The 72,089-nt window shown below is 42.6% G+C and overlaps 1 protein-coding gene across 1 annotated transcript; it reads left to right on the top strand.

The window, feature by feature from the left end:
• Nucleotides 1-10,074: 10,074 nt before the first annotated feature.
• LOC147903615 (Peptidase C15, pyroglutamyl peptidase I-like protein) lies at nucleotides 10,075-53,924 on the top strand. Its single transcript, XM_087400189.1, has 4 exons — nucleotides 10,075-10,865; nucleotides 52,141-52,245; nucleotides 52,387-52,434; nucleotides 53,532-53,924. The coding sequence occupies exons 1-4, from the start codon at nucleotides 10,605-10,607 to the stop codon at nucleotides 53,769-53,771; spliced, it is 654 nt and encodes a 217-aa protein (XP_087256315.1). The 5' UTR covers nucleotides 10,075-10,604; the 3' UTR covers nucleotides 53,772-53,924.
• The last annotated feature ends 18,165 nt before the right edge of the window (nucleotides 53,925-72,089 follow it).

The following is a 72,089-nucleotide window of genomic DNA, read 5'->3' on the forward strand; positions in this document are numbered from 1 at the left end:
GTTCCTACATCCTTCTTTGCTCCACTAATCTCTTGGACCAGTGGTGTTTGGATGGTTCCTCCTCAATGGCTGGAGGTTCTTTGCATTCTAAAAGTTGCTTTACCCACTTCGGGAATGGCCGTTGTCGTTGTGGTTCTGCAGGCTCTTCTTCCTCTTCTTTATCTTGAATCCTCCCAAGCACCATTGGGGGAGTTTGGTCTACTGTTGCCTGGTCCTGGTTGTCTGGGAAGGAAGCATCCTCCTCCAATTGATGCGGCTGTTCTGAGAAGACCACATCGCGACTTACTATTACCTTCTTCATAATAGGATTATAGAGACAGTAACCCTTTGCCTCTTCACTGTAGCCCAAGAAAATACACTTCCGGCTCTTCGGTTCCCATTTGGTCCTGTTAGCATCAAGGACATGCACAAAATAGTCACATCCAAAAACTCTGAAATGTGGAGCTGAAGGTTTCTTACCAGAAAAGGCCTGCAATGGAGTCATCCCGTTCACAGCCTTCGTGTAGCTACGATTCAGAATGTAAACTGCCGTCTTACATGCTTCATCCAAGAAAGTCTTTGGCAAATCTTTCCCCTTCATCATACTCCTACCCATTTCGCAGATGACACGCATCTTGCGCTCTGCTACTCCATTTTGCTGTGATGTATGTGGCGGGGATTTCTGTTTCTTGATCCCGTGACTTTTGCAGTAACTTTTGAATTCACATGATGTGAACTCACCACCTCCGTCTGATCTCAACTTCTTCACCTTCCTCCCCGTTTCTTTCTCGACCATTACATGCCATTCTTTGAACTTACTAAAAGCCTCATCTTTAGTCTTCAGGAAGTATATCCATATCCTTCTACTGTAGTCGTCGATCAGCGTCATGAAGTAGTAGGAACCACCCAAAGCTTCCGTCTCCATCTTTCCGCAGAGGTCCATGTGAACGAGCTCTAGAGGAGCCTTTTCCCTACTGGCCTCTTTAGGAAAGAGCTGCCGATGCTGCTTGCCCATCATGCAAGCTTCATATACATCGGGCCGATCTGTAATTTCTGGTAGGTCTGCAATCATTCCACTTTTATGCATCTCCTTTAAAGAACTAAGGTTTAGATGACCAAACCTCTCATGCCACAGCTTAGTGTTGCTCACATCAGCTTGAGCACTGAAAGCTGAGAGTTCGTAGATGTTGTTGTGCCGTGTACCTTTACCAATGACCTTCCCTTGAAGATCCAAAATCTGTGTGCCATTCTTATCGAAGTGAACTTTGAGGTCTTGATCCGTGATCGCAGAAATGGATAACAAGTTTCTCTTGATATCTGGCACATAAAGAACATCGGGGACAACTGTTTTACAACTCCATCTGACTTGAGAGCAATCATACCTTTTCATTTTGCTGGACATTTTGCATCATTGTCAACTGCTACCAGGATGTCATTCCCTACCAGATGTAGAGAGGTATACCAATCCTTCCGACTGGTCATGTGGCGTGATGCACCACTGTCAATAATCCAAGGTTCATCCGTAGGTACATGAACTGCCTCCGTGCAAATCTCCTCAATTGCTACGAACAGCTCTACTGGTACTACCTGCGCACTATTGTTGGACTCTTTCTTTACTCCGTTCTTCTCATTTGCAATCTTCTTCCAACACTCATTCTGCTTGTGCCCTGCCTTGTTGCAATAGAAGCACTTGATCTTCTTCTTTCTCTTTTTATCATAAGAAGAAGATGGGTTACCAGAGTCCTTACCCTTACCTTTCTTTGATCCAGTCGAGAAAGTCGAATCTTCTCCTGTCCTCATCTTTTGATGCATCTCCTCCTCCAGAAGCATCGTGCTGAAACCCTCAAAGTTGAGGGGCGGATTTCTATTCTGCGTATTCAGCGCCGTAACAAGACCATCGTACTTTGGTGGGAGAATCCGTATGCACCTTCATGCTAGATTCTCGCTGGTGATGGTGATGCCAATCGTAGTCATCTGATCGCGCAGATTCTTCACCCTGGTGATGAACTTCTCTGCCGTTACTCAGATAGTTTCTTGTTCGCGAGTTGAGTCTCCAGATTCTGAATCTGCATCTGATTCGTGGCCTCGTACTGACTTCTCAAGACCGTCCATGCCTCCTCCGCTATGGTGACATGTTGAATTAACGCAATGACAGAATCACTTACACTGCAGACAATAGAACACAGCGCATCTGCATTTCTTCTTGTCCATGTGAGAATCTGATCCGCAGTTGGTACTATTTGTTGTCTTGCATTGGTTGGATCCGGTCTCACAACCGGCTTCATGTCCACCCCAATAGCAGTATCCCAAAGCTTGTATGCGCTTAGGATGGTCTTCATCTTGAATTTCCAGAGTGGATAGTTAGTGCCGTCCAACTTTTCACTTTCGCCAAACGGTGGGATTCGCAGTCTTGCGGGCTGAGCCATCTCTCACAATCTGCTTGCAAACAAAAACACACTACCAAATCTTCTTGCTAGAGCCCAAGCTCTGATACCATGTAAGAAAACAATACGACGTCTGTGCTCAACAGATGTTTAGGATCTTGTATGCAAGAGAGAAAAGCAAATAGTATGGAGAATCAAATATTTGATTACTATAAAATTGATACAATAGATGGCGCTGCATCCCAACCGTGTGCTCCTGTGTGAGAAGCTTCGATAACGTGCTGCAAATAGTAGAGGACAGAGGCTGGATGCTAAGGAATCAGGATTGCTGCAGCCAGTGATGATAATGGGCTTCACAGGCTTGCTCTTATATAGCCACCAGTCGTAGTCGGTTAGACCCTATTGGGAGACCGACCCAGTCGGCCCAAAACGGCCGACTGGAGGTCGGTCCCGAAATAGGCCACCGACCACACGATAGAACCATGGCGTAAAGCCATCCGGGATCATCTGGGGCTCCAAACGGGCCCCACAACCTGAGAGTGGTGGGCTGCTCTGAAAAATGCTCCGTCTACCCTCAGTGCGGTCAATCATGGGATGCCTTCCCGCACTTGCATGTAGCCTAGTTTGCAGTGTACCAGCTCTATCTGAAGCCGTCTAGCCATCAGGCCACACATGCCCCCCATCTGGTGTCCAAACCAGGACCTACCGGATAACCTAGCTACTCAAATGCCTTCTCCTCATATGGGGGGCTTACAAGTAGAGTTAGCTGGTTCCCGCATAGTTACACGAGAGTGGAGCATTCATATCTAACAAAACCATGATCTTGATTGGTCCTCTCCTCATTTTCTTTATTAACATAAGGTGGACTCTCACTAAAAAATGACAAAATGAATCCCAACATTCAAACAATCAAGACTATTAATTGGTCCAAATTTAACAATGAATCCTTTTTCCATGCATCATCAAGTTTAGGGTTAAGGATGTTGAGAACCTAAGATCCCTAAGCATAGACAAAAAACTATGATTATTATTAAAGTTTAACCTTTGAAGGTGTATAAAATCTTGAGTACTACAATTTTGGTTTTAACATCATCTTGCTCGAAGGTCTATAGCAAAAGTTATGGCCTTTGCCAAGCAAAGACTCCATGAATTTTGGGACCATTTTACACCGCATATTAATACGTGGTCTCTACCAAACCTCAAGATTTATGATGAGATATGACCTTGGAATAGTGTAGATGAGTTTGAGTACTACAATTTTGGTTTTTACATCATCTCGATCAGAGGTCTGTAGCAAAAGTTATGGCCTCTTCAATCGAGATTTTGGGCCTTCTAGGACCTTTTTGCACCGCGTATCAATCGGAGGTTTGTAGCAAGAGTTATGGCCTCTGTAAGCAGAGATTTTGAGCCTTCTAGGACCATCTCTACACAGCATATTAATATGCTATCTCTACCACCCCTCAAGCTCCATTTTGAAATTTGACCTTGAAGTGGTGTATAAGATAAGGAGTACATGACTATAGATGCTAAGTAATTTTTTAAAAGATAGGATGAATTAAAATAATACAAAATAATTCCCTTTGGTTTTTAATTTTATTTAGGATGCAAAAGGCAAAAGAAAAATGTATTTTCAGAGTCATGCGAAGTGGGGTAAAAAGAGAAGAGGTTATGAGAAAAACATCAAGAATTGAGGTCTTTTGGTGCGTGTAAAGAAATAGAGATTCCACTCCTAGAGGCAAGAGGTGATAAAGAAAGGTATCTACAATAGGCAAGAGGTGATAAAGAAAGTGAGCTACAATAGGCAATAGGAGGCCAGGAGGCAAAGAGAGGCGCCAGCAACATTCAATAAAGATTTTATATGTTTGAGCAAAGGAGGAGGAAGGTTAAACTTTTAGTTATATTAATAGAGCTTCAATTAAATTTATGAATTGATAATGTCTCATATAATGGATGGTTTTCTCGTTCTTGGTCGCTTGGTTCAATTACTTTGCTTGGTTATTTCCGCTCGCTTTTTGGTAATCCTCGGTGGTAACCAGGGAGAAGTCGACGAGCTCTGGCTCAATTTCAATTGGTTTTCAAGAATGAGAAACAATATGAGAGACAAGCAGATCCAATGCATTTCAGCGAGTGTAGTAATGGTGGAGTTGAGAGTGCTCTCAAACGGAAGCGGAACAAAAGAGGGTGAGAGAGAGAGAGACACACACAGAGAGAGAGAGAGAGAGAGAGCCACAGAAGTTTTGGTGGGTACAAAACACCCTAATCTCTATGTCATCCACATATATATGTGTTTGAGTATTGTACATAAGTGGGGTTAAGGCGATTGGCCTTTAACCCCCATGACCTCCACTTAAAGGCCAATGTGCCTTGAAGGGAGAACAACTAGTGAGCCTACTATCCAAAATACCCATCAATACACAACAATACTTAAATCGCTAACTAGGTAGACTCTTGGTCAACATATCTACAGGGTTATCATATGTATGAACCTTGACAAGCTCTATGCGCTTGTCCTCAAGTACCTCTTTGATGAAATGGTACCTGACCTTGATGTGTTTGGTCTTTCCATGAAAGAACGGATTCCGTGCTAGCTAAATAGCACTCATGGAATCACTATTTAATGTTGGTATACTCATAGGAATCCCCAAGTCTCCCACTAGCCGTTCAAGCCATAGAGAGATTTCATCTTGAACTTATGTTCACATGTGTTTTCTTTAAGATATTGAATGTTTTGAGAAAGGACAAGATTGTGACCTTTTTGAGGGATAGCTCATTATGAAGTGGTGCTTGGGAAAAATGAAGAAACTCTGTGTAGACTAGGCTTTCTCAATTTTATGGAGCTGCATCATTAGAGGCCATCTTGTGATGAGTATGTCTTCACATAAAAGATTAATCTCCAACATTTGAGTTTGTGGATGGTTGATAGACCAAGCAAGCGGAGGGTGAACAAACCCTCCATACAATTTTTTTGGAGGTTACTGTTCTCCTTTTAAAACTCTCATTCCTTTCTGAAAAGCCCTTCAGAAATGGTTTACAGAAGTGGTTTATGCATTTACTATTGGCATCATTTTTTTATTTTGACACTTATCATATAGATCCACTTTTATTCACTTATTATTAGTAGGTGGGGAGTAAGTTCCACATGGTGGGCTTACTCCCCACCATGTGGTCTTACCCGCTAGGTTGGGGGTGGGCCACACACACACACACATGTATACTTCCCCAACTATGAATTATTCTTTTATGTAACCCCCCGTGAAATCTCTCCTTTACACGCTGAGAACTGCAAGAAGCTTACCCTAGTACGAAAGGACTGGGTTGGGTCAACCTATGGTGTTCCGGTTGTTATGCCAATAACAACATCGGGTAGCTAAGTTGGTAGGGAAGAACCGCTAAAAGCATCTAAGCAGGAAATCCTTCTCTCCTTTACACTATCTTTTTATTCAACCTATGTACCAAGCACACTAATCCTCCCATACCTTCACTAATCCCTTCTCAACCCATGCACTCATTCGCTCCTTAGTCCACTTGTGACTTAAAATTTATATATATATATAATCTGAGAATCCATATAGTTGTCTATATTCCTAGGTAAAGCGATAACAAGCTGGGGAAAACATGCATTACCTATCTACCCAATCGTAACTATGATGTTCTAACATCTACTTTGTTTGGGTGGCAGGTAAGTGGACCCTAACCTCGGAACGTGGAATGCCTGAGGATTCGACATCTTTTTTAAATATCGTGTTTGTCAAACTCAATATTATTAAAAATTCTTAATTTTGGTGAATTTTTTTGCAAACTTTGGTTATTGCATTTTTCAACTTAGATTTCTTAAACATTTTTTTTCTTATATGTTTCCCTTTTTAAAAAAAAAATTATCCAATTGATGGAATTAATTGTATGGCTCAATTATTGATGGGACTTTTTAATCTAAACATACACACACACACACACGCATGCACGCATAGATGCACGCACACACACACACACACACATCCCATTAGGGGAGATTAAACACACACCCCAATAGGGGAGATTTGGATCTGAAAAGGACCTTGAAATGAATGGATTGGGGAGGTATTAGTGGTCTAATGGAAACTCCTTGGTGGGGTCCCAAGGAGGCCTAGCTGCTTACCCACATGGGCGAAGCCCACAACTAGACCCACCACCTATCATCTTTACACATCACTATGGGAGCGGGCCACTCCTCCCCAAGTCTAAATTTCAAATTTCATTTAGATTGTTCATGATGAGTTGGAAAACCTTTTTTGGTTCCACCTTCTAAATTGTTTCGATCAACGAATTTGCTATGTATTTGCCAAATTTGATCTCACCACTTGTATCATTGGACTTCTAGAAGACTTTTCCTTGGGCAAGACAATCATCACATTGATGAGAGGTTGGCAAGAAACATTCATCCATCCATCAAATATAATGTAGCAAGTTATAGCCAAATCAACAATGATGGATTCCTTCACCCACTTCTTCAAATTCTCGTACACTACATCCAACATTGTAGTATGCATGGCATATTAGGAGGGCATCACATAGTTTTTACCATAGAGTTGACAATCCCAAGAAAAGGGGCACACTTTATACACCCTCTAAACTTTATTCTCTTTCTCAAAATTGGCCAAGCCCTAACGCACATTTGGCATTAGAGTTCATAATCCCAAGAACAAGCCCAAAAAAAAGGACATGCTCTTGTACTTGCGAAAAGGTGATAAGTTAAACATAAAAAAGTGTGCCATATACTTTCAAAAATTTTTAATAAAAAAAAGTGTGCCATATACCAATGGTAAATAAGTTATATTAGTAGTAGCAACCCTATGCTATTTATATCATTAATTAGCATTGATATAACTTATAATACATTACCAATAAACATGCATTTATTGGTAGGGTAATTATTATCAGATCACTGTAAAATCGGCATGATCATGAGTTTTTCTCATGTGATTATCAAGTGTGATCACCTGATCATGTCAACACATGATCATGACATGGAAAACACTAGTGTAGAGGTGCATGCTGATAGGGACTCATCAACATGCACATGGAAAAGACTCGTGTAGAGGTGCATATTTATAGGGATTCATCAAAGTAATGATACTATATCATTATATACAACTAAGGTCATTACTACAAAGAAATTGCCCCTCAATTGCCCTTTGAGTCAAGAAAAGCGCATTATCAAAGTTGAAATCATATGCTCAATTTAAAACAGGGCTAACCAAGGCTACATGTATTAAAAGACATGCTTTTCATATAAGAAATTGCAAATCATAGTCAAATTATTATCACATGGGACATATAATTATGCTACTTGAGAATGGTTAAGTTTTATATTATTATTTTCTTTCTCCTTCCCCGTCAATTATTTTTGTGGCTTACTACTTTGAGGAGGAAGGCTCTCTAAAGGAAGACAAGCCAACCTTCCTGAAGGTGAGAGGGGGCTCATCAATTCCCTCAAAAGGGCTGCACATGTTCTCTCAAAATCATGATAGAACAACGTGAACAAACTAGAATGTGCACACAAAACAACTACCAATCTCACATTTGGAAAACTATTTATGCGACTATAGATGTTTCACATGCCCCAAATGTAGGCCTTGAAGATGGGGAAGCACAAGTGGGTTATCCCTACTTGTAAGGCTCCTCAAGAGTACCCCTTAAGACTAAGAGGCATAAACCTAGCGATGTCCTAAGTATTTTGGGCTATCACTCATCGCTATAAGTATTTCTAGAAGGTACATCGAGGAATAACTTATGGCATCAGCATTGGCACTCTCAAGAAAGAAAAAACCACTAGCACTGAAACATTCAAGGCCCAAATCCTCTTTTAGATGCTTCTAAACTTTACCCCGATACTTCCTTACTTGGAAGGTTCCTCAAGAGTATCCCTTAAGAAGGCACATGCCTTCTTAACCACTACTTTTTGTTTTGTTTGAGAGCAAGCTTTTTGTATACAGACAAACTCCCACTAAACGCCCAACTACTTATGTCTTAGGTATTTTGGGGCTATTAGTCATAAATATAAATATTCCTAGAAGGTGCACCTTAGCTAGGAATAATGGCACTCAAACACTCAAGAGAAAATACTCTTTTAGATGCTTCCAAGGTATAGGCTAGTAAGATGGGCCTTTTCCTTGAATACTCACACCTTAAACTTCATGAGGTATTACCCAAAACGTATCCCTAATCAATCTACCCTATTAGACTCCAGAAGTGGAGGGTCTTGTAGTGACTTTGAATATTTCGTCACTTTATTTCAAGGTGATTCTTTTAGTAAAGATTCCACCACATGTTGCTTGCAATCATTCATGGTTGTTTGAAGTACACACTCTTAGGTACATCGCATTCATTACCAATCACATGTGCATGTAATCGAGATTTGGTTGGTCATTCGTTGGCAGTTCGCGTCTATTCTAAACTGCAACGTGAAATCTAAGGGGAGAACCCCCAAGATCATTGATCTAGAGGATTCCGCATTCTTGATTTGAAAATATTTACTCTTTGGTGGAACATGTTCCAATTACCACATGGGATTGCCCCTTAACTTATTAGAGGAAATTGGGTTGTTGAGGGGTGGGCAAGGGGATGCCTTGATTGGAAAATAATGCAACCACTACTTAGGATGCTTGATAACTCTATAGAGACAATTTAGAGAGTGGAAGGCTTGTGGTGCTGATGTGAGACATCTCTAGGCTGAGTCTCCAAATATATGGTGCCTTATGCAAGGCTCATGAGGACTTTTAAAGCTTAGCTCCCAGGGGAAAAGCAATGAGTGACACCAACATCCACCTTGAAGTATTACTCTACCTTTCTTATTTGAAGCTTGCTAGAATCGTAGATTCTCGCTCCTTTGAAGAGACTTGCTACTCGAGAATCGACATCGTTGATGCATCAACAACTAGAATTTCTGAAGACATCATGCTTTTCATATCAACATGTGTGGACGAGGTGCACACTAGAGGGAGTCTATGACTGGCGGCAAAGGCGTCTGGATGGAGAATGACTGTGTGGTGATCAGACAGGGCTTGGGGCGAGGGGTAGCGTTGGACAACTTTTCCCAGTTAGGAGACCAACGATTTTGTGCCAGGTGGAAGGATGCCCCTTTTGCAAGCCCATCATCGAGAGATTCTGACTAGATCGAAGTAACCTATAAACCAAGGTTGGGTTAGCCTAACTTCCGTCAACATCCCAGTGGTACCATGCAACTGAACACAAAATGCTCGCACGAATCGATCACACACAACGTATTGATTTTGACGGGAACAGCTGCGTAGCATCTGCCCTGGAAGATGGATTGAAGTAAAAGATTTGGAGGAAAACGCTGTTGCAGGGCAAAGTGCAGAACAATCGGAGTGAAGATTAGTTCTTGATTTGGATCCATTAGCAACGTGCATTTGGCGACAGGATTGCGCAAGAATCGTTGCGTAGGCGGTTAAGCATCGACGCACGTCATCTGGTAAAGCCGATGGAGGGTCAGATCATGTCGAGAGAGTGGAAGTATCGTTGTCGAGGGGGGTTAGGGGCGGTGGGCACACTTGACGTGAGAGCAATGAGATGAGATGCGGGGCAGAGATGGAGGAAGGGCGGTTAACCGCAAGAGGAGGCGGTGAGGGGAGGAAAAGTGCAAGGCGACGGCGGTTTTTGACGAATGCGTGAGGGGGACAAAGGATGGGTGAAGATAAGGGTGGCCACGGGGGGAGGGGGAAAGGCGAGTGTGTGATGAGAGGATTGGCGATGGCGGGGATGATGGCGTTGATGGGGATGATGATGCGAAGGGAGGCGCAGTCTTTTCTCGCACCGTTTCCGACGGCGATGTGGCGTCGCGTCTCTGGAGGTGAAGAAGAGAAGGATTGAGGAATTTGAGCAAGCAGAAGAGGAGCAGCTAATAGAGCGAGCAGCAGCCGCGAGGCGGGAGTTCGTCGTCTCTGTTGCTGCCGGGGATATCGCGATCGCAATTGCGACACGAAAATCTCCTGTTGGGTGTGGACGGATTCTGCGGGTAGCGACTCGCGAGCGAGGGGTAAACGTTCTTTCACTGGCAAAGATAACCTGCACCGACCTCGCCTAAATCAATCAACAATCAATCCATCCATCGATTGAATCATCCAGCCAGCGATGGCGATTCTGCTCGTCTGATCATCAGCAGCAAGATCAGAAGCAGCAAAGTCAGCAGCAGCAGCAAGATCAGACGCAGCAGCAGCAAGATCAGCAGCAGCACATCCACGCATGGGCTCCGAAGGACCCCCTTCCTCCGTCCTGCACATCACCGGCTTCAAGAAATTCCATGGCGTTGACGAAAATCCCACCGAGGTCATCGCTCTCGCCCTCAGAGATTACCTCCAGAAGAAGGGTTTGCCTCCCGGAATCAGACTCGGCAGCGTCACCGTCCTCGACACCGCGGGCGAGGGCGCCCTCGCTACCCTTCTCCAGCTGCTGGATTCTGCGCTTCCAACATCACCCAATACCCCTGACGAACGGATTATCTGGGTAAGGAAGGCTCTGCTAATCCCACTGCCGAGCCATGTTTGCAGTAGTCGTTAGTCGCATTGTTTTCTCGTTCACGGATGCGTGATGCGAATTCTGCAGCGCAGGATCGTTTCTTCAAAAGTTGATGTTGCGTGATGCGAATTCTGCAGCCAATTCGCGGCGAGATTGTTTCTTCAAAAGTTGATTTTCTTTTAATTCGACGTTAGTTCTAAGTGGTGCATCGGAAAGGTTTCGGTGCTTTTGGGTACTTAGCACGGCGTCTGGTAAAGTTCCGGTCTATTCGCACTTTTGGCTTGTGCACGTCCATTTGGAACAATGACCATGACTTTTGCCGTTTCATGAGACTATCCTGCGAGATCAAAACGATTGCCGTTCATAGTGAGGTTCATCGCAAGGCTACATAATTGCACGTCCTCCCTTGCGGATTTGCTCCAGCAGCAACTCCTCATCTCTTTCATCTGCGCTCCTTTGCACTCCTGTCCTTTTTCTTGTCCTCCATCCTCTTTAAATCTCATGTGTGAGTCAATCGCACTGGGTGTATGAATGCGAGGGAGCAGGCAGTGGGCAAGAAGCCACAGCGTGCAGAAAAGATGTAATCATCTAGGTCAACTATTTTAGCACCTAGTTAATGGTACTTTTGTATAAAAAAGATGAGATAATCTACTTCAGCACTTAATTGTTTGATTAGGCATCTGTGGTTAGATGCCCCTTGCCCCTATTTTTAAGCTGTTCAACATCGCGTGGCTTGCCTTCGATTCCGTTGTAGGGAGGTAGCCCCACATCCTACGAGTTGTCTCAGGATGTGATGATATTGTGACAAACTGTCTCTAACTAAATCAAAGTGTGAGTCTCATCAGTTGTGGCATGATAATTTGGAAGCAACCACACACAGCACTGCTGATGGAGTATTTTCTGTACACCCACTGATTTAGATTGGTAGGCTTACAATTGGATGATATGATGTTTCTTTTGACCAATGGAATCTGGCACTAAGCTAGGCATAGTTTCTGGCTATGGAGGCGTGACTGACTCGGTAACTTGTGCATAAATATAACAGCCTTGATGGCTTCTAGCAAATCTGGCAGCATTGGGTACATCATGCAAGACCCTGCAAGAGCATTGTGGTACCTGGTGGAGGTTTGCTTGATCCCAATTAATATATGTGCTAATGTCCTCTTGGCAGAGTCTTATATAAGCTTTGGTTATGGATGAAATGCCAAAGGACTTTCTGTAAATCTAGCTTTAGTTTTTGTTGAAGTAGGCTTAAGAATCTCATGAGTACATTGTGGGGGAGCTCTTTTGTTTGGGCACTGCATCCTAAGTTTCTCCAACTGGGAGAGCCATATCGCGTGATACAAATCCCTTCAGTTGTAAAACCAGTATTTGTCTTTGTGAATCTTGCATAATTCAAGCTAGGCCGAACTCTTCTTTAGCAGCAGTGATCTTTCCCGTGATTGGAACTAACATGGCCTGGGCTATAGGATTTAAGCTTTTTTCTGTCTCTAGTTGAAACTCTATTCCAATCTGAAGCAGAGGCAGTCCTGACTCTAGCTAGCTTAGTGAAGACTAGTTAGGAGGTTAGGCTAGGCAATCCTAGACTAGAGTAGAAATACCCAATGGAAACCAATGAGTGCAAAATAGGTAACAAGATGTACCTTTTGACTTGGGAAAGAATAAGTCATGGGCTGGATTCCCACAGTGGCATGCGATGTGCTGCACATGGACCGAGTTTTAGCTTGAGCAAGAGACTCAGGTGTACACAAGCCAGATGCGTATATACAAATGTGGGACAGCAAGGCCTTTTATAGTTTTAAGGCTGGCTGTAAAATTACAACTTAGAAGACGAAGTCTAACTCAGGAAATTATGGAAAGAAATAACCACTTTGAGATGATACCTCTTGTGTGAATTCCATAGGAGAAGGTGCTCAGCTGATACAACAGTTTCCACGGCCCATGGCATGTGAGCCCACTGCCCAGTTCATTAAATGCCGAAATCGGAAACCTGGAGGATGCCTTACAGTTATTAAGGGCGCAACAATGCAGGGCAAGAAGAGTGACCAAAAGCCATTCACTCCTTGATAGGTAGACCCTCTAAGGAATGGAAAGAACAAGGGGTCATGGAACCGGCGTCTAGCACCCATGTAATGGAAAGGGAAAAGGTCAAGTGGCCGAATATCACAAACTATAAGCTTGAAAAATACGTGGGTAGAATGGTTGATATAAATTCGGACATCATCGAAGCATGGCTTCACATATGGGACGAGGTGTAAGCCATTTACCGCTGATGGCTTGAACAATAGAATACAAATGGAAGCTAGAGATAAGTACGCAGAAACATTGGATGACGCAATAGGGATTGCATTTAAGTATGAGGATGCAAGGGTCAAACCAAGTGCGTTTCTATGTGGAACTCACTGCAGTTCCCGACGAATTCAACTTTCCAAAGGAAATTCATGCGAAAACAAACAATGCCTCAAGGTAGTAGTCAAGCCAAGCAAGCTAAGGTAATTGACAGTATTTCACAACCAAGTACCACTATAGGGGTCAAAAGAAAAGTATCTCCTATGGCAGTGCGGGATTGGTCGATGCTGTACACTAGATTTAGTTGAAAATGTAGAATATATACAAACCCATTTAGGGTTAGGGTTAGGGCATCTAACCCTTTCCTTTATAGCACTCTATTGGTTAGTGCCATGCATAATATTATCACATGATGTTGAGCATGATCTCTCAACACCTTCCCTCAAGATCAACATCATGAAGTAGGCCTTTCCTCAAGATGATCTCTCAACATATCTTGTGAAATTCAAGAATTCTTTGGCGTTGAATGCCAAGTGGATGGATGAAAACATGTTGTCTGACTGTCCACAGCTCTTGGATATTTACAAGGAAGCTTTTCAATTGAGGTTAACTGATTGGAAGCCAAGGGGATGTCAATCCCCATCCTCTTCTTCTAGTTGTGGGGTACTTTTTGTAGATTTATTCCATAGGTCAAAACTTTGTTCAACAAACCTTTGTTCTTCTTGCCAAGATTATAACCATCTCTTCTCACAGATGGTTTGTGAGACAGGGGTTTCACATCGATAGGATACCTCCTTTTCAGTACAGTTTGGATGCCCCTCCGGTACTCCCACCCACCATCCCGATCGGGCCACACACCAACCAGGTCATTCGAGAGGATCTCATGTAGCTACACACCTTTAGGACCTGGTTGGAGCCGAGGGAGCTTCCAGTGAAGCTGAGCTTCTATAGAGATCACTGTCTTCGTATTTTGGAGGAGGGATTCATCACGCCACCGGGGTACACTGAGCTTCACATGCCTCACTCACTACAGATCTCCATCGGATAGTTTCGGGTATCGTCACACCGCCTCCACATAGAGAGCGGCAGAGCAGAGGGGATTCCTAGGGAGCATCGCATATGCACATTGTGCGACTGCCAGGAGGTTGAGTCGGAGGAGCATTTTATTTTCAGGTGCCCAATGTACTACGAGATCCGAGGTCGCTACCACTGTCTCTTCAGAGACGGCTTCAGGCTCCTTTCCATATTCCTCGCCTATCCAGATCAGAGATGCCTAGCGGCCTTCATTCACGAGGGGGTCCGATACAGAGAGTACTTACTCAGGCGACAGGGCTTGGCCACACCACCAGACACCTCTCAGAGCAGGATCACAGAGTTTTTCCCATCGAATGATATCGATCGTCCAGTCACTAGATGTAGACGTGACAGAGACCCCGACCCGACGATCGTAGCACAGAGTTACAGGAAACGGGGAAACGGAAACGGGAAACGGAAACGGAAACGTTTTGGGATTTTTGAGAGGCGGTGAAACAGGGAAACGCCACGTCATCAAGGGGGTTTACAAAAGGGGGTTTAGAGTAATGCATACACACATTTAGAGTGCTCTACCTTCAAAAAAAGTGCACAATAAGCTATAGCTCTACCTAGTACCATTAATATTGATTGTAACTTTGAACTTTGGAGATTCAAGTTTCATTGTTCAACCAGTTACCAATCACACAATGCAAATTTCAATTACGCAAGGTGGGGTAATTTATAAATCCTATAACAAGTTACAAAATGGAAAAATGATTCATGATTCATGATATTTAAGAAACCAATCATGATTCATAAATTGTAATTCAGCTTTCAAAGCCCAAATGTCATAGTAACAAAAAGAAAGCTGAAACCCAAAAAAGGCTACATCGAGGATGATATCATATATGATCAAATAATAAGCTCATCCTCATCCTGAGACTCAACCTCTGCCTCCTCCTCCTCCTCCTCCTCATCATCATTCTCCTCTACTAACAAATCATCATCATCAGGTGAGTGGGCATCATCTGGGCTATGAAATCCAATATATTTGTCATGCGTATACTAAAATCTGAAAATTAAAATGAGTTAATATTACCTATCATGCTGTGCATCTGGCCATCCATACATGCCTTCCTTATTGCGATAATTGGCAAGCTGGTCTTTTATCCTTCGCCGTCCATCAGGAGTTGGCACCATCTTTTGAAGAGTGAGGTTCCAACCACGAACAACCTCTGCATCACTCTGTTGTGCACTTGCCTTGTGTTGAAACTCCGGGTCCAACACAAAGGCAGTTGCATGCATGGGAGAGTAATATTGATTCCATCTGCTCACAACCAACTCTTCCAATTCTCTCAACCTTTGGGGATCCTTTTCTATTTCTCTGATATTCTCAATCATCCGATCCATCCCCTCATACACCTTACCAAGAAAAGGCATATCTCCATCAACTCGGTTAAGCAGCTTCACAATAGGCACACATAGATCAACAATGTGAGATGCATCAGCCCAAAATTCATACTGCCTATGCACAAGAAGTCATAACAATAAATTCTAAGAGCCTGCCTAGAAGTGGGCCATGCATCCCACTCTGGGCTTGCCACAACTTGTTTCAGTGCAGGTCTCATTTCAAGGAGCCTGCGAAGCATCAAAAAGTTGTATGCACTCTGCATAATTCAAAAGCTCCTTGTTGGCAAATTTATGGTACAAAGCAAGAGAAAAATTATGTCGTGTGATGAAGTTAACCACCTTTTTTCCATTGTCAATAACATTCTTGACCCAATCCAATTTGTCAATGTCTTTCAATAAATTATTCAAGCAATGTGCTACACAAGCACTCCACTAGATATGAGGTTACTTTTGCTCCAATAATGCACCTGCTGCCTTATTGGTATTTTCCCCATCTGAAACAAGTTGCAAAACATTAGACGGCCCCACATATTCCACTGCATCTGCCCACATTTGCATCAATACAGGTGCTGTTTTTTGTTGCACTCCATACTCTATGGAGTGTATGTAGAGTGCAGATCCCCTACAATATGCAAGGATACCCTCTAGTGAGTGACTTCGCACATCACTCCATCCATCTGCAACCAAACTTACCCCATACTTTACCCATTTCTCTTTCACAGGTTCAATAGCTTGCTTAACTGCCACCACCTCATCCTCTAGAGGCTTGCCTCTCAAAGCATCAAATGTGGGAGGGGTATATGTGGATCCAAATGTTTTGATTTCTGACACCATCTCTTTGAAGTGGGGTGATCTAGCAACATTGAAGCTAATCCCATTGGAGTAAAAAAATCGGGCCACAGTTGCATCTACTTGTGCCTTCCTTTGCGGATGCCATGATGTGTAAAGACTGCCCTGCCTATGTGAAGTAGACCGAGATGTAGCAGGAATATTTGCAGGAGCTCCATGTGCACTCGCAGAAGAAGAAGCCGTAGTAGCAGAGGGAAGAGGACTCTGAAATGCAGTGGCCTGCTGAACACGTGCTGCATGAGCACCTGAAGAAGCTCCTACACCAGTGGAAGCCATTGTCTTTGCCCTTTTTGTAGTGGGCAATACTTCAACCTCTCTTTGCAACCTTTCTTTCTCTTGTGGTGAGATTACGGAGCATAGCCCAATCCCCCCATCCTTAATGCCAAGAAGATGACATTTGACCCTATCAGGGTTCCCTCCTCGCTCCAATCCACACCATCTGCATCTAAACTTGCGAGCTCCTCCTTTCTTGGAGTCATACTTGCCTACCAAATCAACTTGGCTCCACCAATAATCCGATTGGGTGAACTCCTTCTCTTGCTGAGGGACAACGCTTTGTGAAGCCATATCCATGAGCAAAAAGAGCACTTGTACAAGCTGCAATAGATCAAATTTGAAAGGGAAAAGCCAAGAATCAATGGTTGCAGCCAAAAAACAGCAAGATGTTTGAGGCAAGAGAAGCATAGAGAAAGGAAATGTGCTCACCAGTCACCAGTGACCAAAGCCGGGTGTCCAAAAGAGCAGCCACTCGTAGGGCTGGGACTCGGGACTCGGGAGAGAACCAGGCGGGCAAGAAATCGGGGGGGAGAGCAGTAGGCAAAAGGGAAAAAACACGCGACGGCGCGGGCGGTGTTTTTTTTTGGTTTTGCCCTCTTTTTAGGTCACGCCCGAAATGGCACCCGAAACGGCGTTTCAGATGTCGTTTCGACGTTTCTGATTCGTCGTTTCAGCCTGCGTTTCGGGTTTCGGGGCCGTTTCGCGTTTCGGGGGGTCTGGCACGGCTGAAACGGCGTTTCGGGTCTTTGTTGCACCGTTTCGGCGTTTCAGCGTAACTATGTCGTAGCATGACACACGAGGCATTGAGGAGACACCGATTACTCTAGGGGACCTCCCGTCATTGTTTAGACCTGGGGCACGCCCCATGGGAGTCACGGTGGCTCTGGTCTTGCGTCGAGCCTCCTCCAGGAGATCGAGACGCACGACCCCTCTTGACAGACGCCAGCGTCCCATCACCGGCTATGCACCAGCTAGGGCGACATGACATATGGAGGATTCCGCTCCCGCTCCAGTCTTTTTTCTTTTGATTGTCACACTCAGATGTATTTGATTATGTATGATCAGACTTAGGACTTAGCACGGGTGATGATGCTCGTTTAGTAGCTCCACCCTTACTGTGATTTGAATCAGGTTTTCTTTCAGTCTCATAGACCCATCGGTCTTCTGAAGACTAATAAAATTTCTTTTTTTCTTTTTCTTTCTCTCTCTCTTTCTTACCTTAACAATGGTTTGTGTGTGTGATATGAAGCTGATGCTTCTTAGGTACCCCCACGAGTATTTTATCTTGGTTCACCTCATGGTTTTTGTGTTTTCTTCATTGTCTCACCCCCTATTCCCCTCCCCTTCCTTGCTTGTCATGATGGTCTTCCCAAATTCCAATAGTACTTGGTATGTCATGGATGCTTTAGGAAGATCTAGCATGAAAAATTGCAAGGTGAACCTCACTTTATCTATTTTGGCCAATACACAATCAACAATTACCAAGGTGCTTTGGATGCCTTGAGCCACATCTTTGGAAGAAAATAAGAGTCCTCGCGTGGCTGAGATGGTGATCTCAAAGTGTAATACGAAGATGGAGGAGCATCCTAGGGCTGACGACTTACCTTCACTGTCACGAGCATCCACACGCGTGTGGCCATGCTAGCTAGTGCCAGCGCAGGCAACCAAGTCAACGGCCACGTAGACGTCCGTACAGCCATTCAGGCAGCCTTGCGCAATCAGCAATCAACACACAGTCAACAGGCAGTCAACACCACATCATCGCAGGTCAAAGAACACAGAGTTGAGTTTTTGGTCAAAAGTCAACGCGCTGACTTTTTTAGTCTACGTTGACTTTTTTGATCGACCTTGTCAACGGTAGGCGTTGACCAGCTGACCAGGTCAACGGTCGGCATTGACCAAGTCGGCCAGGCTGACCTATCAGCCTATAAAAGGGAAGCCTTTGGCCCTCATTCTTCATCCACTCCTCGGGTCTTCAAGCCTTCAGAGCAGCAGAGTCAGGCCTCCCCGCAGCAGACTAGTAGGGTAGCCTCAGCCTTTTCAGGGATCTAGTGAGGATTCACCTCCTCTAGGTAGTCTAGTCTTCTAGTTTTGCAGTGAGGGTTTCAATCCCTCCATACAGTTGTATTCAGCCCTTTGGGCATTCATTATTCAGTTGTATCTATTTCCTCTTTGGAGGTCCACTACATTCTCTCCCTCTGATTCTCTCACTCACATCAACAGCTCACTTTGTGTATTGAGTGCATCATTTTGCAGTTGCAGTTAGTATTGAGCAGGAGAGAGAGCGAGGATAGTCTATCTCGCGCTACATTGGTGTCAGAGCTTCAGTTTTCTTTCCTGAGCGTCAGTTTAGGGGCAGCTCTATTCGTTTATGGTCCAAACAAGATCCGGCAAGGATACCATGAGCACTAGTGAGCAGTCCAACACCGGGGGGGGTGAGGGTTCAGTGCCTCAACTGCCACCACCCCCACCACCCCCACCACAGAATCCTGCGAACACTTCCATGTCTGCCATGACAACCATGTTGCAGGCTATGATGCAGATGCAGCAGCAACAGTCCGAGGCTCTCTTTATCCGCATGACCCAGCTTCAGAAGATGTGGGAAGATCGTGAGTAGGCCACCAGAGAGCGTGAAAGGCTAGCTCGGGAGGCCAAAGAAGAACATGATCGGGAGGCAAAAGAAGAACGCGATCGGGAAGCCGAAAGGGGAGCTCGGGAAACAAAAGACGAACGCGATCGACAGCCTTGAGAAGTCAAGGAACTCTGGGACCGCGAGGCTTAGGAGGCCAAGGAGCTCCGAGAACGTACTGCTCGAGAAGAGAAGGAAGAACGGGATCGGCAGCTTCTCATTTCTCTACTTCGACCAGAGGGGGGAGAAAAGGAGAGACTTCCATCTCCAGCCAAGCCTTCTTTTCTGGGGAAGCTCAACTTCACACAGTACGGTGGTAAGCACAAACCCTTAGTGTTGACTTCATGGCTCAATCAGTTCGAAAGTTATTTTTCAGTGATGCCTACGAAGGACAACGAGCGGTGAATCCTAGCATCCATGCACCTCACAGGTGAGGCGGTCACCTGGTGGCTCAAGTGGCAAAAGGACCACTATGATGTAGACGAGGAGACACCTCTCTACAGCTGGATGGAATTTGTGAAAGATCTTTGATCACGGTTTCTGCCACTGCAGTACTTGGACAGGCTCCAGAGTTAGTTCTACGAGCTACGCCAGGGAGACACTGAGACGGTGAATCATTATGCCAATAAGTTCACTCAGGTGTTTATACAGTTGCAGTTGGAGGACAGTCAAAAGCTGAGCAGATTTCTCCATGGCTGCGTATAGACATCCAGTGGTATGTCAGAACTTTCAAGCCACAGAATTATGAGTGTGCATATGAGCTTGCTCAGAATTTTGAGCTCATGCACAAGGGTCAAGGATCCAAGTAGGTCAACAGTAAAAAGTCCCATGATTTCACACCAGGTGATGGTGGGAATGGGCATCTGGGTGGCGAAGGATAGCAATGGCTATGGCGGGTACTTGGATACAGCGACACGAGCACTCTATGCCAAGGAGAACTAATGCTCTTATTGTCATGTGCTGGGCCATAATAAGAAAGATTGCCCGCATTTCCAGAAGCTTCTAACAGCATGAGCCACGTCAAGTGGTTCAACAACAGTTTCAACAACCTCAATAGTCATTTAGGAGCTTGATGAACAACAGACTACAGGGACAACCTCAGTAGTCATCCAGAAGCTTGAAGCTCAGCAGCAAGAGGAGCCTCGTCGGTTTCCCAATATGTTCCAGTTTTATGGACAGGTCGGTGGTCAGAAGGTCCTTATCCTAGCAGACTCAGAACAGCATGAGCCACGTCAAGTGGTTCAACAACAGTTTCAACAACCTCAATAGTCATTTAGGAGCTTGATGAACAACAGACTACAGGGACAACCTCAGTAGTCATCCAGAAGCTTGAAGCTCAGCAGCAAGAGGAGCCTCGTCAGTTTTCCAATATGTTCCAGTTTTATGGACAGGTCGGTGGTCAGAAGGTCCTTATCCTAGCAGACTCAGGCAGTTTCGACCAAGCTGCTCAAAAGGCTCAGTTGCCTCTTATGCCAACGGAACCAATGACCTTGAATGGCGCATTTCCAAGGCAGCAGATGTAGGTAGCTTCAGCCACTCTGAAGATCTCAGGGTGGGTACACCGTCGACCACTCAGGGTCACACCTACTCAGGCAGTGGATGACATCTTGGGAGACGATGGTGGCACCAGTTCGAAGTCCGACCAGATTATCAGCACCAAGGCTTGGATGTTAAAATCCCAGGCCATGGGTCCAAGTTCATCTATTGGAGCAAGGGTGTTCCACCTCGACCTTTGATATGAGTCATTCAAGGGGTTCGAGGCTGGCGCCAACAAGACACTATATTACAGCAGGATACAGTGTTACAGCAGGATATAGTATTACAGGAGGCAACATGGTTACACCAAGACTAGGATGCCTCTCTCAAACCTAGTATTCCTCCGTCCCTATCACCTATATGCACCGAGGAAAACCACAGGGAGCATCATACTGGAATATTAACCCACAACAAATATCCATACTAGAAGTTAGCACCAAATCTAGGCATTCAGTACTTGCAGATCAGGATTCATGAGTTCAGCAACCATTTTCGGATTCAAGAACCAGGCATTCGGATCAGGATTTATCATCCAGGTATACCACAGATAGTCACCTCCTTCAGCATGATGGGAAGCCTCTTTCGTACCCTAGTTCGAGTTTCAACAGAAGGGGATGTCACGAGCATCCACACGCCCGTGGCCATGCTAGCTAGTGCCAGCGCAGGCAACCAAGTCAACGGCCACATAGACGTCCGTACAGGCATTTAGGCAGCCCTGTGCAATCAGCAATCAGCACATAGTCAACATGCAGTCAACACCACGTCATCGCAGGTCAAAGAACGCAGAGTTGACTTTTTGTTTGAGATCCGGAAAGGACACACAATCAAGTGCCATGGAAGGGTTAGGAAAAGATTTCAACCTTGAAGACTTTGAAGAGGAGAAAGACTACCAACAAGATACGCTTCTGCCAAGTGCTCAAGAAGTGATGGCGAACCTTCTAAAGCAAAATCGGGTCCTCCTGTAGCAACTTTAGGAAAATTTATCCCAGCTAGAAGAAAGAAAAAGACAGCTGGACCAGACAAAACAACGTTTGGAGGAAAAAGAAGTAGAAAAGCCGCTGGAAGAAAGAGGAACCACAGATTTTGAAAAACTGCTCTTGTTGATGTGTGAGGAAGGCAAAAATGAGGAGGAACTGCGACGCACAGAGCTCGCCCAGGCAGAGAGGCAACAAAAGCTAGATCGAGAGGCGATGCTTCTCCAACACAAACATATGTTAGCCGCTATGCAGGCAAGTTTGAGTGCAGCAGCTGTCATCGCCACAGCTTCGTCATCGACAAAGGTAACACCACTCACTCGGTCCACTCTAAATTTTGTTTAAGTATGATGGTAAGTGATACGTGGCGATCGGAGCATACTAGTGCCGTGATACGTGGCAATCGGAGCATACCAGGGATTCCGTTAATCTCTCATATTCAAGCAGGTCGCGCTGCCTGCAAGGGTGCCATGTGTACACTTGTCTACGTCTAGTGCCAAATCACTGCAGTTCAAGTTGCTCCTCCGATGGGGCAAGCAATGTTGGATCTACTCCAAGATTTCCAAGACATCATGCTCCGACAAGTTTCCTATGCCTTGCATCGAGTACATCTTGGAACGACTCAATGGTGCAAATTTTTTCTCAAAGATTGATCTCAAGAGTGGCTACCATCAAGTCCGGAGTTTTGAAGCTGACATCCCAAAGACAGCTTTTCGAATAGAGCGAGCTCATTACGAGTTCGTCATCATGCCCTTTGGTGTGAAGAATGCACCACCAACATTCAACAAGATGATGTCACGGGTATTTGCAGAGTATATTAGAAAGTGCATGCTCATCTTTCTCGATGATATCCTTATCTTTTCCGCTACAGCCGAGTAGCATATTAAGGATGTGTGATGTGCCCTAGAGTTATTATGTGATAACCAGCTATACCTCACGCAAAGAAAAGTGAATTCGGCTTGCTGGAAATTCAGTATTTGGGCTACGTTATTAGTACTCAAGGGATTCGATTGGACCGAGAGAAGATTCAAGCTATCATAAGTTGGACTGTCCCCACAACGGCTCAGGAGATCCGATCCTTTGTGGGTTTGTGTCAAGCATACAGCTCACACATGGATGGTTTCTCGACACACACAGCCCCTCTTAAAGATTTACTCAAGGGGGTAAAGACACGCAGACAAAAAGTTCAAGTCATAGGCAAAGCTTTGCAGGCCTTCCATAACTTGAACGACTGGCCACGATAGCACCAGTTACGAAGATCGCCGCCTCTTGGGAGGATCCATTTTTGGTAATCACAGACGCTAGCAATGTCACCATCGGGGCAATTTTACAGCAAGAAGATAGGCGCCTGGCATATTATAGCAAAAAGCTTAATGATGCCGAAAAGAACTATTCAGTTTATGATAGAGAGCTTCTTGGTGTCATCCAGACATTAAAACATTGAAAGCCATTCCTACACGGACGGACTTATACGGTTAAGACAGATCACCAAGCCCTAAAGTGGCTTCAGACAATGCCGAAGCTCTCAGTCGGAAAGGTTTTATCCAGACCATTGAGCAGGCCACTGTGCTTGAAATCAAAGGAAAGGATCTTGATAGCATGAAGGTACAGTACGTGGAGTCAGTAGAGTTTGGCACACAGTTCCAGTTAGCCACGACGCTTGCTCCAGGCTATTACTCATTAGAGGACGGTTGGCTTTTCTATAAGAAAAGATTATGTGTACTCAAAGACAAACGGCATTTGCTTGTTCATGATGCCCATGACGCCCTTATCGGTGGTCACAGAGGTATCAACGGGGACTTTGGAGAAGTTAGAGCGCTATTTCTATTGGCCAAAGATGCGGAAGGACGTATATGGCTATGTTCAGAATTGTCAGATATGCTAAAAGATCAAAGCTTCCCACAAGAAAGCAGCATGCTTACTTATGCCATTGCCAAACCCCGACGGTTCTTTTTAGGACATAGGTATGGATTTTGTGGGGCCACTTCCAGCATCCGTAGGTACGCGTAATACTCAATGTCTTACTATTGTTAGTTGCTTTAGTAAATATTGTATGCTTATTCTCTGCAAACAAACAACCACCGCTAAAGATGTAGCTCATTTGTTTATCAAGTATTGGTATCCCATTGGAGGGTTGCGACATGGACTCTAAGTTTACGTCTAACTTTTGGCGAGCCTTGTTTGATACTTTTGATACTAAGCTGCAGATGTCCAGCACTTTCCATCCGTAATCGAACAGCGAGATGAAAAAGTATATTGGTATGGCGTTTGATATTTTGAAAGCATATTGTCATGATGCTGAGGGAAAGTGGAAGTAGTTTCTTTCACTTGTGCAGGCCATTCTGAACGATACCTATTCTTCGAGTATTGGTCGAACACCTTATGAAGCGGCGTTTTGATGGCGGTTTACATCACTCCTCACCCGGATGGTATCTCCATCTCTTGAAGCCAACAAAACCACTGAATCAATGGCAGAGATTACGAAGTCTGTGAAAAACTGCATCGCCAAAGCTTAAGCATCGTATACATGCCAGGCTAACAAATCCAGACGATATGTCCAGTATAAAGAGGGGCAATGGGTGTATTTACGCATTATCAAGCAAAGATTGAAGCAAGTGGGCAAGCGATGCCCTAAGCTGTCCTTCAGGAGCTTCGGACCATTCCCTATTATTCAAAAGATCAACGACGTCCCAATGAAGTTACGCCTTCTAGACAGTTGGACTATGCACAATGTGTTTCATGTAGAAGCCATATTTTGGACCTTCTCTTTCAGAGATTTTCGATGAGCAACAACCTGAAGTTCTTGATGAAGCCGAAGTTTTGCAGCTAGAACAAATCCTTCAAGCATGGGTTAGGACGCAGGATCCAGGAGTTTTACACCAAGTTCCGTGATCGAGGTACCCATGAAGTAGTGTGGCTGGATGAAGATTTTTTCCAGGAGTTCCCTCAGATATTGGCAAACTACTTGGAAGCAATGAACCTACCGCCAAGTTAAGAAGGAGGGAATGCCACATGCACCCCTGCACTTGGGTGCAAAGTGACACACTGGCTATATCGACAAGTGCATAATAGTTTCCTAATAGGAGATTTTGTCGTATGATGTGACCCCTTTGTGAGCCCTTGTCTAGGGATAGTCATGCACAAGATACGTAAGTCAGTGTCTCAGCCTTAGGTCAAGTCGGAAGATCAGTCCTTGTTTACTAGTACCCACTGGAGAACCGTAGGGTAGTGTTTTCGTCTTAGGTTTAGGGATAGGTTTAGGTCCTGTTACAATTATTATTATATTCTAGGCAGTGGCCAATGTAATGTAATAAGTGGGTTAGGGGCACTTTTTCCTCTTAGAGGTTTTTCCCCCTAACCATGGTCTAATCTCTAACTATGGTTAGTGATTAGATAGGGTTTTGTCACTTAGACAAAACCCTCATCTCTTTTATTGTACTTGACTTCAGTTCAGTACACTTTGGGGAGTGAACTATGTTCAGCTCACTTTCTCCATTTTGCTCACTCTTGCTCTTGCTTCCTGTTTTTCTCACATTTGGTATCAGATCAGCTCTCCCTTCTCGGACCTACTCCTTGCTTCCACATTTGCTCTCCTCTTCCTGCTCCCAACTCTCGTCCGTACAGATCCCGCATGTCAGCTTAGTCCGTACGGTTTCGGCGTACAACGCCTGTACTTGCTCCACCGCCAAGATCACCGTACAAGCGCTATATGCTGTACCAAACGCGCCGTGCACAGTCATCGTTAGCTCGTTCGTATAAGAGTATGGCTGACCGTATTGTTCAGTACACTACTTCGTACATCTGTTGTCAACACACTGCCAGTTCCGCCGTACAGCCATCCGTACACCGTACGGATTTCGTCGCACAATCATTCATACACTGTATGTATTCCGTACATTGACAGTTTTGTACTGTTAGCTCGGTGTAGGATGATAGTGTCCGTACACTTTTGTTGTAGGGCCTTCTGTGCAGGTTTTATTCCTGTAGGTACACCAGCAGTTGGTTTTTTGGCAGGCATTATATGCAGATAGCCATTGTTTGGCTTAGATCTTGCAGAGCATTTGGGGCATTCTGTATCTGTGGGCAGACATTGCAGTTGGTTTGCAGGTTGTCCTAAAAATTTGGGGCTTTTGAGTGCAATTTGTGCAACATTTGGTGCTTTTAGATCATTTGCCCTCTTTTGTATGCAATTTCCCACAAGAAATTGGGGCTTTTGCAATTAGGTTGCAATTTTGCAGGTAAAAGAGCATTTTGGAAGTTTGCAAGCAGTTTTGGACTCAGTTCGAGTCAATTTGCAGACTTTCGCCACATTTTGCAGATTCTATTTGCAGATTTTTGGGCATTTAGCAGAGCATTGAGGTGCATTCTGAGCCTTGGATAGGCTGACAGTATTTGTCATTGTGAGCAGATTTTCTTTGGCAGATTTTACTTGTGCATTGTGCATTTTGCATCCCAGAAAGGGATTTAACTTGGTGAGTTTGCTGTGTTTTTTGAGTTTATCTGGCAAAAATGGCTAAGAACAACCCCAATGAGGTGTTCGGAGTTCTCACACAGGAGGATAAGTTGGATGGCACCAACAACTCCTTGTGGAGTTTCATGGTTCGCAATATCTTGGTTGGTAGACATCTTTGGGATTATGTCAATGGAGATGAAGCAAGACCAGATACAGTGGCCACACCTGTCACTCCTACAACTGGAGGCAGGGGTAGAGGTCAAAATGCAGCACAAGTAGTTGGAGCTGTGGCTCCAGGAGCTCCCACAGCAGCGCAGAAAAGATGGGACTCTAGAGATGCACAAGCTCTTTCAGTAATTTCTCTCTCTGTCAAGAGGCTCATTATACCTCACATTCGGTCATGCAAGACATCAAAGGCAGCTTGTGAGATACTAGAGAGTATGTTTACAGCAAGAAATGATGCCAGAGTTTCCTTTCTCATACGCATATGGATGAGGGAGATTCCATAAATTCTCACCTCACAAAGCTTCAGGATTTGAGAGAACAATTGCTGAATATTGATGGAGTCATTCTGGATTCAGAGATGATTACCACCACTCTGAATTCTCTTCCTGAGTCCTATCTTGGTTTCCACACCTCGCTGAATTTGTCATTGAAGGGGGGCAGCAATCCTCTCTCCTTTCACGAGTTGGTAGGACTTCTGTTGCAGGAGGAGCAGACACGAAGAAATATGGCAATCCGGGCTGGCGAGAATGCCATGCTTTCCAAGTTCAAGCCCAAGGGAAAAGGGCAACAAAAGCAACATGCCAATCAGCCCTCACATCAGAATAAAGCTGATTCAGGACAGCCCTCTTATAAGGCTAAGGGTGATGCAGATAAGCAGAAAAAGAAGGGCATTTGTCACTATTGCAAGAAGCCAGGTCATTATATTGGAGAATGCAAGAAGCGCATGGCTAAAGAGAAGAAAAGGGATTCAGGTATGGCTGTGTCAGATGCATCAGCTCCTCATTCTCATGATGGGGGAGATGTTGCAGCCAACTTTGTGGAAGAGCATTATGCCTTTTTGACTTGCACTTCAGATTTTTCAGTGGGTAGTTCAGATGCTACAACCACTAATGATGATGATCCCTATGCTTTCTTGACTTGTAGTTATGATTCTTCAAAGGATGCATGCTCTCTCAGTGTCAATAAAGCACATCACTTCCAAGAAGAGTCTTTTTGCATCTCTACATCCTCCACCTACCAAAAAGAAGGTGACTTGTGCAAATAATTCTTCTTATTCAGTGTGTGGAGTGGGAGAGATTATTCTCACATCTATTGATGGCACATATTTTAGAATTTCAGATGTACTCTATGTGCCAGGCATAAAGAAGAATTTTTTTTCAGTGTCCTCTCTTAATAGAGGAGGATTTCAGGTTGTATTTGACGATGGTAAGTGCGCAATAAGAGACAAAGAGAATGACTATGCTTTGATGTTGTTTGGCACTTTGTGTCTTTTTCAGCTTGATTTATATGAAAAAAGATCCGATCTTGCATTATTAGTGAGCACTTCCACTGTTGCGATGCAGAATGCGGAGTTATGGCATGCCAGGTATGGGCACATGAGCTATGGCAGCTTAATGACACTTCAGAGGCATGATATGGTTGATGCATTGCCTTCTTTAGAGTCACCTCCTCCTCATGCATGTGAGGGTTGCATCCTTGGCAAGATACATAGACTTCCTTTCAAGAAGGATGGTGCAGTGAAAGCTACACGCAAATTACAGCTTATTCAGACCTTATTCAGACTCCAGAGTGATGTTTGCGGTCCCATGAGGACACCTGCTTTTGGGGGTTATCTTTATTATGCTACATTCATAGATGACTTCACCAACTACATTTGGGTCTATGGTCTCAAGGCAAAATCGGAAGTGTTTATGCATTTCAAACACTTTGTGGCTATGGTTGAGAATGAGAGAGAACTCAAGGTGCAGACACTTCGCACAGATCGAGGGGGGGAGTATATGTCTCATGAGTTTGAGGCATTCTGTGAGTAGGGGAGCAAGAGAGTAGGAGAGTAAGAGCTGAAAGCAATAGTTGCAATAGAAGAGTGTGTTACAACTGAAGAGTGGGATAGGTTCTGTCTAAGTGACAAAACCTTATCCTTCACTAACCGTAGTTAGTGAACTAACTGTGGTTAGGGAAAAAAACCTCTAAAATGAGGGAAAAGTGCCCCTAACATACTTATTACATTACATTGGTCACTGCTAAATTATAACAATAATTCTAACACCCCCCTGCAGTGCCAATGTCATGTACAAGGAAATGATCAATCACCAAAAGGAGAAGTTCAGGGCACTGTGAAATGCCTCAAACTTTTCACGTGGAAGTGCTTTGGTGAAAATGTCTGCAACATTGTCATGTGTTGACACATAGATCATACTGATCTCTCGTGCATGCAACTTCTCTCTGACGTAGTGATAGTGAACCTCAATGTGCTTCGTGCGAGCATGAAACACAGGATTCTTTGCCACTGCAATAGCACTCTGACTATCAGTGAGAATTGGAGAAGGACCCTCCAATGAAAGATGAAGATCAGCAAATAAACGATGCAGCCAAACACATTCAATTGTCGCTGTGAAAGCTGCCCTGTACTCAGCTTCACATGAGGAGGTAGCCACTGTAGACTGTTTCTTGCTTAACCAAGAAATACAAGCTTTGCCCAAAAAGAAACAATTGCCACTTGTGGATTGCCTAGTGTTATAGTCTCCAGCCCAATCTGAGTCACTGTAGGCATGCATCTGCAAGTCCCCCCCCTGAAAACATCAAGCCAAAAGACTTTGTACCTTGCAAGTAACGGAAGATGCGTTTTACAGCCTGCCAATGCATAGTCTTTGGGCTGTGCATATATCTGCTCACCTGAGAAACTGCAAACTGAATATCAGGTCGTGTATTGCAGAGATAAATGAGGCATCCAACAGCCTGACTGTAGAGTGTGACATCAATTGATTCACCTGCATCATGCATTGTAAGCTTCAGCCCCGGCTCCATGGGAGTAGCTATGGGCTTACAATCCTGCATGTTGAATCTGTCCAAGAGTTTCTGCACATACTTGGATTGAGACATAACGATGCCACTTTTCTCTTGAGTAAACTGGATCCCCAAATAAAAGTGTAGCAGCCCCAAATCTGACATGTCAAAAGTGGTCTGCAATTCAGCTTTAAAATCTGCAATATTATCCTCATTTGACCCTGTGAGTGGTAAGTCATCTACATAAAGAATGATGACTAAAATATCCCCCCCCATCCTTCTTGATGTAGAGGGTGCTCTCAGTTGGACTATTGTGCAGCCCCTTGCTGGTCAGAAAGGCATGAATTTTGGCATACCATGCACGTGGGGCTTGTTTCAACCCATACAAAGCTTTATTCAGCTTGCATACTTGATGTGCATTTCTTGAAATTTCAAAGCCCGGAGGGTGTTTGACATAAACCTCTTCCAACAAGTCTCCGTTAAGGAAGGCTGTTTTAATGTCCAACTGATGAACATTCCATTCAAAATTTGCAGCCATGGCTATAACTGACCGGATAGTTGTCATTCTGGATGTAGGAACAAAAGTCTCCTCATAGTCTATGCCCTTTTTCTGAGCATATCCTTTTGCAACCAGCCTTGCCTTGTACCGATCAATGGACCCATCTGGTTTTCTTTTGACTTTGAAAACCCACTGTGTACCTATGGCATGTTTACCTGGTGGCAAATCGACAACTTCCCATGTCTGATTTTTCTGAATGGACTGCAATTTATCGTGCATGGCATTCATCCAATGCACATTATCCTGTGCTTCTTCAAATGTCTCAGGCTCCTCCTCATCAAGAAGAGTACCTGCATAAGCTGATTCAACTGAAAGAGCTTCCCCCCCATGCCTTACTGCACTACGAGTTCTGCCAGGTAATGGAGCATTAATTTTACTCTCCCTGGAGAGTTTGTAACAGCCAATTTGGAACTGTTTTTGCTGCATGTATATCTGCAATTGTGGAGGTGGTAAGACATCCTGTGGCTGAATCGGAGCATGTGGAGGTATCTGTAAATTGTGATTTGCATCAGATATATCAGCAGGGGAACCCAAGGCAATGGGTAGTAATCCCTCAAAGACATCATCGGAAGCAGCTTGAGTGTGAGCTGAATTTTCTGAAAATATAACATCATTACTGACAATAATCTTGCGTGTGACAGGATTGTAGAGACGGTAGCCCTTGCTCTCTGCACTGTACCCAACAAAAATGCTTCTGCCGTATTAGCGGACATGCAAATTTCACCTTGTGAAGTTTTCGTCCAAGTTGCGGCCTGCTGGTATTGTGATAATTCTTTCTATCTTAAATGGTGCGTTGCCCTATCAACTAGATTTAGATTTAGATGCTCGTTGGGGAGAGACTAAAATGAAAATGTTTAGACTTCACAAGCAGTTGTAGCTTGAATGAAGAGATTTTGGACTACCTTTTGATTAGCCTTCTCCTTTAGTGCTAGCCTTCATCATGGCTGAGTCTGTTGATTAGCCTTCTCCTTTAGTGCTAGCCTTCATCATGGCTGAGTCTGCCCTTCACCTCCGGAGTGCCGACAGAAACTCAGTACGAAGACTTTGTATAAATGGATGCTCAAGTATGTGTGGGTGTGTGGATTTGTATGTGTGAGAGCATATTTTTATACTATGGTCTACACCCACTGTTGGGCACTGATGACGTTAGTGGGGATGTCATAGTAGCTAGTCCCTGCTATGCATGATGGAGTTTATGGTTTTCAACCTTGTGAGTGACTATCATGAGATTGAAACTGCACTATGTTGTGTTTTTAGAGGATGAGTTTGGGAATGTTCCTAGATTCATCTAGGTATATGTACCCAACAAAAATGCATTTGATTGCCTTATCAGACAACTTATGCCGAAACTCAACGGGCACATGAGCATATGCAAGGCATCCAAAAACACGAAAATGATCCACAGAAGGCTTTCTCCCTTGCCAAACTTCATAGGGAGTCTTGGTCTTCAAAGCTTTTGTGGGAGCCCGATTCAAAACATAATTGGCACACATGAGACCTTCAAGCCAAAATTTGTGGGGCAATTTTTTACTTTTTAGCATGCATCTATCCATCTCCATAAGAGTACGATTTTTCCTCTCAGGTTTGCCATTTTGCTGAGGGGTTAGCCTCATTGTAAGCTGATGTGCAATGCCCTTGTCTTTCAAAAATGCATCAAAATCTGCAGACAAATACTCCCCTCCTCTATCTGTGCGTAATCTCTGTATCTTGAGTCCTGATTCATTCTCAACCATGGCTGTAAAGTGTTTGATATAACATACTCTCAACTAACTACTGATAATCACGGGAGCTAGCACCATAACTTTCCACCCAGCCAACCTTGCTGGAGCGTGAGAGTACACACAGAGAAAATCAAAATCTGAAACATACGTGAAGGTCCCTTCTCATTCTCTCACTAGCTCCAACAAGCCCCATCTCCCTAGATGGATCTAGATGCCACATGCCATCATTATAGGGCCTTTCCTAATGCATCTTTTTTTTTAACCCCTCTCTTGGGATACTTTGAAATCCTTTGCCCCTAGGCACATTTCTTGCATTAGGCCCTTAGCCTTAAATCCACCTAGTCTGGTGCTATCAGCCCTCACCTAGGACCTTGACATTAATTCCCTCCCGATCATTTACATGAAGCGCAAACAAATATATTACAAACGTAGATCCTTAAGGGAAATGTCGACTGATTCTTCCGAGGTCATGCCACCTCAGCTAGAGCGTAACATTCCTTCCCTCTTCAGACATCAGCGTCCTCGATGATAAAGTCTGGGAACACTCTCCGCAACTGGTATACGGATTCCCAGGTAGCTTCTGATAGAGGCTGACCATGCCATGCAACCAACACCGTGGGAATCTTCCGATTTCGCACTTGCATGGTTCCTCGGTCCAGGATTCTTGTTGGTTTGCGTCTTGCATTATCCTCTATCTCCTAAAACAAAACCACACCTTCGTTTAGTGAGTCACCAGTATGCAAAAATTTCTTTAAACAAGAAACATGAAACACTGGGTGCACCTTGCAACCCTGTGGCAATTCTAATTTATAGGCTACCTTGCCTATTCTCTTTAGAATTAACCATGGCCCACAATATCGAGGTGATAACTTAGCACACTCTCCTGAAGTTAACGACTTCGAGTGCGAAGGAACTCTGAGAAAAACTTTTTTTCCTTCCTTAAATTCTCTTATAGACCGGTTTTCATCCGCATACGCCTTGGCTCTATTCATAGCCTGGCGGATATTAGCTCTCGCAAGTGCTAGCATCTCCCGCGTCTGAACCACAAAGTTCGCGGCACTAGGCACCTTCTGAGGTACTCCAACTATAGTTGGATTCGCTGGTCTATAACCATAGTTCAGTTTAAACGGACTGAACCCTGTAAAGGAATGTTTTCTATCATTGTAGGCAAACTCCAACAATGGCAACCACTTGTCCTATGTATGTTGCCTCAATGACACATATGCTCTAAGCATATCCTCTAAAATTTGGTTGATTCTTTCTGTCTGACTATCCGTTTCTGGATGATCCCCACTACTCATTCTCAACTCAGTTCTTAGTGTCTCAAATACCGCAGTCCAAAAATGACCGGTAAATTTGACATCTCTGTCTGACACTATGAATCTGGGTAATCCATGCAGACGAAATATATGTCTAATAAACAAATCCGCCACTTGCGGGGCACTAACTGACTCCCTAGTTGGAATGAAGTGAGCCATCTTGGTAAGACGATCAACCACCACAAGGATAGAATCATATCCACCTTGTGTCATAGGCAGACCTACAATAAAGTCCATGGAAATGCTCTCCCACTTACTTAGTGGTATCTCCAAGGGCTGTAAAAGTCCGGGTGGCTTCACCCGCTCGGCCTTACTTACCTGACACGAAAAACAACGTGTCACATATTCATGAATATGCTTTGTCATCTTTGGCCAAAAGAAATCTCGCTTCACGAGATCATATGTCTTCTGGACTCGTGGATGTCCTGCACATGGGCTATCATGGCACTGTTGAATGACTCTCTGCCTGAGATCATTCTGATTAGGTACTACTACCTTGCCATTTCTTTTCAGCATACCATCCCTTATGGTATATCTTGCATAAGTTTGGCCTTTTCTGGATGCCAGGTCATCCTTTTCGTTTTCCCCGGGTTTTAACACATGAGCCTTAGGCCAAAGGCTTTGGACAAACTCGTCCACCTTTTGAGTTTCTCTAATCTCGGTCATTAGAGCACTCTCTAATACCGTGAAACTCATGTTATGCATAATGTGTGACAACGCATCAGCAACTTTATTATCTTTTCCTCTTCGGTACCGAATCGTTAAATTAAACTCTTGCATGAGCTCTGCCCACCTAGCTTGGCGGCCTCTCAAGTCAGGTTGTTTACAAAAATGTTTCAGAGTATCATGATCAACATCCACATAAAACTCTGATCCATACAAATAATGTCGCCATGTTTTCCAAGCATGTACAACATCATACAACTCTAATTCATGAGTTGGCCAATTCCTTTGAGAGGGAGAAAGCTTCTTGCTTTCAAAGGCTACTGACCTTTCCTGTTGCTCCTACCGCAATGCCACTTGCATCGGTTTCCGAGAACAACAGTTTCTGGGGATCAACTATTTTTAACACCGGTCCTGTGACCACAGCTTGTTTTATGGTGTTAAAACTTTCTTGTTGATTCTGTCTCCATATAAAAGATACTTTATCTGAGGTCAGATCAGTCAATGGCAATACTATTTCGGAATATCCTTTGATATGCCTTCTATAAAATTGGACAAATCCCAAGAATGATCGCAAAGCGGTCAGACTCTGAGGGATTGGCCAAGTTAGTATCGCAGCCACTTTCTTTGGATCCATTTCTACCCCCTGGAGTAATTATGAATCCTAAATATTCAAGTCTAACCATACACAGTATAGTTTTCTTTTTATTTACATAAAGACTGGCTTTCCTCAAAGTACTGAACACTATTCTTAAGTGTTCGCGATGCTCAGTAATACTTTTACTGAATACCAGAATATTGTCAATAAAATGTACTATAAACTTTTCGATATACGGACGTAGTAAATCGTTCATAAGCATGACGAATGTAGCTGGAGCATTGGTAAGTCCAAAGGGCATTACCAAAAACTCATAATGACCAAACCTGCTTCTAAAAGCGGTTTTATGCACATCCTCGGCTCTAATACGGATCTGATGGTAGCCACACTTAAGATCTATCTTGCTGAAAATTACGGCCCCATTCAATGCATCTAGCAAATCATCGATCCGAGCCATCGGATACCTGTGCTTAACAATGATATTATTTAATGCTCTGTAATCTATACAGAGGCGAAAAGTATCATCTTTCTTCCTCTTTAATATCACTGGGGAAGCAAAAGGTGAAAAACTGGGTTGAATCTGCCCCAACTTGAGGTATTCTTCCAGTTGTCTTCGCACCTCAGCTTCTTCTGTAAAGCTTAATCTATAGGGAGGTCTATTTACAGGTTCTGCCCCCGCGATAAGCTCAATTTTATGTTGAACATTCCGCTCTGGAGGTAACCCATAAGGTAGCTCATCCCTAAAACAGTCAGAGAACTCCTCTGTTGTAAGATCAGCCAGCTTGGCCATTTCACCACTTTGCGCAACATCAGTGCTAGCCGAAGAATCATCAACCGGCTCTACCGATACTGTACAAAGGAATAAAAACTCTTCTTGAGCTTTTCGGATTTCCATCACGGAAACCAACGGTCCCTGAGGTACATATTTCTCACCTCGTAAGACATACAACACATCATTCATCTTGAATTGATATACGTGCTTTTTCCAATCAATGGCTGGATTCTTCCTAGAATACCACGCCTTACCCAGGGCTATATCTGCATGAGCAAGCTTAGTCATTTCAAAATCAAGCTTCTCAGCATAGTCCTGAATACGAAGCTCCAACTGGGTAACCCTTTGGTCCCATACTTCAGTTGAACTTCCATCTGCCATCCTGACTGTATACGCATAGGCAGATGGGCTAGTCTTTAACTTCAGCCTCTTCACGAGCTTGGAGTTAATTACATTGTGAGTTGACGCCGAGTCAAACAACACAATGACATCATGATTGGCCACTTGTCCTTTCATCTTAATTAACTCCGTATCATTAAAGGCTGTATACCTCGTTGCTGCGGGCTTAGATAGGATGTTATCAGGTGCACTCGTTACTAGCTTAGCAACAGACACACATAACAAACAGGTACCGACCTCTGAGAAGATCCTGCTAGCTGAATCTGCATCCGTTCCGCTCTGGGACTTCCCTCCATTTCCATGTCGCATTCTGAGATTACCATCTCAGCCATCCGACGATCCTTATTTCGTGGACAATCTTTCCACTGATGAGGCTGAAGGCAACACAAACACAAGCCTTCTCTCCTCGCTTTTTCTCTTTGCTCTGGGTTTAAGGGAGACTTTGACCAAGCCTGGGCTGGCATTGGTGTTACTTTCCTCTTCACTCCAATGGTGGCACTTGATTTAGGAGTTTCAGTTGGTTTCGCCTGCTTGGCTTGACCACTCGGGTGAGAACCACTCCCTTTACTAATCCACTTCTTCTTAAACCCATATTTCTTCTGGTATCCATACTGGGTTCCGACCTGCGCAAACCCACTTGGCCTGCTGCCCTTGGCATCTTCATAGTTCAGGGTTATGGCTATTGCATCATCCAACGTGTTCGCATACTTAGCCCGAACTTCCATTTTAATCCGATCATTCAATCCAAATATGAAATCTTTCACTTGGATTGGTAGGGGTTCATCAACCTTCATTACGCTCTCTCGAAACTTATCAGTGTATTCTGCCACTGACAAATTTCTCTGACGAAGGTTTCTATACTGATCCCAAGCTCGGGATGCTTCGTCAGGAGGTAAGAAGTGTTTTCTAAATTCCCTTTTAAACCCCTCCCAGGTAGTGGATGTAATACCATCTTTCTGTTGTTTAATCCACCACCGATCCGCTGCCTCACTAAACATGTGGGTGGCCTCGCGGATTTTCTTGATGTCATTTCTGATTTCACAAATGGTGAATGCCTCGTCCCATTTGTGTAACCAGGTCTCAATGACATCAGAACTACGGTCATTCATCCGACCAGAATACTTTTCCGGCCTATAATTGGCAATATTAGGTACTTTAGTCCTCCTAGGCTCGACCGTATGAACACTAGACTCCGGTTCCATCGGAGCCCTTCCTTTCTCATCTCGTGAAGTTCTGGCAGACATACTGTGTATCACTCTTCTAAGTTCAGAATGCCCTACATTTGCCTGTAACTGTTGCGCTAATATCAGCTACAAGGCATCCTCAAGTAATGCAATCCTGCCAGATAAGGTGTGAACTACTGAGCGCGACACCTGCTGGGTCGGTAGGACTCTTGACCCTACAGGGTCCATCCTGGAAGCTCCTTCTGCTTCCATTCAGGTCAATGGGTGTTTTGCTTTTTTTTTAAATTATAAATAAATAAACACCGCTAGAACACTGTATTTACAAACTGACACAATTCCCTATACTAGGGAATACCTGCAATTTGACAACTATACTGACTAGGTAATTGACACAGGCATATATCCAAATACCGCCTTTCCCTATACTAGGGAAATTCCTGCAAACAAACTGGCTTTATCACAAAGGCATATGCACAAGCATAATCTCCCAGATTGCCCACAGGAATTTGAATAAGTCAAAAGAATCCCAAGTCTGCTATGTACCCTGCTATGGCATCCAACCTTCATGCAGACTAAATATTCCACGAGAACCTCTTCATGCAAGCGGAGCATCAACAAAGACTAAGGTCGGGAAAAAAAAACACAGAATTGACGAATGCCAAAGAAAGCTCCTTGGTTGATTCGCCTCTGCACCCAGCTCGCACTGGCTATTAGGATTTTGCTGCGTCAACCGTCACCGAGATCTGATCACCAGCGCGGGAGGACCACCGAATATCGATTCGTCACCAAATGACACGATCGCTTCAGATTACGCTGCCATCAACTAGCAGCCTGCGCTCTACATACGCCTTGGATACGGGCCTCCCGCACAGATGTGCGTCAATTGCATGCAGTCACGTCGTCACATCGTCCACGAGCTTCACGTCACGTCAGATGCTCTGCTCATTGATACCGAGATCACGATGCTGCTGGCTATTGCTCGACTCTTGTTAACCATCCTGTGACTCAGTTCGTATGTCCATGCTCACAACCCGTCACGCTGGCTACCGTGAAGCCTCACGCTATCACCAAGCTCGCCTCCCCGAGTTCTGATACCAAATGTTACAGACTCTCAACTAACTACTGATAATCACGGGAGCTAGCACCATAACTTTCCACCCAGCCAACCTTGCTGGAGCGTGAGAGTACACACAGAGAAAATCAAAATCTGAAACATACGTGAAGGTCCCTTCTCATTCTCTCACTAACTCCAACAAGCCCCATCTCCCTAGATGGATCTAGATGCCACATGCCATCATTATAGGGCCTTTCCTAATGCATCTTTTTTTTAAACCTCTCTCTTGGGATACTTTGAAATCCTTTGCCCCTAGGCACATTTCTTGCATTAGGCCCTTAGCCTTAAATCCACCTAGTCTGGTGCTATCAGCCCTCACCTAGGACCTTGACATTAATTCCCTCCCGATCATTTACATAAAGCGCAAACAAATATATTACAAACGTAGATCCTTAAGGGAAATGTCGACTGATTCTTCCGAGGTCATGCCACCTCAGCTAGAGCGTAACATTTGAAAACCATAAACACTTCTAATTTGCGTTTGAGCCCATAAACCCAAGTGTAGTTGGAGTAGTCATCTATAAAAGTGACAAAGTAAAGATGACCACCCAATGATGGAGTCCTCATGGGACCACAGACATCACTATGAATAAGCTGTAATTTTCGAACAGCTTTTACTGATCCATCCTTCTTGAAAGGAAATCTGTGCATTTTACCAAGAATGCACCCTTCACAGACATGTGGAGGAGGTGTTTCAAGAGGAGGCAATGCATCAACCATAGCATGTTTTTAAAGTGTCATCAAGTTGCCATAATGCATGTGTCCATATCTGGCATGCCATAACTCCGCATTCTGCATAGCAACAGTAGGAGTGGAAACTGCAAGAGCATGTGCTGGTCTTTTCTCATACATGTCAAGCTGAAAAAGACCACGTAACAAAGTGCGAGACAATCTCAAGGCATAGTCATTCTCTCTGTCATGGACTGAACACTTGTCATCTTCAAAAATGACCTGAAATCCAGCTCTGTTAAGAGTGGACACTGAAAGTAGATTTTTTGTGATACCAGGCACATACAAGACATCAGAAATTTTGAATGTTGAGCCATCAATGGCTGTAAGTTCAACTTCTCCTGTACCACGAACTGAATAGGAGGCGTTGTTGGCACATGTGACCTTTTTACCAACGGGAGGTGGATGCAGAGATGTGAAAAGACACTTCCTGGAAGTGATATGCTTTGAGGCACCGCTATCAAAATACCATGTATTTTGTGTCTCATTGACACTGAAAGCTGATGCATCCTTGGAAGAATCATAACTGCATGTCAGAAAAGCATAAGAGTCATCATTACAAGTGGCTGTAATATCCGGAGCAGCCAACTGAGAGTCTGAAATGCAAGACAAGAAGGCATAGTCGTGCTCCACAAAGTTGACTGTAGCTTGCTCATTGTCAGATGCATGAGGAGCTGAATCTGAAACAGCCATACCGGAGCTGTTTTTCTTTTCTTTTGCAAGCCTCTTCTTGCATTCTCCAATGTAGTGACCTGGCTTTTTGCAGTAATGACATATTCCCTTCTTCTTGGGCTTACCTGCATCATCCTTAGCCTTTTGAGAAGGCTGTCCTGAACCATTGGAAGGATGATTTGGTGATGTCTTTGTTTGTCCCTTTGTTTTAGGCTTGAATTTTGAAAGCATGGCATGCTCACCTGCTCGTGAAGCCATGTTTTTCCTGGTCTGCTCTTCCTGCAACAGAAGTCCTATCAACTCGTGAAAATTGAGAGGATTTGCACCCCCCCTCAATGACAAATTTAGCGAGGTATGAAAGTTGAGATAAGACTCAGGAAGAGAATTCAGAGTAGTGGTAATGATCTCTGAATCAGGAATGATCTCATCAATATTCAGCAATTGCTCTCGTAAATCCTATAGCTTTGTGAGGTGCACTGACATGGAGTCACCCTCTTCCATATGTGTATGAGACAATTCTCTTTTCAAAAAAGACACCCTGGCATCATTCCGAGCTGCATACATGCTCTCCAAAATATCCCATGCTGCCTTTGAGGTCTTACACGACCAGATATGCGGAATGATGAATCTTTTTACTGAAAGAGAAATACACGACAAAGCTAAAGCATCACGTGAATCCCATCTCTTTTGGTCTGGAGTGGTAGGTATAGCTGCACCAATAACTTGTCCTACAGCTGTACCTTGTGCACGACCTCTGCCGCCTCCTTGCTGGGGAGGGGTATTAGGTGCCACATTTGCTGGCCGGATCTCATCCCCATTTACATAGTCTCACAAATTACAGGAAATCAGAATGTTGCGTACCATAAAACTCCAGAGGGAGTAGTTGGTACCATCCAGCTTATCCTCTTGTGAGAGACCACTGAACTGGAAATCATTTTGATTTTGCTGGGCCATGTCTGAGAAAGAAAATACAGCAAATGCAAATCTGAATTCGCTTGCTGGGAATGGAGTGCACAATTCCCAAAAAAGTACAGCCAAACACTGGCTGAAAATGCAACTCAAATCTCTGTAATGTCTCTGTCAGAAATCTGCCAGAGCATCCAATCTCTCCCAAAACCTGCCAAAAGTGCTTCAAAACACTTACAGAAAGGCAGTGTGAACTGAAACCTGCAAAATTGCTCTCCCAACACAAAAGCCCCAATTTGTGGCTTGAAATTGCAACCAGAAAGGGACAAATGGTCTAAAAGCCCCAAATGTTGCACAAATTGCTCTCTGCCAACAAAATCCCCAAATTTCACTGCAAAATTGCAGTGTAATTGCAAAAGCCCAAATTTTCTGTAAGAAATTAGCCAAACAATGGCTCTCTGCGCAAATGCCTATCACGAAACACCTTCCAGAGTCCACCTGCAAAGAAACAAAATCCCCAAATTTCACTGCAAAATTGCAGTGTAATTGCAAAAGCCCAAATTTTCTGTAAGAAATTAGCCAAAAATGGCTCTCTGCGCAAATGCCTATCACGAAACACCTTCCAGAGTCCACCTGCAAAGAAACAATATGCAGAAAGTACAGCCTCTTCAGATTGTACGGAATTGACAGTACGGAACTGTCAATACGAAATTCGTACAATGTACGGACTGTACAGATTCCTGTACGGAACAGTCGACGCAGATCTGTACGGCGGTTGTACGAAACAGGTACGGCGGATGTACAATGGCGAAGGTACGGCTGTACGACGAAGTCCGTACGAGTATTGACGGCACGTTGTATGGGCTGGTGCGACGGTTGTACGGTTGTACGGTTGTACGGGCGACGGGCTGTACGGCGATGTACAGACGGACCTGACGGTAGGAGCTGTACGATGCAGGAGCTGGTACGGCGCAGGAGCTGAGCACGGCGATGCAGAAAGTACAGTCCGTACAGATTGTATGGAGGATTATACGGACGACGGGCTTGTATGGACGGGCAGTGATGGTACGTGCAGGTCGTACGAGCAACGAGCTGTTGAGCTTGGAGCAGGGAGCTTGCGAGCAAGGAAGCAGGGAGCAGGGTCAACCTGCTCTGATATCAAATGTGAGTAGGGGAGCAAGAGAGTAGGAGAGTGAGAGCTGAAAGCAATAGTTGCAATAGTTGCAATAGAAGAGTGTGTTACAACTGAAGAGTGGGATAGGTTTTGTCTAAGTGACAAAACCTTATCCTTCACTAACCGTAGTTAGTGAACTAACTGTGGTTAGGGGGAAAAACCTCTAAAATGAGGGAAAAGTGCCCCTAACCTTATTACATTACATTGGTCACTGCTAAATTATAACAATAATTCTAACACATTCTTGAAGGAGAAAGGCATCACACATCAGCTTACAGTGAGGCTTACACCTCAACAGAATGGCAAAGATGAGGGGAATAATCGCACTCTTATGGAGATGGATAGATGCATGCTTACAAGTAAAAAGTTGCCTTACAGGTTTTGGCTTGAAGGCCTCATGTGTGCCAACTATATTTTGAATCGGGCTCCCACAAAGGCTTTGAAGACAATCACTCCCTATGAGGCATGGCATGGGAGAAAGCCTTCAGTGGACCATTTCAGAGTTTTTGGTTATGTTGCATATGCCCACGTGCCTGTGGAGTTTAGACACAAGTTGTCAGATAAGGCACTTAAATGCATTTTTGTGGGGTATAGTTCACAAAGCAAAGGCTATCGTCTCTACAATCCTGCTTCACGCAAGATTTGTATGAGTAGAGATGTTATATTCTCTGAAAATTCAGCACATACACATGCTGAATTTCAGATTCCAGCATCTTCAGATGATGTTTTGAGGGGATGCTTCCTATAGCATTTGGTTTCCCTACTGAGGTTCATGCTGAAAATCAGAATTTACAGCAACCTCCTCCTGATCCACATGTCCCGATTCAGCCACAAGCTGATTTTGTACCTCCACAAGGTGTGGATGAAGTTGTCAGGCAAGAGATTCAAGAAATACACGCAGCCAAAACAGTCCCAAATTAGTTGCTACAGACTCTCAGGGAGAGTAGGCTTGAGGCCCCATTGCCTGGCAGGACTCGTAGTGTAGTAAGGCACGCAGGGGGGGCTCTCTCAGTTGAGACAGCTTATGCAGGGACTCTTCTTGATGAAGAGGAGCCTGACTTTTTTGAAGAAGCAAAGGATAATGTGCATTGGATGCATGCCATGCACAATGAGTTGTAGTCCATAGAGAAAAATTAGACTTGGGATGTTGTGGATTTGCCACTAGGTAAACATGCCATTGGTACCAAGTGGGTTTTCAAGATAAAAAGGAAGCCAGATGGGTCTATTGACAGGTACAAGGCAAGGCTGGTTGCCAAAGGCTATGCACAGAAGAAGGGCATAGATTATGAGGAGACTTTTGCTCCTACATCCCGGATGACCACCATACGGTCAGTTATTGCAATGACTGTAAATTTTGTTTGGAATGTCCATCAGTTGGACATAAAAATAGCTTTCCTAATGGGGACTTGCAGGAAGAGGTTTATGTCAAACAACCTCCTGGTTTTGAACTTTCTGGCAATGCACTTCAGGTTTGCAAGCTTAACAAAGCTTTATATGGGCTGAAACAAGCCCCATGTGCATGGTATGCCAAGATCGATGCATTCATGGCAAGTAAGGGATTACACAATAGTCCCATGGAAAGCACCCTCTACATCAAGAAGGATGGGGGGGATATTTTGGTCATCATTCTTTATGTAGATGACATGCTGCTTAAAAGATCAAATGAGGATATAATTGCAAATTTCAAAGCTAAGTTGAAAGCTGAATTTGACATGACAAATTTGGGCATGTTAAATTTTTATTTGGGGATCCAGTTTATACAAGACAAGCGTGGCATCGTTATGTCTCAATCCAAGTATGTGCAGAAGCTCGTGGATAGGTTCAACATGCATGATTGTAAGCCTATTGCCATTCCCATGGGGGCTGAAGCTTACTATGTATGATGCAGGTGAATTAGCGGATGTCACACTTTACAGCCAGGTTGTTGGATGCCTCATCTACTTGTGCAAAACATGGACCGATATTCAGTATGTAGTATCTCAGGTGAGCAGATATATGCATAGCCCGAAGACAACACATTGGCAGGCTGTAAAATACATCTTCCGTTATTTGCAAGGCACAAAGTCTTTTGGCTTGATGTTTCCCAGGGGGGGTGACTTGCAGATGCATGCTTACAGTGATTCAGATTGGGCTGGAGTTTTGGGCAAAGCTTGCATTTCTTGGCTGAGCAAGAAGCAATCTACAGTGGCTACTTCCTCATGTGAAGTTGAGTACAGGGCAGCTTTCACAGTGACAGTTGAGTGTGCTTGGCTGCAACGTTTGTTCGCTGATCTTCGTCTCTTATTGGAGGGTCCTTCTCCAATTCTCACTGATAGTCAGAGTGCTATAGCAGTAGCAAAGAATCCTGTGTTTCATGCTCGCACGAAGCACATTGAGGTTCATTATCATCATGTCAAAGAGAAGTTACATGTAGGGGAGATCAGTATGATCTATGTGTCAATACATGACAATGTTGCAGACATCTTCACCAAAGCACTTCCACGTGAGAAGTTTGAGGCATTTCACAGTGCCCTAAACTTATCTCCTTTTGGTGATTGTTCACTACCTCGTACACCACATTGGCACTGCAGGGGGGTGTTAGAATTATTATTATATTCTAGGCAGTGGCCCCAATGTAATGTAATAAGTGGGTTAGGGGTACTTTTCCCTCTTAGAGGTTTTTCTCCCTAACCACGGTCTAATCTCTAACTACGATTAGTGATTAGATAGGGTTTTGTCACTTAGACAAAACCCTCATCTCTTTCATTGTACTTGACTTTAGTTCAGTACACTTTGGGGAGGGAACTACGTTCAGCTCACTCTCTCCATTTTGCTCACTCTTGCTCTTGCTTCCTGTTTTTCTCACAGGTCCACCAGTCTAGGATAGGAGCCCTTTAGGGCCCCCTCAGGGCTGGAACAAGTGAAGAGAATGGCAGGGGAAGGGTTGCCTTCATAGGCTACCCTGCTTGCCTTTATGGGGTCTAGTGCTGCCTTTATGGGGCCTAGGGCTGTATTTATGGAGTCTAGGGCTGCCATTTATGGGGCCCCAACCAGCCCCAAAAGCCCTATAAATAGGGGGCCTCCAGGCCTTCTTTCCTCATTCAGTTCTCCCAGCACTTCAGCCTCCTACAGCTCCTCCTCAGTCCCCTCTGAACAGCTCGACACTCACCCCTAGTGGCCCTTTGACCAGCCTCAGCCTTTTGGCATCAGTTCAGCCCTCTGGGAAGGTGTTCACGCAGTGCATCAAACGGGGAGTCGGGACAGCGAACGGAGTAAGGTTTGGGGTCTGTTTCAGCTGCTCTTTTCAGTTATCTTTTACAGTTTACACAGCTCATTCTCAGCTCTTTATTTCAGTCATCTCTCAGCTCTCTTATGGGATCAGCTTTCGCTCTCTCACTCATGCAGTAACCCTGCATTCGGGTGGACAGCACAAGCCTCTCCCTTGCCTTGCAGAAGCGTCCTACATCGTCAGTGTGGACAGCATCAAGGTCTTGGTATTGGTCGGCGTTGCCTCTCAGGTCTTTGGGTCTGCTATACGTGTGCACAATGAGCTCTTCACAAGTGCATTTCTGTGCTCTCTCGAAGAGTGTTCTTTGTATTTCTCAGTCCTCCAAGTATAAAGCAAATTCTCCCCTGGTTGGGGGAGGGGGCCCTCAGTGGGTACATGGACCCACTTGGTTGTTGACTCTACTCTCTCTCTACCCTCATCTCCTTTCTCTCTCTATGGTAAACAACGCTAATTCCTCGCTAAAGGTTTAAAGAAGGTCTTGCTGTGAATTACACGATCAGATTACCGTTGCATGTTACAGCATATTTGCAAGTTTGAGTGTATTCGGATGGCAAGAATAGATGATCTGCTTGATGCATTGCATGGTGTGGTAATTTTTAGTAAGAAACGTGACAGCGTTGCAGGTCATTCTTAGAATATGTACACTTCTATAGAAGACATATTAGAGCTTATGTTGACATTGTCTCTTCATTGACCGAGTTGACCTTAGACAAAGTACCTTACATGTGGGAAAAGAGTCTTCCTTTGAAAGTAAGAAGCTTTTGCCGTCTCAGAAAAATTGGCCAACTCATGAGCAAGAGTTGTACGCCATGATCCATGCTTTGAAAGCATGGAGACATTATCTATATGGTGCATAGTTTTATGACGATGTTGACCATGATAGCTTGAAGTACTTTCCTAAGCAACTTGATTCGTGTGGCAGCCGAGCGAGGTGGGCAGAACTCATGTACGAATTCCATATGGAGATTCGGTATCAAAGAGGAAAGGATAATAATGTTGCTGATGCATTATCATGCCTTTATGCATAATATGAGTTTTATAGTGTTCTAATTGATTGAAGTCAGAAACTGGACGAGTATGTGGAGAGCCTTTGGCCTAAGGCTATTATGATAAAACATGGGGTTATAGATGAGTGGGCATCTAGGAAAGGCCACCCATATGCAAGGTATACCATAGAAGATGGTATGTAGAAACGGACATACGAGCTCGTAAAGTGTGATTTCTTTTGGCCAAAGATGAAAAGCATATTCATGAATATGTCACACAATGTTTTTTGTGTCAAGTTAGTAAGGCAAAACGGGTGAAAGCACCTGGCCTTTTACAACCATTGGAATCACCATCAGGCTGGGAGAGCATTTTCATGGACTTTATTGTTGATCTTCCCTAGGTGGTGGTTGGTCATCTTACTGAGATGGCTCATGTCTTTCTGATCAGAGAGTCAGTAAGTTCTTCACAAGTGGCAAACTTGTTTTGCTTGCACATTGATCCAGAGGTCGTGCCGACATGGTAGCATATGAGGTCCAGCGTAGGCGAGACCGAAAAGCATGTGCTTTTACAACATCAACAGTTTCTAACGGTGAGCTGACAATTCCTCTCCTCATCCATAGCTACTATTGTAGGTCTGTCATCCACTTGGGGGCTTCCACCTTCACAGACAATTCTTCATCGGTTCTTTATCTACTCAAGAGTCTTCCATCTCCGAGCACAGTTTCGTGGACTATTCTGTAGCATCTCAGATAGTGGCTCCCTCGAGAAAAACTCTCTCCTTTTGTAAATTCTCTATTAATTCTGTAAATTCCCAATGGACCAAGAACTAGTGCCCTTTTTCTATACTAGGGAAATACCTGCAATCCAAAAGAAACTTGTGCTCCAAGTTCCCAAGCAAAAACTAAGGCTCAAAACATATATCAAAATTGCTAAGGAAAAGAGGAGAAGCTTCTTGGTCAATGTCTCTTGAGCAGCTTCAATTGCCAAACCCCGAGATATGAATAATCAAATCTCGCAGAAGGAAACAAGGGCATGTCGTGTAATTCAGATTTAGCTGTTCCGAATCGTAGGACACCAAAGACATGCTGTCTGCGAACTGAGTCTCCCCACACAACTTATGAGAAACACCTCTGCTATAACTAAAGAATTTTAGAAAAAGGCTCTGGTGCACAAAACATCGTATGTGCAGTTTGTTTGTGTTTCTTTCTATGCTCCCTATCGTCCACCCTCCTTTTCAAGATGTGAGCTCTTTCTTAATCGTCCATCCACACCGTCGATCCTTTTTAGGATGAATTAAAACCTATTTGTATTTTTTTTCACTGTATTTTGATGGTTGATTGTCAAGCAACAATGAAGTTGCAAATCTTCACGCCAGTAATTGACACGCTGTACATTTTGTGCAATCAAAAGCTATTAAACAGGCAAAGCCTCATTGAAACCCTTCGACCACCTGATTCCTGCAATCCACAAACCTTAGCGTAGATTTGCTTCATCAACCATCAATTATCCTACGTTGGGCCAAGGTCCACGTGACCATTGACAAATTCAGCAATTGCCTTTAAAGCCATCATTTGCGTACACGATCAATTGATCGCTTTGGCAATCCAATGTGCCACTTCTAAGTACGGTTCGCTCAACAACATTCCTCAATTGTAAGCCAGCCCATCAACTACCACTGGCCAAAAACAATATTCCATGCTTAATTCCTACAATGTATTATGTCCATCACCCCTGTTGTTATGTGTGTGTCACCTATCTCGTCCAAATGTCCTTCAGGTATCCATGACTCCACTATTATTCATACGCTCTGATACCAAATTATTACTATCAAGTTCAGTATCTACTTGAAACATTCATGGTTGTGACAACTACTATCTCCATCAGTCAAATCCATGAACCTCAAAACACCCCTGTTGCTTCAAAACCATCCAGCTACAACATTTCATTCATAAAACATACATTTCAACTATAGTGTGAGACTCATACCCCCATCCTAGAAGGCTCATTGCTATATTTAGTAGCTTGCTACGATATAAGCCCCTTCCCATGCATTCAATCATTGAAGTCCCTTACGCTTTCTATATTAATTCAATAACCGTGCCCTTGCCTCTAGGCACTTATCCCTAGGAGCATGGTTAAAGAATCAACCCGTCAGATGTGCATGGGAGCCTTAAAGCCCTCTAGTCGTCTCGAACCCCTTTCATCAAAGGCCTTCATAGCTACATCCTTGACTAATTCTTCATAACAAGATAACAATCCTTTACCAATTTCTCATAACAATATAACAATTCATTATTTATGTTTATATATATTACCATTGGTCTCTCTAAGGACTTCTGACACAGAGCCATCCAAGATTAGGCTATGTTCTAACTTGACTAAAACACACACAGCCCCGTCTGCACATAGATATCGTTAGGGAGACATAGGCTTGGATGGACCCTAAGACCACCCTAACTATACCAAGGGTACGTCATGTCCTAATTTTTCCAACTTCAGGTTACATGACCCTAGGTTAACGTAACCTTCGTAACACCAGCCACGTTATGTCCAAGCATGGACATAACACGTCGTTTGATACCTAGGCAAAGATGATTTGCCACTTTGTTTCGTCCAAGTTTCTAATCACCTTATAGGGTCCATATAACTTGAATTATCTTGGGATTAGTGCTGCCTAGGAATGCACATATATGTGTGTGTGCGCGCGTGCACGTGCTTGTGTAGCTTAAGATGGCCCCGTGTTCAAACTCCACTTGTTGCGTCCTATCATTAGTATTTTCCTTCATCCTCTATTCTGCTCTAGCCATGTTTTGCTTTGCTTGCTGAAGCAATGCGTGCATTTCAGTCATGATGTCCTAGTTGCTAGTGTTGATGGCTACCTTAGGTTTGCGGCCATGCAACAACTCATACGTACTCATCCTTACTTTGTAGTGTTGTAACAAAGTTTTGCCAAACATAGCCACTTAACCTAGGCCATTTTGAGTATTATGTCTACTCTTTCATAGGTCATGTTGAGTCTAATGCGACTCCTCCAACCGAAGTCACCAGAGACATTATTTTCCCCAGGCAGGTTTGGTAGCTTAGGAGCTGGAATTACCTCCAACATGTAGAATTTCATGTCTCTCTTCTCACGAAAAAGATGTGCCCGTGTTAGGGGCAGCCACTCTTATGAGTAACGATATATACCTGTGAAAGCCTTTGCTTTGGAGACCATATCTGAAGAGAGGAAAAAGTCACTGAATTAAGTTTAATTGGCAGGGCTAAGGCCTTTTGGGAGCCCTCTTCAATCGTGGATCAATACCCTTGAACCCCATCTATTGTCCATTCTTTGGTTGACATTGAGCCGCTTTGCAGCACACCCAAGCAGCCACTACTTGGAGATGATTTCCCAACACACATATGTTTACATTCCAGTTATTCAGCTGCTGTTTTTTTAAATCGCTTTCCAATTTTGAGTTAAAACTCTATTTAGGCAGGGATGCCTTATAACAGTAGCACCTTTGTTTTATAAAGAAGAGTAACATCTATTAAAGCGGGAAGACAAAGCAAAGAGTTAGTGGTGTGTGAGTCACTGGGAGAAAGCTAGCTGCCCTGCAGCTTGCTTCAGAAGGTCTCAAGTCACTGTCTAGGGTATCCTAAAAGTAGGTGTCAGCAAGTATTGTGGTGGGCTATACAACCAATGGATTCCTCCATCAGTGGTGAAAGAAGTAGATGCTAGTTTGGCCAAGCCTTGCGGGAATGCTCCCACTTGTTGGCGGTCTTCCTAGAGCCTCTGTACCTTGCTCCCACCTGTTGCCTTGCGGAAATGCTCCCACCTATTGGCAGTCTTCCTAGAGTCCTCTATACCTTGCTCCCACTGGTGCACAAGGTGTAAATGATATGTAGATGAATATTGACGCGGGCGGCAGCTGGACGAACTTGGATCTCCCCCATGACTAGGCTGCAATGTTCAACCCGAACATTTCAGACAATGATGCTGGCCACAGTCTCCCAAACACTGCCCTCCAATGAGAGCTCGAGGGGTTGTTGGGAGGAAGGCAATGAATATTATATCTATTGGCTCATGACACGCTTCCCACCCACCAAGTAGGTGGGGATATCATCTCTATGGTGAAGGTGTGTTGCCCCTCTGTTAGCCAAGATGCAATGCATGTAGCCATATCCAATGTAAGTACGCAATGAGTTCGCCGCATTCTTGTGACAATCTTAAGGGACCATTTGTTGGAAATATGGGCTGGGGCTTTGGTGTGGTCCTAACCCCCCTTGTGGTACCTTGGAATAGTGTGGAATTGCATGGTGAAAAAGGCCCTTGGCGCGCTCATGACACGTGGAATAAGGGGGATAGTAATCCCATACAACTGTGGAATGTATGGCTCCTTGGTTACTCTAGGTTTGTCCACGGGGGGGTGTTGGAGGTGGCCTTCACGCCTCAATTGGTTATGGAGCATGGTCATTTGAAGTGGGAGTGCACGCTTGTGACACGTGTACTTGGAATGGAATTAATCCCATAAGCATATGTGGACTTGTGTGACCCTTGAATATAAAGAGCCTTTCAGCTCTCCAGAGTTATTCCCTCCCATGGATTTTTGGGAGGCTCTTTATATTCAAGGTCCCCCCTTAAAATGAACATGCTCCATAACCAATTGAGGGGTGAAGGCCACCACCTCCCACACCATTGCCAAATTCTTTGTGCCATGGGGCAACTCCATAGGCAATGCAAAGTTGTCTTTAGATCTCCTGCTGTGCAACAGTGGCATGTACCATATACTTCAACTACAGATGTATAGCTGGTCATAGGAGATCTTCCTCTGCTAGAGGTTGGTCAAACACTACTAGAAAAAGGATCTCGTAGGTACCTGTTGCTCCAACCATCGCTTCTCTTGTGAGGGGCTCTAGTGGAGCGAGTTGCTACAATGTCTCCCATTGGAGATGGTGTAAGAGAAGGGGGGTTTCTTGTTTGTCCTCTCTGACTATGTAGGTCCTAACCCAAGAAACCACTATTCCAGAACCCATTGTAGCTCCTCAAGGTCCTTCCCTCCTAGAGGCAAAGTTTCTATTGGGTGCACTCCTCCCTGCCCTATCTAGGGTTGATGGCCTGACTCTTCCCCAAACATCTTCACCTCTAATCCTCCAAAATCTTTTCATCCACAGGGTTGTTGTCAACAACCTTTGACTCAAAATGCAGTAGCTCTGTGGACAGTGGGACCCATGTTGAAGATGACTAGATAGGGCATGTCTTAAAAGACCCCATCCTCTCACAGTTTGAAGTGATAGGCTGTGAAGAGGACCTTGAGGGGGGATTTGGCATATTCATTGGGTCTCGTGATTCCTTGTCTAACCCCCTTCTACTAGGTCGGTTGTGCAGATCTCCATAATCCAATGAGGTGCCCTCTCATGTGTGACAGTACTTGTAGTCACTCCTCTGATTCATGTAAAGGGTGGCACATCAATGATACCTACGCCACCCTCTTCTTGAGGTGAGATCATTGTTTTCCAAGTAGTTGTGGCCTTTGGGTGTCCTGAGTACCATCTGATCCTGCCCACAAAAAGTTCCGCACCAACCGCCTGAGCTCTCCTTGCCCAGGAAATCTTGACAGAACTCCAATAAAGGAGTTTGCAGCACATGCTCTCGTAGAACAAGGGAAATTTTCTTCCTACCAAGATATCAATCCCAATGTGTGTAATAGTAGTACCTTTTCTCTATGCATAGATTGCTAGGGTTAGTTGAGTAGATAGTTTTAGTTTGCTCATTTATGTTCTGTAGCATTAAAGACTTTGATATAGGCCATTTTGTACAGTACATTGTAGGTGGCACTATGCCACATACATGTTGTAATTCTACATTGGGATGACGTGTGTCAAATGTTTGATCTTGTATGAATTGTTGTGCTTTTATCTTAGTTTAGATTTATTTAAAGTCTAAGGGGTCCCATAATTCATTATCTTGGAAATAATATGCTGCTATTGCATTTTTCAGAGATTACCAATCCTAACATGGATTCTGTCCATATCCCTTTTGCTGGCTGACTGGGCTTTCTTTACAGAATAAAGGTGCATTTCCTCTGTTTGGCTGTATCACCTGACAAGGGTTCCATATTCTCGTCGTCGTCGTGAGATGAGTTGTTGGTGATGGCATCCATTGAATGGGCTGAATTCAAGGCAAACATGTGTGATAATGTTCAACAGAAAGCACTGCCATACTGTCTGTCATCCAGGCATTCCCCAAAAATGAGATCATCATTTGGCCTGGTTACAAATAAGAGACTGTTGATTGATCTCATGCAGCTTGAGGATAAAAAATGTCATTTGGTCGGTCATTCTCGTTGAATGATCATCTCCATATGTGAGAAGCGAGAGGGTAAATTCTTGCAATCATATATGGTTTCTGTCCATGTACTGAACCAACTAAATTCCAGCAGTGCACTCACTTGGCAAAGAATTGTAAGTGTCTAATATGACAGTATGTCCCATTTTATTGTTTGATCTCGATTTTAAGAATTTTTTAGAACAAGCACCACTTGCACATTTAAGATCGGGTCTCGAAACAGCCCATTTTATTGTTTGATAATTGTTTTTTAGAACACACACCACTTGCATATTCAAGATACAGAGTTAAAGCTGACTACGCTTGACGATCTGTTTTGTTCTCTGTATCTGCATATCCTTTGAGAACAGCTTTCCCTCATATTTCTGTGATAAAAATATCATGTATGATTCTCTCCACTAGCATCAAGTGTGCTTTGCTACATATCAATGCAGGTGCACATGGGGGTCAATAGCGGGGCAAGTAAGTTTGCTGTCGAAAGACAAGCAGTTAACGAAGCTACATTCCGTTGTCCTGATGAAATGGGCTGGCAACCTCAGGTGCATCAACCCCCCCAAATTGTGGTAGATTGAAGTTTTTTCTGTTGAGTACAAAAAGTTGACATCTGGACAATACCTCTAGCATGTTCCGTTTTCACACAGATTTTTGAATAATGAGGGAAAATTGTGCTTCTATTGCAGAGAATCCCAATAATCCAGGAGAATGGTGGGCTTTCACATGCAAGAGAGGTAAATTTGAAATTTGAATCTTTTCATGCCAACAAAAGCAGTTCAGGCATATGCCATTGAATCGTGAAAATCTTTGACATAGTCTGGACTCTGGTGCTGTGAATGTCTGCATACAATGAAATATCTACTTAGGACTTTGTGATACTCTTCTAACACATTAGATGAGAGAATGTAGGTGTTGAAAGAAGATGTCTTTTTGCTGCCTAAAAGCATTTCTTCCATTTGCTGGTGTGAATTATCTATGTAGTCGTAGCAAAACACACTCTCAAATGATTCTAAAGTTTACATTATACACCTTCACTGAATTCTGTAGTAAATCTACTAAGCAGAACTAATTTGTACGGGTAATTGCGGCTGAAGGGGGGTACCCCTTTTGCCACATGGCACCCTGCCACGTGTCATCAGGTGGGCTTGTCATGTGTCATCAGCCTGTAAATTCACATGGCACCCAGTTGAGTAATCTCAGCTAACCTAGCTAAGACGCGATCAAACCCACTTAGCATCTGCAGGAGTACTTGTAGACCTAATGACCAGCAAGGGCATGCCTGTTACGCTTTACAAAATTCTAGAAAATTGGAAGCTGTTTATGATGTCTCTTGTGTTCCTTGGGGCCCACAAACACCTTAACTAAATGAATAAATCGGGTCCAATGTAAAGCTCATCGATGTAAAATGCCACTGCTTCTTTTGTCGTCAGCATTTTCAAACCAGAGTCTAGATGTGTGCTTTCTTTTCGATCATAGAAAAAATTATTTGTACTACTACTACATTCCATCCAATTTCGTGTTACGTACAGATGATCTCTCTTATAGTGTCATACTGATATTTCAAAAGTTTTAAATTGATACTCTGAACCTTCTCTGTCTTATGAAATGTTGGCGTTCTCATAGCTATGACTTAATGTTTCCTCTTTATGAAACTTTTGTTGTAATTCAAGGTCCCCCCTTCCCCTTCCAGGAAGGGAAAAAGTTCCCCTTTTACCATGCCGTCCTGCTTACGCAATAAGACAATGGTTTGATGATCTATGTCTGGCTAACATAAATTTTAGACAATCAAAAGTTCTGGGTTATATTCACTGATGTCTTCCATATTGTTCAGACTAATATTGCTGTACCGGAGCTTGTCGACGCCTTGGTGAAAAAGGGCTACAATGTGACTGTTTCAGATGATGCTGGTAGATTTGTTTGCAACTATGTGTATTACCACTCACTCTGCCATGCTGAATCTCATGGGACAAAATGTGTATTTGTGCATGTTCCTCCCTTCACCAAAATCGAGGGGGAGAAGCAAATCGAGTTTATGGCATCGTTATTTGAAGTCTTGGCTTCTATGTGGTGAGGATCTAACAGCATCATCTTCCCATCCTATCATAGGGTGATTGTGTCGATAGTGTAGATACTACTACTACTTACAAATATGTATGCATAAAAGATTTTGGATATAAATCCATTCTTCTATATTTTGTCTCAATTTGATTTCCTCGTAAAACATCTATCCTAAATAGCAATGTTATGGGTCTTGATTTTCTAAAATTGGCCATGATATAGTGTCTTGTCCGTATATGTGTTGAGGTTTATGCTAGAGAATGGTGAACAGATGGATAAATAAATCTTGCCCTTCTTAATTCAAGCTCTTGGATGCTAGCATGTGATCACATCTTTGGTTTAAATGGGAAAAAGGTGTGGATAATATGGACGGGTACATGTGGGGTGTGTTATTTTAATTTTGCAGTTTACTACGGAAAAATGATGTGCAATTTGTTCATGGAGTGTCGAAGAAATCTCTCAACTTGACCATGGAGTTTAGTGCTTCCCATAGCATGGTGCGTAAATTGTTGTACATATTTGTTTAGTTCATGCATGAAACGATGGTGTGCTTTATGTTGGTTTGCGGGTTATAGGGTCAAACTAATGGTAAAGGACAAGGTTCTGTGAAGGTGCTTAGAGTGATATCCCTAGAATTTACCCTATGCATGTTGGTGTTCGTAGTTATTTTATTTGGGTCAAACACCTAGGGGTAACAAGATCCCATGTTAATTATGTGGGTTTCTAGGGCAATTTTATGTGGGGAGGGGACACTTAGCAAGGTTCCAAGCGTGAGGGGTATCTATGCGTGAGGGGTATCTATGTGTGAATATTTTTGGTTGGGTGAAGCGTGTTTGACTAGGTAGAGATCTCTTTTGTGAAGCTTATATAGTTTGACTTTTGTCATTCAATAGTTGTGCATTTGCTTTGTTACATTTGGTGAGGCAATTGACTTGTGGGGAGCGACATATGGTCGTAGTGGTATGCTATGCTCAAGTTAAGGTAACATGACCTCCCAAGGGTCGTTGGACATTTTCCTTTAACCAAATTTCGTATTATATTTCATTGCGCTTCAAGCATATGGTTAAAGGAATCAATGTCAAGGTCCTCAGTGAGGGTGAATGGTATTGACTAGATGGTTCTAACGGTCAGGGGCATCAAAATGTGTAATTGCCACGAGGCAAATGGAATTAAATGGTACTCTAAGAGAGGGGTAAATGGTGCACCAATGAATGATCATAGGATTGTGACATGTGGCATGTAGAATTATCTAGGGAATTGTGGCCTTTGTGTTAGCATGCAAGAAGAGCATACATGAGAGCTATCACAAAGATTGGCTAGGTGAAACACAACTGTGTCATCGCTCGTGCTTTGCATCAGTTTAGCAGTGGTTTATTTCAATTGGTATTAGAGCAGTAGGGTATTGACGATCGTTGTGTGGTTTAAGAATGTGACGAGCTGATGGTGGTTCGTAATTATTGCGTGTTGAGCTTTAGTATAGTGATTGTGTTGTAACACTTGGGAAGTTCGTGGCGGAGGAGGGAGCATGGGTTTGTTGGTGATGGATGGCACAATCTCATGATCGAACATCTCCTTTGGTATGAAAGCCCATTGGCAATTGTTGAGCATCGTCAACACTTAAGAATAGTGTTTAGTACTTTGAGGAAAGTCAGTCTGTACGTAAATAAAAAGAAAACTATGATGTGCGTGGTAAGACTTGAATATTTAGGATTCATTATTACTCGTGAGGGGATGGAAATGGATCCAAATAAAGTGGCTGCGATACTGACTTGGCCTATCTCTCAGAGTTTGACCGTTTTGTGATCATTCTTGGGAATTGTCTAATTTTATTAAAGGCATATCAAAGGATATTCTGAGATAGTATTGCCATTGATTGATTTGACCTTAGGTAAAGTACCTTTTACATGGGACAGAATCAACAAGAAAGTTTTAACGCCATAACATAAGATGTGGTCTCGGTACCAGTGTTAAAAATTGCTGATCCCTAGAAATCATTTTTCATAGAAACCAATGCAAGTGGCATTGCGGCAGGAGCCATTCTCCTCCAAGAGGGAAGGCCAGTAGCCTTTGAAAGCAAGAAGCTTTCTCTCTCTCATTGAAATCGGCCAACTCATGAATTAGAGTTGTATGCTGTTGTCCATGCTTTGAAAACATGGAGAGATTATTTGTATGGTTTAGAGCTCTATGTAGGTGTAGATCATGATACTCTGAAACATTTCTGTAAACAACTTGACTTAAAGAGGTCGCCACGCTAGGTGGGTAGAACTCACACAGGAGTTTCACATGACGATTCAACAACGAAGAGGGAAGGAAAATAAAGTTGCCGATGCATAATATGAGCTTCACGGTATTAGAGAGTGCTCTCATTGAAATCGGCCAACTCATGAATTAGAGTTGTATGCTGTTGTCCATGCTTTGAAAACATGGAGAGATTATTTGTATGGTTTAGAGCTCTATGTAGGTGTAGATCATGATACTCTGAAACATTTCTGTAAACAACTTGACTTAAAGAGGTCGCCACGCTAGGTGGGTAGAACTCACACAGGAGTTTCACATGACGATTCAACAACGAAGAGGGAAGGAAAATAAAGTTGCTGATGCATAATATAAGCTTCATGGTATTAGAGAGTGCTCTAATGGCCTAGATTAGAGAAACTCAAAAAGAGGACGAGCTCATCTACAGCCTTTGGCCTAAGGCTTATGTGCTTAAACTTGGAGAAAGAGATGCCTTGGCATCCCAAAAAGGCCAAACCTATGTAATATATATCATAGCGGATGGTATGCTGAAACAAAATGGCAAGGTGGTAGTATCTAATCAGAATGATCTCAAGCATAGGGTCATTCATGATAGCCCATGTGCGGGACATCTCGGTGTCGAGAAGACATATGATCTCGAGAAATGAGATTTCTTTTGGCCAAAAATAAAAATAACTATTTATGAATATGTGATGTTATTTGTCATGTCAAGTGAGTAAGGCTAGAGGGTGAACCACCTGGCCTTTTACCGCCCTTGGAGATACAACTAGGTAGGTGGGAGAGCATTTCCATGAACTTTATAGGTAGCTGGTTTGCCTAGGAACACAAGGTGGATATGATTTTGTCCTTGTGGGTATTGATTATCTTACCAAGATGGCTCACTTCATTTTGATTGGGGAGTCTATTAGTGTCCCACAAGTGGTGCATTTGTTTATTAAACATGTATTTCTTTTGCATTGACTACCTAGATCCATAGTGTGAGACATAGACGTTAAATTTACCAGTCATTTTTGGAATGCAATGTTTGAGGAACTAAGGACTGAGTTGGGGATGAGTAATGGGGATCACCTGAAATGGATGGTTAGATGGAAATAGTGAACTAGACTTTAGAGGCTATGCTTAGAGCATATGTTTCACTGATGCAACATACATGGGACAAGTGGTTGCCACTATTAGACAATGATAGAAAACGTTTGAGTTGAACTATTGGTTATAGACCAGCAGATCCAACTATGATTGGAATACCTTAGAAAGTGCCTATAGCATCGTGAACTATGTTGTTCAGATGCGGGAGATGCTAACACTTGTGAGAGCTAACATCCGCCCAAGCTATGGATATAGCAAAGGCGTATGCGGATGAAAATAGATCTGTTAGAGAATCTAAGGAAGGAGAAAAAAGTTTTTCTCAGAATTCCTTCACACTCTAAGTCTTTGACTACAGGAGAGTGTGCTAACTTATCACCCCGATATTGTGGGTCGTGGTTGATTCTTAAAGAATACAGAAGGTAGCCTATAAGTTGGAATGACTACAGGGTTGTAAGATGCACCCAGTGTTTCATGTTTCTCGTTTAAAGAAGTTTTTAAACCCAGGTGACTCACTAATCGACGGCATTGTCTTGTTTCAGGAGATAGAGGATAATGCAAGGCGCAAACCAACAAGAATCCTGGACCGAGGAACAATGCAAGTACGCAATTAGAAGATACCCAATGCCCCATGGTATTGGTTGCATGGAATGGTCTACCTCTATCTGAGGCTACTTGGGAATCCGTGTACCAGATGTGGAGAGCATTCCTAGTGTTTATCATTGAAGACATTGATGCCTACAGAGGGAAGGAATGTTATGCTCAAGTTGAGATAACATGACCTCGCAAGGGTTGGTGGACATTTTCCTTCAGAGGACCAAATTTTGTATTATATTTCATTGCGCTTCAAGCATATGATTAAAGGAATCAATGTCAAGGTCCTTGTTGGGACGAATTGGCGCTGATTAGATGGTTCCAAAGGTCAGGGGTCTAGGGACACAAAAATGTGTAATTGCCAAGGGGAAGATGGAACTAAATGGTACTCCCAGGGAGGGGTAAATGGTACTCCAAGGAATAACCCTAGGATTGTGACATGTGGTATGTAGAATCTAGGGAATTGTGGGCTTTGTGTTAACATGCAGGAAGAGCATACGTGAGAATCATACGAGCTTGCTATGATCATAGAGATTGGTTGGGTGGGACAACTATGTGTCATTGCCCATGATTTGTATCAATTTAGTAGTGGTTTGGTAGATGCTGCAAGTGATAAATTTATTCACCAACAATGAACTGAAAAACAACGAAATGGAGTGGACTATTTTAGTGTCACATTGTCACGCATAGTTTTGTGGGTGAATGAATTTTTATCGTACTAGAAATTTGTGAAGCTGCTTATTGCAACCAATTCACTTGTAGATTGGTGGTCTATGACTATTGGAATTAAATTATTGATTTTGCAAGTTCCGTTCTCATGTAACAATGCTCTTCTTATTTCATCCTCAAAGTAATATTCCCTATTCCCTCCTTCCGATCGTTGCTTTGTTTGTTTGTGAGCACTTGAGGAATAGCCTATATCAATTGTGGAACTTTGGTAATTGGTAATCATGACAAGGTGGTAATTCAAGTGGTAAAACGTCGTTAAGCAGATAATTGGTTCAATCAAAGTTGGTTGTTATTGATTATCTATTAAAGTGAGTTCAACTACGTATATTAATGGTATGCATGAAAGATCCAAGGGAAAAGCATTTTGGTTATAAGTGCTCTATAAGTGAGTGCTCTATGAGTGCTTATAAGTGAGTGTACGTGAGAGGGGAGTCTAGGAAGCTCTGTACCAAGCTTTGTAGTTTAAGAATGTTAGCCCTTTTAGATGTCTCTGTCTCTGTTTTTTGCTTTTTCTTTGTTTGCTTTTGCCTAGCAAGCATCACCAACTCTCGCTAATTCCCGTTCCAATTAGGCTAGCCATCCGTACTCCTGTGGCCTGTCTTGTGGTAAACCCGGTATCTTGAAGCATCTGCACCAATTCCATGGTTTGAAACATGAAATCATGGAATCTAATTGATCCCGTGTTGCCCAATCTAGCCATGGGCAGATCCCAATTCTAGATCGTGGTGAGCTACAAGTAGAATCTTGACCTGAGATAGAAGGAATGTTGTACATGACATTCAGATTTTTTTTTTCATTTTATTTTGTCTGAATCTGAGGTCCATGTCAAAAGATGTCACCTACAAGAAATCATGAAAATTTGAGGTTGCATGCGAGTAGTCATGAATAGGATATCTTAGAGAACATTAAATGTTAGTGTGTTTTTTTGCTGAGTCTTTTGATTCTACAATTTAGCTAGGTAGCTTGAGATAGTACAACTTTGCAAATATCTATAAGGGGCCTGAACGAAGTTGTTTTGTGTTCCAGCCATTTGAAGCTGGTAGCCCATAGAGTTTTTTGGGAAAGAGACAAGAGAGGATATCTCTTTTTCTGTGCTGGGATTTGAACCTTGCACATGTCCCATTAGATTCACAAAAGGGATTATACTACTAGGCCAAATGTTATTTCTTGATTTATATTTATCGCCATTAAATGTGAGGCATTTTTTATGTTAGAGAAATGCTATTTGTGTCCTCCTTCTTGAGTAAAACTTTAAATTGTATGGTCACAACGAATTCTAGACACTGTCCTTTGTTTTGAAATCAAAAACAAAAAATACCTTAAAGGAAGAAAAGGAAAAAACAAAACCACTAGGCTTCATTGTTATTACCATGCTAAAGGTTTTGGTCTCTCAAAGTTTTTAATTAATAGTTTCCACGTGCATGATGGTGATGGTGCTTTTTGAAGCATTCTTGTTGCAAGGGATTAGACAATCCTTGAGAACATACTCTCCAAGGTACACCTTGCTATCATGGCTACTTCAATAAAGGTAAATTTGTTTGATGGCAATCCATTCTATACATGGCACACAAACGTCAAGCTTAACCTCATGATAAAGGGATTGTGGAATATTGCAAAAGGCAAGGAGAAGCCACCAACAACTAGAGACTCATAAGGAATAACAAGGCTCTTGCCATTATTTCTTTGGGGGTATGTGATGAGTTCATCCATCACATTAATGGAAAGGAGACATCTTTTAAAGCACGAGAAGAGTTAAATCTTTTTGCTATTCAAGCCAAGAGTTTCCAAAGATAAGACTCCTTATGTGATTCTTTGAGCTAAATCTAAAAGGGGGATGCTCCCCATCTGAATTAAATGAAAAGTCTAACCACTTCACTCTCGGGCTCTGAAGATGAATATGGATGAGGATGCATGTATAGCAATACTGCTAAAGCATCTACCTCAAGAAGGTTATGGGAACATTGTTACTAAATTGATCGCTCTTCTTTCACTGAAGCTAGCAAACATCATTGGATATCTTATGGAAGAAGAGAAGAAGATTAAGCAACCAAAAGGGTACTGCTATAACCATGATGAAGCTTATTTTACTAGATGAAGGATCTACTTCGAAGTCTACTTTAAAGATAAAGCAACATGAACTGTCACTTTTGTGGGAAACCAGGCGACTACAAGAAAGATTGCTACACAAGGAAAAGGATCTCTTCAAACCTTATTAAAGCCAATGAAGATCGAGAAGAACCTAATGTTGTTGAGGCCAATGACATGGTCAACTTTGTTGAATTTGGATGGGCTTTCTAGGTTCAAAGACCTCCTATTGACCTTGTCATCCATCAACTTTATGTTTAAACCCAATAGACCATATTTAGAGTGAGATCATGATGGAGATAGAGCATCAAAATGAGTTTGTTGCTAATGAGACTAGAGTGAGTACTAGGTTGGGATCATGAGTGTTGTCACTAGAGGTGGCGAACCATGAAGTCTCCCATGCACTATTGCTAGGGTTGAGGTCATCAATTTAAAGGGGGTAAGTTGGGAAAATTCATGCTTTAAGGGTGAATGATAAGACTATCCTAAAAGTGCTTATGAGTGAGTGTACCTAAGTGATGCAATCTATGATGCAAGTGCGAGTGTAAGTTGTGGTTTGGATAGCTTAGGGAGTGATTAAGAGTTGATGTAGGAGTGATTGTGAGTGATGCAAGCTATGATGTGTGTGTGTGAGTTGTTATGATTTGGGTAGTTTAGGGAGTGATTGTAGGATTATTGGGAGTGACGCGATGATTGCAATAAGAGGGTATATATGTAGCCTTTTTCATGAATAAAGATGCGAGTGTATGTTGTTTGATGTAAACTCTTATGCTCTCTCTCTCTCTCTCTCTCTCTCTCTCTCTCTCTCTCTCTTTCTCTCTCTCTTTCTCTCTCTTTTCCTCTCAACAATGCCTTCATTGCAAACCCCTTTGAAATTCCTCTGTTGCCATTTCCCACCATGATTTCCATCAAGAAGTGGAAGTTTAAGGAGAAGCTTTTCATGTTAATTCTATAGGATCGATAATTTGGTCAATGTAGTGTGTTTTGTGTCCCATGGCACATGGAGATCGATTATTAAACACTAGAATTGGTAATCTAGAGGATGCATTACAAAAATGTTAACTCAACAATTAGAGGCTGACACAGGTTAAGAAGATTTTTGTAAAGTTATTTAGAGTTTTGTGAAATTATTTAGGCACGTATTCATAGGCATACTATGGAGTAAAAAGAGAAAAGGTTAATGGAACATGAGTCTTGCATTCAAAATATTAAAGAAAACCAAACCAAATTGGCCTAGTAATTGAGAGTTGTCTTCATGAATGGGATGAGCATTTGTCTATTTGTGAAGTGCATAATGAAATTATGAAAATTCATTTTTATTGAGGTAGTGGATAGATGGTGGATCAAGCAATAGAAGGATGGTGTCACTCACGCTACTTGAAAGAACTTTGAGATGGAATTTAGAAAGCATCTCTTATCTTGTGATAAATAATCAAGAGCGTGGGCTGAATATACGTATTTGAGAGAAAAAAAATTGTTGATAGCAAAATATACTGATAAGCTTAGAGACATTGTATTGTTTCATTATTGTAGTTTTTTCAGGTTAATCATTATATCTTAGGCTTGAATGATCACATAAAGATGGAGGTGAGAGGAAAATATGCAAATAGTCTAGATGATGCAATAGCAATCATATTTAACTATGAAGATGTAAGAATCTTAATGAGTGGTTTTGGGCATCTAAGGACTTAGTATGAGTATCCAAAGAAACCTATATATGTGAAGGAGATTGTGAAGCAAGGAATCACTCAACTATCTAGTACAGTAACCAATACGCTTAATTAGCAAGCGATGGCTCCAAGCTAAGGGATGAACGGAAAAGTGTCTCCTATGGCAACGTGAGCTTCATCAATCTTCTATGACTCTCTCGATACATGGCTAAGATAGTCAAATGGTTATCTCAGAATGCAAAGGTTGTTCCGTGGCTAACATGGTTATCTTGAGATACATTGCAAAAAAGGGAGAGAGTCATAGAGCTGGGTGTCTTCTCTATCTAATGGGATCCTCTCATAGGTCAAAAAACTGCTTTATTGTGTTGTTTAATTAAGAAAAGGCTACATAATGCACCTAAAAATATCTTATCAAGACCTACAATAATGGCATATCCAAATTGCATTGCAATGGAATTAATTAATCTGAAGGGACAAGTGGCCATCAGAATGTGATTGTATTGTTTTGACTCAATGTCATTACATAATGTTATTGATGAAAAGACTAAAACTTACAAACAATCCATTTGACTATGCTTATACAGTTAGGATAGCATATTGAAGTCCAGCAAAATTGTGGGACCAAAGGTCTCAGAGTTAAGATTACACATCCAATACTATGTAGAGAAATTGGATTTTGAAATTACCAAGAATTACTCATGTAGATATACCTCTTGGGAGGATGTATCATTCTTGTGGTGGATTAGGAAAAACACATCTATTAGTTTAAAGTGAATGGTATGTCGCATGTTCTCTTTGGGAAGAAAAGGATCAATGTCAACGTCCTTTAATCTTGACTATTGAAGTTTGAAGGACTTAAGGTGAATTTTTATTCATTTGTAATATATCTATTGAGACATGTAATATATCTCTCCATCTCCCCAACGATGGGGTGATGGCCTTCTTAATTGATTAGATGCTCAAAGAGTTTTTCTATTGTTTTAGAAATGAGCTACCCTAGGGGTTATATATAGAAACAAATTTTCAACATAAAATTGAACTTGTTCCCAAGGTAGAACCTATAATTAGCCTTGTTATAGGCTAAGATTTATGAAATATGCTAAGGGGTATGATATTAAACAAAGAGAAAGATGATAGCTTTGATGTGTATCGATCATCGTGCTTTGATTAATATCATCATAAAACACATATATCTGAGCAAGAATTACTGATATGTTAGTTGCATGATGATCTATTAAATCTTGTACTAGCATTCAAGGAACAATTGTTTCAAGGTTTGGAAGCAAACAACCAACCCAAGGCACCCGTGACTATGATAGAGGAAGATGAAGAGGAGTCTCTAGATATGTATACATCAACCAATGAAGAGGTGGATTACAGAGTTCCCACAATTAATGTTGAATACAAAAGGCAAAGAATACCAGATGTCCTGATTGATGGAGATCAGGTGTTAACATATTATTTGAGGAGTTATTCAAGAAATTCTGCTATAATAAGTTAGCTCCAACACCATTCCAAGTGAGAATGGTTGATCAAAGAAGAATCCAACCCCTTGTTATCCTCAGAGGCCAGGAAATTAGCATTTGGGGATCGAGTTTCATTGTTACATTTGTTGTACTCAGGATGGAAGAAAAAGATAGTTCCTACTCCATGTTACTAGGCAGACCTTGGCTGAGAGCTACAAGAGTGAAACAAGATTGGGGAGCTGAGAGAATCACAATAAAAAAAGGTAAGAAAAAGTTCAAAATTTTCCTAACATCTAAACGAAGTTTCCCTTAGTATATGCAGCCATTGGAAGCAGAAGGTGTAAACATGGTGGTTGAACTTGAGGAGGATGAGGAAGAAAGCTTCCTAAGAAGAAACCCATTTGTAATATCTATATTTGAGCTAGATGTGGCCAAGATAATCAAACAATACATTACCCCAAAGAAAAAATCACAAGCTACTGAACCAACTACATACAAAACACAGTAAAAAAGAATCGGACAGAAGACGGAATCAGACAACAAAAATGCCAACATAGCAAAACATGGCAAACAATCAGGATGGTATATCCAGAGGAGAACTCAGAACAAATATGCAAGCCATCATTGAAGTAGAAGCACAGTTTAAAGAGCATATGAAAAGAGTGCTAGAGTCAAAGAAGATGATCCAGAAGAAATTAATCTTGGTGATTATGACAACCCCAAAACAGTGCTTATAAGCACTGGCCTCAATAGTTCATTCAAAGAACGACTCAGGAAATTGCTGGTTGAATACAAAGATGTCTTTGCATGACACTATACAGACATGAAGGGTGTAGACCCAAGATTTGGCCAACACAAAATCAACCTAAAAAAGATGCAACACCTATAATCCAGCATAGATACAGGATGAACCCTAACTATGCCAGACAAGTGAAGGAGGAACTAGACAAGCTACTCAAAGTTAGATTCATATATCCCTTGGACCATGTTACATGGTTATTCCCAATTCTCATTGTACCCAAAAAGAATGGGAAACTCAGAATATGTGTGGACTATAGGAAATTGAATGCTTCCACAATCACTGATCCATTTCCACTCCCATTTTGTGACTCATTTCTAGATGCTGTTGTACGCCATGAACTTTACAGTTTCCTTGATGGATTTAGTGGCTACAATCATATAAAAATGGATCCTAAGGACAAAGACAAAACAACGTTTGTAATTGAATGGGGAGTATTTGCATCAAATGTGATTACATTTGCAATAAAAAATGCACCACCTACTTTCTAGAAATACATCCACAATGTATTTGCAGAATACTTAACATCTTTTATGCAAGTATTTTTGGATGACTTTTTAGTATTTGGAAAGAGGAATGAACACCTTCATCACTTAAGACTATGCTTTCAAAAATGTAGGTTGGCTAGGCTCAACCTTAACCCTACAAAATGTGCTATTCAGAAAGCAAATCCACCAAAGAATGTAAAACAATTACAAAGGTTTGTTGGGAAAGTCAAATGGCATTATAGATTTTTGAGATACTTTGCTAAGATATGCTATCCACTTACAAAGCTCACTAGAGAAACAGAGCCATATGCATGGGGAAAAGCACAAGATGATGCTTTCACTATCCTTAAAAATATGATGATCATAGCACCCATATTGCAACCTCCTGATTGGAGTTTACCATTTGAAGTCTTGTAGATGCATCAGACACAAATGTTGGTGTAGTACTAATGTAGAAAAGGAGAAAAAAGTGGTTCAGGCAGTGTACTAGGCAAGCAGGATCCTCACACAGCATGAAAGGAACTATGCTGTCATAGAAAGAGAGGCACTTGGGATCGTATATGCAATGCATAAATTCAGACACTACCTTTTAGGATACAAAATTAATTTTCATGTGGACCACCAAGCACTCATATATTTGGTGAATAACCCACAACTCACAGGAAAACTAGCTATATGGATGCTCCTGCTCCAAGAATTTGACTATACAATTGTACATAGACCTGGGAAATAGCATGCCATTGCAGATTATCTCAGCAGACTGACATCCAGAGAAGAACCGATTGGTGTTCCAGATGATCAACCTGATGCTGGCATATTTATGATCAAAATAGAAGATCCTTTAAGTTGGTATGAAAAAATGCTATTCCTTTTAGCTGCTGGTCTCGTCCCTGAGTCCTTGACTAAAGATCAGAGAAAGAAGCTTGTCCTAAAGCAAGCCCTTCCTAGTAGCTGCTAGAGTTCTATACGGAAGAGGGATGGATCAAGTTATCAGAAGATGTGTCCAAACTTGTGAGAAAAATGCTGTTTTGGTAGAGGCACATGGAGGATCAGTAGAAGGACTCTTTTCAGGGGAAATCACAGGTATATAAAATGTTGCAAGCAGGCTTGTGGTGGCCCACAATCCTAAAAGATACTCATAACTATGCAAAATCCTGCTTACCCTACCAAAGAGATGATTGGCCCCTGGATGCTGATAGGATGCCACGTCAGCCCATCCTAGAATTGTAACATTTTCAAAAGTTGGGGCTAGACTTTGTAGGCCCTATCAAACCAACATAAAAATATACAGGCAACCAGTACATGGTGCAACTGATTATTGCACAAAATGGGTGGAAGCAGTAGCCCTCAAGGATAACAAGGCAAGAACTATTGCATACTTCTTATATCATAACATCATTACAAGGTTTGGTGTGCCTATTGAAAAAGTATAATACAAAGGGACACACTTCATCAACACAACAATCAAGAAGATGACAAAGCTCCACATGATGCTACACAAAAATTCAACAGCTTATTACTCTCAATGTAATGGTCAGGATGAAAGTACCAACAAAATTATGAAGAAGATATTCAGGAGGATAGTGTGTCAAAAAATCCCACTGATTGGGATCCAAAACTGGATTCAGTTCTATGGGCATTAAGAACAACCTACAAGGTATGACACCATTCAGACTGGTCTATGGTTGTGATGCTATAGTTCTAATGGAGTTTGTTGCAGGAAGCCTAAGAGTGGCTATAGAGCACAGGCTTTCACTAGAAGAATCAGTTAATTTCAGACCAGCAATTATTGCAATTAGATGAAGATAGACTTTAGAGCTCATGCATTGCAAACATCATTCAAAAGAGAAGAGCTGCTTGGATCAATATAAATATCAAATTCAAATTGTTCCGGAGAGGTGATCTAGTTTTGATGTTTAACACAAAGCTAGGGAAGAGACCAAGAAAGTTCAAGCTAAGATATGATGGGCCTTTCAGGGTCATGGAAGTCTTTGAGCAAGGCACTTTCAACCTAGTTCATCTTCATGGAAATGTTTTTGACAAGCCGGTCAATGGATTTCGACTCAAACCATATGTGGGTGTTGATCCATCAGAAACCAAGACTAATCTAGTATGTATCCAAGGCTATTCTAATATTTATCCAGATATCAGTACTATCAATATGATAAAGGTCACAAACACACGCTGTAACCTCATTTGACAGCAATCCAACACGCCCAAAGAGCAGAAAGGTGCACAAAGTTCACAATGTACACTGTTATGGATAAATTTGACCAATGTAAACGGCATAAATATATGTGTGTGCTTGTATGTGTGGCAATAGTATAATAAAATATGGTGTGCATAGGGCCTAGGGTTAGGGCCTAGGGTTGAGGTGGCAGGGCATGACCATGTGCCACCCTTCCATGTAAGAGGACCCATAAGGTGTGTTGTACATAATCCATGGTAGTTATATTATAAAATGTTAAGGTGGCATGGTTCCTCCATGTGCCACCACTCCACCTAGGTGGTCCCATGCCTGCATTTAGTGAGACATGGACCAAGGACCATGGGAGAAGTAATATAAAATAGGTGGAGATGGATATTATATTGGATTATTCCCTTCATGTAGGATAGGCCCATGTGGGGGGGGTGTAGATAGTCAAAGTATGCAAGTTAAATAATGGGAAAAGTAGGATGAGGTGGGAAGACTCCTTGTGCCAACCCTCCACTTGTCCTCCTAGATGTTTGAACGTATTATAAAATTGGGAAGAGACCAAGGGAGTATCTCAGAATTGGGATATGGGGTTTGATTTATGTGGAAAAATGAGGCAAAGGGTTGTCGCACACAATTGAGAGTGCATACCCACCTAGCCCACATGGGAGACTTTTCCACACACACCATGCATGTGGGAGGATGCATTTATTGGGAGAGACCCTCTCTCTTGGCTATAAAAGGAGGGGGCTATTCCTTGATGTAACACGCTAATTCTTGTAAAGCCACCTAGCTAGTACTTTGAATTCCCCCTCCCATCCTTCCTTTCAAATAAAGCATGACTCTCTTCCCTTGATGTCTCCATCTCTACATTCCACCTCCCATCATGTACATGCTTCTCTTCCCCCTCTCCCTTCCCCATTGTGGATAGTCCCTCTCTTTATTCCCACCCCTCTTAATCCTCTTTCCCCACCTATGTTAATGCTTCTTCCCTCATGTTCCCTTTTCCTCTATGGCCCTTGAGCGTCGCCATGCCTTGCATCTAGCATCATGCCTCGAATTCTTTTCTAGTTAATAGAATTGGTGTGGCTGCTGGGATCGAAATCTCCACGGCTAGTGGCATAAAATTTATTACTCTTACAGCTAGGTGTAGTTCTGCAGCACCTTTCGTGTATGGTTCTCTGCTTCTATGCCTCCAATCTGCGTGTCTTCTGCTTGCAGTTCTCCGTTTCTGCGGTTGCTAAACTTCTCAGTTTTTGCACCTTCAGCTTGTAGTTCCTGTGCATCTTCTAGGTTCCTGCACATCTTCTGTGCGACGCTACGCGTCTTTTGGTTGACCGCGCTTGCAAAACCACTTCTGCACATCTTCTATGCGACGCCATGCAAAACTGCTCCTACGCATCTGCAACAGACCTCGTGCCCCCTCCCCCCCCTCTATCTTCCTCTTCTTCTCTTTCTCTTCTCTTCTCCTCTCCTCTCCTCTCTTTTTATTAAGGAGTGGGAATCGAGCCAAAGACCTCCCCATTCACAAAAGGAAGACTTACCAATGGGCCAGCAAATAGGAAGTGATGAAAGTGTAATGATATTGCTTATATGGTGAAATCTCATGAACTGTAACTCTCTAACCGTAGGGAGTTTCCTCTTGTTGTAAAAAGCAAAAGTACTTCATTTCATGTGCTCTATTCATATCTCATACTAGATCGTAGATTCTGAACTTTTTCAAATTCACTCCTTGGACGCACCACACGAGGAGGGTGGATATTTATGTCACTTGTTGATGAGTTCAAGGATTTGGTGCTTGGTCCTCTGTTCATTATGGCTACAAATTGGCGAGATCTCTTTCTTGATCTTCATGTCAATCTTCAACAACTGATTGTACAATGCATTGTTCAAGGAGATGATGGGTGGGATGATACATCGTGGATGATTCAAGGTGAAGAACTAGTGATACACTAGGAGGACTTTGATTTCAATTCTACTCATTGTGCGGTGATCAAACTACTTGCTGCATCGGAGGTAATTAAAAGGGTGACATTCTTCGAAGGGTGGGATGCTCCCCAAGCTTGGGGGGAGATTTAGCGCATCTGCTTATTAATTCCTGTGGTCTAAAGATAAACTATCAACAAAGGATTGCAAGTTTATTTGGTGCCGAATGTCTTGCTTAAGTATTGAATTCTCCCCACCCTCTCCTTCTACCTATCTTGGACTATTGAGAAACTTGGGATGTCCGGATTCTAGTCTTGGTGTGATGACATCTTGGCTCCTCCAATTTGATGGCACATACAAACCTTTGACCAAGGCTGCTGGTGTGGGTGTGAAGCTCACTTCACCAGGGGGTGAGGTGTATTGTTATAGCAAGTCTACACCAACAAGTACTTGCAACCAAGTTGAGTACTCGACACTCATTTTTGGGCTACAAAAGGTGCAAGAACATCACATCAATCAACTTGAGGTACAAGGGGATTCTCAACTCGTGTGTGAACAAGTTAGTGGAAGGTGGAAGGTGCGGAGAGAAGGCTTGGTTCCATGACATCAACAAGCATTAAAACTTTGCCAACAATTTGAAGAGGTAAAAATTTAGCATATCCCTCAAGCTCAAAATTTAGTTGCTGATTTCTTGGCACGAGAAGCTTGTACTTCAATCACGCATGAAGCGAGTGGAAGCACCGCCCCAACAAAGCTGCAAGCCATGAATGAGGGTGATCATTTGTAAGGAATGCAAAGGTTGTGGTCATCATGAAACTAAGTGTTGGGCATATTTGATACGAGTTTACTGACTTCAGAACATCATCAGAAATGTCCTTAAGAACATTGCTCAAAAGAAGGATGCCAGATCGCACACCCCTTGAAGAAATAGCATGGCAACTACAAGAACTAGAAGAAGCTGAAGGTGATGTGCAAGCTCTCCAATTGTTGACATTTGTCATGGCATTCTTGTTTGCCTTGATGAACAACCTCATGCAGTGCGATGTCTCTAACCCTTGCTTGTAAAGATGGATGCAAAATCATGAGGGTTGGTCCTTTTAAGATTGTCTATGAGCTATATATGCTGACGATTCTTCCCGTACAATATTTCACAATACACCAGTCACAACCTACCCTGCCTATGTGTGCTTTCTAGATGTATCTTCACCTGATTTTCAGTTCAATCTACCTCTTTCCATTGTTTGCCAATAGATAAGCCTCATTTGACCTCTCTCTTTTCCATCTTCCAAGCATGGAAACTATGGACTGTTGAGAACCAGGAAAAGAGAGAGGAGAGAAAGTGAAATCCAGCTCCATTAACCTAGTACGAGAAGGATGACTTTGCTTGTCAGAAGGGCTTAGAGAAGGAAGAGAAAAGAAAAATAAGTATGGCGACTAGTGAAATAGATAAATTGCAGACATATAGGAGAGAGCTGACAGACTTTCAAAGTGAGATATCTTCACATGTGTCTCGTTATGGAAGATTTCCACCCCAGGAAGCGCAAGCCATTCAGAATAAACAAAGTGTTATATAGGAGAAAATTCATCAATCCTTACTTCTCTTCTATAATTTTAACTACATCGATGAGGATGAGATGAGCTCAGCTCTTGAATGGGTTGAATTTAGGCTAGAGAAAAAAGATTTGCCTTCTAGTGAGAGGCTTATTGTAGCTTTTGGTGTTTTTCAACACCTTTATAAATATTGTGAGAGTGTAACTTTTGAATGTGTTTCCTAAACACTATTATAAATATTAAGAGAGTTTACAATTACTGAATCTTATTTTTTTGTGTAACTTATCTCGGGGTTATTGTAACTTTTGGTGTTTGTCAACACCTTTATAAATATGGTGAGAGTTTCCTTAATATTGTAACTTTTGAAGGTGTTTATTAACACCATTAAATATTAAGAGAGTTTACAATTGCTGAATCTTATTTTTTCATGTAACTTATCTAGGCTGCGTTAAATTTTATAATTTTAGTTTCATCTCCTTTAAAAATATATAAAAAAATGCTTGTTTTTATGTTTTTATATGTGCTTTGAAGATTGGGTTTTTCTTTAATTTTATCTGAAAACTAGTCCAAAAGTATATGTAAAAATGAATTTGTACATTGACAAGTCCAAAATTAATGAAATAAGTGTCAAATCAACAGGTTGCAACCACTTAAAAACATCATGTATGGTCTTCTGCTTATTGCTAAGTACATTAGAAACAAGAGGATCAACCATATATGCACATCTTTGTATATATAGGGGAAGCTCTTCTAAAACCATACTGCAATAAAAAGAAAAGAATATTAGTTCATTTGATCCAATGGAAATACAAAAGCATAAAGTCAAGAAAAAGTTTGTGTCAAACCTGAGGATGGGCTATTATGACCTTGTTATTAACCTCTTTCTTGAAGTTTAAAAGGATTGAAATGTCCTCTTCATCGAATAGAAAAGTAAGAGGTTGTTCTCGAACTTGAAGCCTAACTTGAAATGACTTCTCCATTTGCTGCAAGGTATGATTATCTTCTAAAGTCATTTGATGGATAGCTTTGCTTTCTTGAGATGAGCTTCCTATATTCTCTACTCCAGCTATGTTCTCCTCATCCTCCTCCTTTTCCTCCTCCTATAAAAGGATAAAATAATTATGAGATTCAAAATTTTAAATTAATTATAATTTTAAAAAGGCTTTTAAATGAATAAAGAAAATTAAAGATAAGTTTTCATACCTCTAGATATCTTCGTGGTCTTTTTATGTAACCTTCTGAGGCAAGATGAGTGTCATATCCATCTCCTTCAGCTTTCTTACTATCGCTGGTGTCCTCACTAAATAATTATGAGATTCAAAATTTTAAATTAATTATAATTTTAAAAAGGCTTTTAAATGAATAAAGAAAATTAAAGATAAGTTTTCATACCTCTAGATATCTTCCTCATATCTTCGTGGTCTTTTTATGTAACCTTCTGAGGCAAGGTGAGTGTCATATCCATCTCCTTCAGCTTTCTTACTATCGCT

The sequence above is a fragment of the Dipteris shenzhenensis genome, chromosome 3, assembly GCF_047967505.1.
Source record: "Dipteris shenzhenensis isolate YYH24624 ecotype China chromosome 3, Dip_SZ_1.0, whole genome shotgun sequence".
NCBI classification, from domain to species: domain Eukaryota; kingdom Viridiplantae; phylum Streptophyta; class Polypodiopsida; order Gleicheniales; family Dipteridaceae; genus Dipteris; species Dipteris shenzhenensis.

What these genes read in the sequence shown, in the direction of transcription:
- LOC147903615 (XM_087400189.1), top strand. Translation starts at nt 10,605, where the DNA reads ATGGGCTCCGAAGGACCCCCTTCCTCCGTCCTGCACATCACCGGCTTC. An exon ending in CTGACGAACGGATTATCTGG is followed by an intron (nt 10,866 to 52,140) that starts GTAAGGAAGGCT and finishes ATATCAATGCAG; the next exon opens with GTGCACATGGGGGTCAATAG. An exon ending in GGCTTTCACATGCAAGAGAG is followed by an intron (nt 52,435 to 53,531) that starts GTAAATTTGAAA and finishes CATATTGTTCAG; the next exon opens with ACTAATATTGCTGTACCGGA.